General features: G+C 37.9%; 6 protein-coding genes across 6 annotated transcripts; all 6 read left to right on the top strand.

Moving 5' to 3' along the window:
• Nucleotides 1-1,772: 1,772 nt before the first annotated feature.
• Nucleotides 1,773-2,711, top strand: LOC113250127 (olfactory receptor 52A1-like). Its single transcript, XM_026491502.3, has one exon. The coding sequence runs from the start codon at nt 1,773-1,775 to the stop codon at nt 2,709-2,711; it is 939 nt and encodes a 312-aa protein (XP_026347287.2).
• A 1,323-nt stretch (nt 2,712-4,034) lies between these two features.
• Nucleotides 4,035-5,006, top strand: LOC113250277 (olfactory receptor 52Z1P-like). Its single transcript, XM_026491593.3, has one exon. The coding sequence runs from the start codon at nt 4,035-4,037 to the stop codon at nt 5,004-5,006; it is 972 nt and encodes a 323-aa protein (XP_026347378.3).
• Nucleotides 5,007-12,419: 7,413 nt separating this feature from the next.
• LOC113249783 (olfactory receptor 51I2-like) lies at nt 12,420-13,385 on the top strand. Its single transcript, XM_044381033.2, has one exon. The coding sequence runs from the start codon at nt 12,420-12,422 to the stop codon at nt 13,383-13,385; it is 966 nt and encodes a 321-aa protein (XP_044236968.2).
• An 11,918-nt stretch (nt 13,386-25,303) lies between these two features.
• Nucleotides 25,304-26,242, top strand: LOC113250126 (olfactory receptor 52A1-like). Its single transcript, XM_048217410.1, has one exon. The coding sequence runs from the start codon at nt 25,304-25,306 to the stop codon at nt 26,240-26,242; it is 939 nt and encodes a 312-aa protein (XP_048073367.1).
• A 20,115-nt stretch (nt 26,243-46,357) lies between these two features.
• LOC125282495 (olfactory receptor 52A1-like) lies at nt 46,358-47,296 on the top strand. The gene has a single exon (XM_048217412.1). It carries the CDS (start codon nt 46,358-46,360, stop codon nt 47,294-47,296), a length of 939 nt encoding a protein of 312 aa, XP_048073369.1.
• Nucleotides 47,297-64,964: 17,668 nt separating this feature from the next.
• LOC125282494 (olfactory receptor 52A1-like) lies at nt 64,965-65,903 on the top strand. The gene has a single exon (XM_048217411.1). It carries the CDS (start codon nt 64,965-64,967, stop codon nt 65,901-65,903), a length of 939 nt encoding a protein of 312 aa, XP_048073368.1.
• The last annotated feature ends 6,186 nt before the right edge of the window (nt 65,904-72,089 follow it).

The raw sequence follows: 72,089 nt of genomic DNA, 5'->3' as shown, positions 1-72,089 counted from the left end.
TCTGTTGAGTAAGTCAGTCAATAGGATTGTTACTGAAGGATTCCTATTCTAATTCTGAGTAACTGAGGAAGGAGAAAGTCAAGCCTCTGAGAAATAATCTCTGACCTATGGATTTGTAGAATGAAGCTCCGGAGAGTAAAGCTGTGGAAACCCAGGACTTAGCTGACTGATGACTAGTCTATCCTAAATGCATGCTGGCGGAATACAGCCTTTCTTCACAAATGATCCCTGTGACTATGATGCTTCCCTAGAGTTTTAGCTGCAGAAACCACAGCTGTTCTTGAACTACTGGCATATTTGGTGACAGTCAGTACATGGTTAGGTCATCGTGAGCTTGCTGACATAAAACAACAGTGTTGGAGAGTCTAGGAAGGAACGACATACCTGAACCTTCCTTTCTACAGGATAGCCACTATTTTTCTATTGTACAACTTGAGAGTTTCATGATTCTAGATATGCAATTTTTCAAAGCAATGAAGTTTATCAGAGAGGAACTCTCATATGGGGACTAAGAGCCCAAGACTTTACAAAATTCAGTCATCAGTGAATTGTGGTGGTCAAATGATCATTACTTGTTCTGCAGCCCTCTCCTGAATCATTTCTAGTGTCCTAAGTTCTGCCCTCTGTCTTCCATTTCTACTTCTAGATTGGATTCCAATTAAAGAACCTATGTTTTCACCCCTTTATTTTCTCTTTATTTTTGATGTTTGAGCTCCAAAATGACCAGAGCATATAAATGATGTGCATATTCTTAAACATCAACAAACCTAAATTTACCAATCTTTTGCTAATGGTAAATCTCACACTTTAAACCTTAGAAACTAACCTCTATTCTGGCTATGTTACCTACTCACCTATGTCCTGTAATCAGCAAGAATCACTCCTCTTGTCTCTACATTTTTGCTCTGGATTTCCTTGCCTCCTAGATATTTCTTGCCTCTGGTTATTCTGAAACGTGTATTACAGAATTTCTGCTATTTTAAGTATACAACTCAATTTAAGGAATTCCATGTTAGTAATAAAGACAAATTAAAATACAGTTTTACTAATAATATAAAAGACAACATGAAACTTCGATCCAGATTGTAAAAATTACATGGATTTGAGTCATCTTTTCTTAAGCTCTATCTCAATTTCTTTTGAAAGGACATCCATTCATACATGGATATGCAATGTCATATACAGATAGATTTAGATATATAAGTGTATTATGCTCGCAGGTGGAGTTGTTTAATCTCTCTTCTCTTTCATAGGAGCCATTGATAGCAATATACTGGATAGAGTTTGACTATTTGCTTGTCCAGGCTAACAGTTCCTGTCTGAGAGACAGTGGGAAACATCATAGAGCACTAAGAATTAGCTGCAATTTGGGATAGGGAGTCATTTTTGAAAATCCAATTAATGTACAATTTCCACGCAAAATATAAAAGTATAATTATTTTTTCCGTGGGACCAGAAGGACATAACAGACAGATCACCAGTTGATTCCCTTACTCAGATGATCTGGTGGTTCTAATGCATTTGGCCTGCCAGGCACATAACCTCTTATTATGGACCAGTGCTTGGGGATGTCCTCCCTCAAAACAGTGATGTGCATCAATGGGTCCGTCTTTTTCCATCAATAATATACATGAGATGGTTCATATGATCCTAGACTTCGGCCAGAACCAGAGGGACTCACTATGACGACTTTGGATAAAAAAAGAGTAGAAAAGAAGAGTACCACTGACTGAGATACTTCTTTCATTTGCTTCTGGAGACCCAAAGACATTATGTCCATCTCCAACGTGACCGTCTTCATGCCTTCTGTGTTGACACTAATAGGGATCCCAGGCCTAGAGTCTGTGCAGTGCTGGATCGGGATTCCATTCTGTGCCATGTATCTCATTGCTTTGTTTGGAAATTCCATGCTTCTGATCATCATCGTTTCAGAGCGCAGCCTCCATGAGCCCATGTACATTTTCCTAGGCATGCTAGGAGTCACAGATATTGTACTTGGCACAAGCATTGTGCCCAAGATGCTTGGCATATTCTGGCTACATGTACCAGAGATTTATTTTGATTCTTGCTTGCTTCAAATGGGGTTCATCCATACTTTTCAGTGCATAGAGTCGGGTATCCTCCTGGCCATGGCTCTGGACCGTTATGTGGCCATCTGTTATCCACTAAGATATACTGCCATCTTTACGCACCTGCTGGTCACTCAAATAGGGGCTGTGGTAACACTCAGGGCTGCCATTCTGGCAGCCCCATCTTTAGTACTAATAAAGTGCCGGTTGCAATTTTACCATACAACCATCATCTCCCACTCCTACTGTGAGCATATGGCCATCGTGAAGCTGGCTGCAGAAGATGTGCGGGTCAACAAAATCTATGGCTTGTTTGTGGCATTTGCTGTTGCAGGATTTGACCTGATATTCATCACTTTGTCCTACATACAGATATTTATCACAGTTTTTCGTCTGCCCCAGAAGGAGGTTCGGTGGAAGGCATTCAATACCTGCATCGCCCACATCTGTGTCTTCCTCCAGCTCTACTTCCTCGCCTTCTTCTCCTTCTTCACACATAGGTTTGGTGCTCATGTTTCCCCTTATATCCATATCCTCTTTTCTAGTCTCTACTTGCTGGTCCCCCCATTTCTCAATCCACTTGTCTATGGTGCCAAGACCAAGCAGATCCGCATTCACGTGGTAAAGATGCTGTGTTCCTAAAATCCACTGTGATTTACACCTGCAGCCTTCCCCTTTATGCAATAGTAACAATCGCTCAAAACTAAATAAAAGAGCAAATATCCATGGTAATTGTGATGCCTGAGTTTTCTATTTAATTCTTTCATGAAATTTGCCTGCCCATTAGATGGTTGTCACATCCTAGCCTATGACACCTACTGGGTAATGAGAATGAGAAATGTAGAAAGAGCAAAATAATGAACGTATATCATTTCCTTTTTCCTTATTTTTTAGTTCCCGATTGAACCTTCTCCTTTAAGTGTCTGTCTCCAGAAGCATTCACAAATATATATCACAAAAATGTAAATGCACCCAACACTCATTGGTTTGATTGTCCACGTACTCACTGGTAACACGTTGTTGATTCTGTTGTTTCTATACTATCCTAATCATCTTTATAAAATGAGAGGATTTTTTTTAATTTTTACGTGAACACTACTACCACCAACAAAAAAACCCAAACAGAAAAGCAAAATACTGTATGTACTGATAAGACATAGTCTTCAATTTTCAACATTTCCAATGTCACTTAGGCCATTAAGACATAAACATCATCAGAAATCCAGTATTCCTTGTAACACATCACTACTTTTTCTGCTTCATCACCATTTACTACTTTATTCATTCATCAAGTGTTATTAAAAAAACAATCCTACAATTGATGTTTATTTTAGGTATTTTATATATGAAAACTAAGCTTCAAATTATGTAATTTTTAATGATAATACAGTAGGGTATGACTTAGTATTGAAATCAATCTATGGGCCCCAGACTTATACTGTCCCTATTAGCCACACATGGCTTCCATGCATATATTCATGATTCAGTCATTTGATGACATGTTTTTGTATAGAGTTTTATTTCTGTAGTCAGCATTGGATGGTGGCTGAGATCAGATCTTTCAAATTTATGTAGTTTGACTCTGAATCCAACGGGATCTAGGTCAAGAAGCTGAAAGTCTGTGGGATTTTTTTCATCCATAGGAGTCATAGTAGTATCCATGTCAAGGATTAATGTAAAGGTCTTTTCAACAGTTTATTGTGGAGATTTAATGAGCTATATTTGGAAAGTACTATGAGACATATTAAGCATGTATTAAATTCTAATATTTTTTTTCAGGATGTTTTAATTCTTCCATGGAAAGATTCAGAGTACAATTTTAGGCTAGTTAATACATCTCCCTGTTCTTCCACAGAGAAGAACATATTGGGGGAAAAATCTGATCAGACATCATTCTGCCTACGGCAGTGTTCCTCAAACCTCAGTCAGCCCTGTGGTTTTTATTCAAGGTACTCGGTGTGGAATATGCTGCCACAGATGCCTCCTTCCCCGTACAATCACACCAGTCCCCAGGCTATGTGGTATGTCCTGATTGGAATCCCAGGGCTGGAAGATTCTCACACCTGGCTCTCCATCCCTATCTGTTCAATGTATGTTTCGGCTGTCGTAGGCAATGTCTTCTTGATCTTCATGATTGTGACTGAGCGCAGCCTCCATGAGCCCATGTACATCTTCCTTTCCATGCTGGCCTCGGCAGATGTCCTGCTCTCCACGGCCACAGCACCCAAGATGCTGGCCATCTTCTGGTTCCAGTCCATGGATATATCCTTTGGTTGCTGCGTGTCCCGGATGTTCTTCATACATTTCATCTTTGTGGCAGAATCTGCTATTCTCCTGGCCATGGCATTTGACCGCTATGTGGCCATCTGTCACCCTCTGAGATATACCAATATCTTAACCTCATCAGTCACCCGGGAGATGGGCCTAGTAGCTGTGGTCAGGAGTTTTATCATCTGCCTTCCATTCGTCTTCCTGGTATACCACCTTAGGTATTGTGGGAGAAACATCATTCCCCATTCCTACTGTGAGCACATGGGCATTGCCAGATTGGCATGTGACAATATCAGGGGGAACATCATCTATGGCCTGACTGTGGCCCTGTTGTCTACAGGACTGGATATTGTGTTCATCATTATGTCGTACAGCATGATCCTTTGCACGGTGTTTCGGATACCTTCCTGGGCTGCCCGACTCAAGGCCCTCAACACGTGTGCTTCGCACATCTGTGTCATCCTTATGTTCTATGCCCCAGCATTCTTTTCATTTTTTGTCCATCATTTTGGGGAGAAAGCCATCCCTCACCATGTGCACATCCTCGTAGCCAACCTCTGTGTGGTGGTGCCCCCTATGCTAAACCCCATCATTTATGGGGTCAAGACCAAACAGATCCAAGACCGAGCAATTTTGCTTTTCTCCCACATCAGCACGTGTTGTTAAAATGAAGATTAATGTCTAATGCTGGATATTTCTGAAGAAAACATGCAGACTCATACACATACACACACACACTATTTGAATGGGTAAGGGGGATAAATGAAATCCTTAAATAATCCTCAATACACTTAAAAGGACAGTAAATGCCAAAGTACCAATGCATTTTCCTAAAGCAATAAGACTCTGAAAAAATAATGATCTTCTCAATTCTCGTAGATGTGCTATTATCTTGCATCGTAACTTCTTCTTAAGCAAACATAATTGAACTATGAGTAAAAAGAAATACATCTTAGAGTTCAACCCAAGTGGAGTTTTCTTGGGTAGGGCTAGGAAGTGAGAATGGTCAGTTGTTGAGCTTTTATACAGACAGTTACAATTTTGCTGAAATATGAAACACTCCCACTGCAATCAGGGAACACTTGGGCCAGTAGTATGAAGCACTAAACTATAGTCATCTTCACCTTTTTTGTAAATTAAAATGTGAGTTCTAAAATGAGATATTTTCTGATTTACTGATACAAAGTCTACTGTATGGAATAGGCACAGAGCATTGGTTTATTATATGAACAGATAATTCTGAATTAAAACAAATAATTATATTAACCCATCTGAGACCATGTAGACACCTTAGAAATCCATACTTTTTCCCCTATATATTGGGGACTTCAGGCCCAAATATCAATGAAGCATCCTGTTAACAGAGACTTCACTGAAGGAGGGAGTAGGAGATTAAAAATGCCATACCCAGGCCAAAATTAAAAGGCAGTAAAAGATTACATAGCATGTTTACATGTTACCTTCCCTGAAAAGGCTTTTATCACACCAAATATAATTTTCTATAATTTGTCTCTAGACTGTATCATAATTTCTTTATTTAAGAAGATATTATTATAATCTGAAAAAAAAGTAAATATGTTTATAATCTCTGCTTTCTCAAGGTCTATCACATGCTGTGGGAATGTGAAATGTGACCTTATTTGCACTTGAAGAAAGCAATAAAAAGAACTTGGAAGCATTTTCTTGAACATTTACAGCTTTTTCTGGGTTAGTCTTTCTCTTTGTTTTTCTGTTATGTATATATCATATATGTGTGAATACACATTTATGCATGTATAGTGTCAGTGAGAGAAATCAAAGGCTGTTTCCTTGACTCTTGGAATCCTGAATAATTATCTTGGATTGAAATATATGTTATATTCACTTGAATTTCATCAAGGAAATCTACTCTAGGAGGTAAAGAAATACTTTGATATTAGAAATCCTTGTTTGCCTATCCCACACTAAGCATATAAAATTGTCCTGTTATGTAAGTATTGGTTTTTGACAGGTAAAATGGAATTATTTTAGTACCTTCTTTATTGGATTGACAAGTAAATGAAATATGATGTATGACACACTTGGCATTTAATAAGTATAATTTTATTTTGATGATGATGGTAATTTTTATGAACAAAGACACTAAAGAACCCAATTCACCAAACTGAACCTAGCCCTGCTAACAATAATGTGAAGAAAAGTGGTTGAAATGGATCATCGTCATAGATATGGAAGTCACATAAAATGTTGACAAAAAGTTGCAGCAAATAATATTCTGGTTCGGGGCGCCTGGGTGGCGCAGTCATTAAGTGTCTGCCTTCGGCTCAGGGCGTGATCCCGGCGTTCTGGGATCGAGCCCCACGTCAGGCTCCTCCGCTGTGAGCCTGCTTCTTCCTCTCCCACTCCCCCTGCTTGTGTTCCCTCTCTCACTGGCTGTCTCTCTCTGTCTAATAAATGAATAAATAAATAAATCTTTAAAAAAATAATATTCTGGTTCAGGGCCAAATTCTCCAAGGAACGATGGAGAGTCTGAGAGTAAATAGATTACAATATGCTGACAAAATAGTTGCTTAAATGAGTGGTTTAAGTGAGACTTAAACATTAAATGCTTGATTTTGGCACTGGGGAACTAAGAAAATGCCAACTACCCACCCAGAATGTATGAAGTATGATAGGATAAACAATGATGGAAATGATGTAGCCTTAATTTTAAGAAACTTTCAGGTTGAGGGCTCAGGGATGTGTGGATGCTGAAAGAGGTAGGAGACCGCTGTCTGTGCTTTGCTGCTGAAGGCACCATTACTGAGCCAGTGCCCTGGAAATTTTGAAGGTGACCCTCCATATCCTACTGTCTCCTGACCACTAAATCTTCAGCTGGGGAACAATGAATAAGAAAGATGGAATACCACACAATATAGAAATGGAGAGCTCTGGAGGAGCTTAGAGAAAACTGACATACTCTTCCAGATGCAATTAAACAAACAGGGCACTAAGAAATTGGTAAGTGAGAACAGTCTTTCCTAAGAAGAGGAGGCTGGGTAATTTAATTTCAGACTCTGAGACACAGAGAATTAAAGAATATGTCATCTGAGTAGTTGAGCGATAGCTTTCCCCAGAGGTAGATTTAGAGAGACAAGAGAGTCAGAAGAATAAATCTTCCTTCTTGTGGTTTTTGCTCTGTCCTAAGTGGTCTCGGCAATGGTGAAACTCTGTGACGGAAAGAACAGGGCATCAGGAAAATGTATCCCAAAGTGTGAAGAGGCTAAATAGACTAGTATACCCAGCGTCAAGACTCATGCAGAATATCATGTTATAATTGGGGTTTTAGCTAACACAAGTTAAAGAAGTATAAGAATTGGGGAAAGAAAAAAAACAAATTCTAGATTTTATCAAATGATTTTTATTTATTTATTTACTTATTTTCCTAGGCTTTATAAAGCATAGGAAAGTCAACAGAGTTCCAGAAAAGCAGCATACAAATCCATATATTTTTATAGTGTATTGTGTACTTGAAATTTGCTGAGAGAGTAGATCTTGGGTATTCTCACCACAAAAGAGAAAAAAAAATGGGAAAATGGTACAGGTGTGAAGTGATAGATATGTTGATTGGCTTGGTTTTGGTGAATATTTCATAATGTATACTTATACTGGGTCATTAGTTACACACATCCAATATAAATGATTTTTGATTGCCAATTATACTTCAAAAAAGCTGTGGGAAAGTCCATAATGTTTTATAGCAGCTATAATAAATGGAAAAATGAAATAGAAAATGATGTCATTTAAAATGCTAAACAATGAGTGCCTGGGTACCTCAAGTGTTTGCCTTCAGGTCAGGTCATGAACCCAGGGTCCTGGGATCTAGCCCTGTGTCAGGGCTCCCTGTTCAGCAGGGAGTCTGCTTCTCCCTCCCCCCTCTTGCCCATTCTCTCTTTCACAAATAAATAAATAAAAACTTAAAAAAATAAAAAAATAAATTAAATAAAATGACTTGGTAAACAAAAAGGTATGTGTACCTGAAATAGATGTTCATTGCATATTGTTCATTGTAATAATACTGACTCCAAAACAACCCATAAATTCAGCATAATCCCAGTTAAATGCTAACCTATTTTATTGCTTGCCTACTGATATTTTTTTCAATTTTTTTATTGTGGTGAAATATATGTGCCATAACATTTATTATCTATAATATTTATTAAAATTACAATTCAATGAAATTAATAATATTTATAATGTTATATAACCATCAACACCAATTCCAAAATTTTTCATCACCCAAAACAGCAACTCTATACCTCTTTTTCTTTTTTGGGAGTTGGGGGGAAGAAATACAGTTTTATTAAAACAGAGGAACACTCAAATTTTTTTTCTTTTTTTTTCTTTCAATTTTTACTTAAATTCTAGTTAACATACATTGCAATATCGGTTTCAGGAGTAGAATTCAGTGATTCATCACTTACATATAACACCCAGTTCTCATCCCAAATGCCATCCTCAATACCCATCACCACCTAGCTCATCCCCCACCTACCTCCCTCGGTCAACCCTCAGTTTGTTCTCTATCATTCAGAGTCTCTAATAGTTTGTCTCCCCCTTCATCCTTTCTTCTTCTTCTTTTTTTTCCTACCCACACGTTCATCTGTTTTGTTTCCTAAATTCTACATATAGGCGAAATCATACGCTATTTGTCTTTCTTTGATTGACAGATCAGATCGCTTTGGGAAACTATACCTCTTAACCAGTAACTCCTCACCCCCCTGGTAACCTCTAATCTACTATACATTTTTATGAATTTGCTTACTTGTATAAGTGGAATAATATAATATTTATATTTTGTGTCTGGCTTATTTCACTCAACATAATGTTTTCAGGGTTCAACCACTTTGTAGCATGTATCCATACTTCATTCCATTGTATGGATGAATAACGTCCCATTTGTATGTCTATACATTGTTTTATACATTCATCTGTTGATGTACACTTTGGTTGTTTCCGCCAAATGGCTATTGTAAATAATGCTACAGGGAAAAATCCATGTACAAGTATTTGTTTGAACACCTGCTTTTAATTTGGGGGGGACATACTCAGGAGTGGAATTACTGCGTTATATGGAATTCTATGCCTAATTTTTTTAAGAACCTGCCAGACAGTTTTCCACAGACTTTGCACCATTTTACATCACCACCAGGAATTTATGATGGTTCCAATTTTCCCTATCTTTGCCACAATTTGTTAGTTTTTAATTTTAAAATTCTAGACATTTTAGTGAGTGTGAAGTAGTATCTCATTATGGTTTTAATTTTTAGTTCATGAGCCGTTGGTTATTTGCATATTGTCTTTAGCGAAATAATCACCCAAGTCCTCTGCCTATTTTTTTTCCTCTGCCTATTTTTAAATTGGGTTGTTTGTCTTGGTTTTGAATTGTTTGAGTTCTTTATATACTCTAGGTTTTAAACCCTTATAGATATATCATTTGCAATATTTCTCCCGTTTTGTAGGTTATTATTTTATTTTTTGATAATGTCATCTAATAATGTCAAAAAGTTTAATGCTGATGAAATACAATTGAGCTATGGTTTTTTATTTTGCTGTTAATGTTTTGGTGTCACATTTGAGAATCTATTGTCCAATCCAAGGTCATGATAGTTTACCTCTATGTTTTTTCCTAAGAATTTTATGGTTTTAATGTTTATATATGCGCCATTGCTCTCTTTTTCTATATGCTGGGTTGTCCTGTTTATTTAAAAGAAGAAACATAGATGTTAGTAAGACAATTTTTAAAAATTCCTTGACCAGTTAAATATGAATTTATATATTATAAAAACAATAATTGCAGCAGTGTAAATATGACATAATAGACATTTAGATCCAAAAGCAGACTGCGGAGTCAAGATATAGATCAGTATTTATATACAAATTTAAACTAAAACATATATTCCCTCAAAATGATCAAGGGAGCACCAGATTATCTATTAATACATGTATTGAAAAAATGGTTTCTACATGTGTGAATAATTAAATGAAACCCTTAGTTACCCACGTCCCCAAATCAAATTCCAGATAGAGTTAAAGTTCTCTACACTCTCCTCGCTTTCTCTTGATTCTAGTAAAATCTCCATCACTATTCCTGTCTCTATGTCTACCACTGTCTAGATCACTTCCCATCTCCATGTGCAGTTCTATCTTTATCTATAACTCCATAATTGTTTCTACTTTTGAATTTGTGTATGGAATAGCTGTTTAAGATAAAAAATTTTGTCATAGAGAAAAATGTTTACTACATAAAAATTACATACGACATGTATATTGTATAGGACAAAAATTAAGTCAAAAGACAATAGAAAGACAGACATATTAAAATGTAAACAAATGTTCTATATTTAAATAGTAATTAATGCTAAAATTAATTATTTGTTGTTTCTTTTTCTTCTTTTGCATCTATACACCCTTAGCATATGTTTCTTGGCAAGCCTGTCAGCGGGACTGGTTCTCTTCCCCTTCTCCAGAATCTAGATGAAGTTTCCAAGGATAATTATTCTTCGATAATTGCTCCCTGAAGGATTCTGTCTCATCCTGCCTCCCATGCTGATCAGTTAAGTGCATATAAAGGACAGTAATAACTGTGCTTATGGCCTGGTTAGAAGGAAACAGCAAGAAAGGGGAGACATGAATTGATGTGCCTGCTGCCAGTTCACCTGGTAAGAAAATATCTCAAATTTAGGATCAGTTGAGTTATGTTTAATGCTATCGTGGTAACTGCCTTGCACCAGGTTGGGAAGGCTGTTCATAAACATCTCAGCTCTGTATCACATTGGTAGCCTGAAATTGCTTACAGTGTGAGTATTTAACCTAGAGAAACTGGCAACTGGTACAGATCAGGGTATTTTACTCAGACAGTTGGTTTTTAAACATTTATTAGCATTCCACTGGTTATACCTAACCAAGAGCACCAGCCCAATATGAGAAAAAGACTTCACCTTCATGCAGCACCTCTATGCCAAGCCCTATCGTGAATTCCATCTCTGGTTCCTCACCTTCACACCCAAGGCTCTGCTACAGATGCGTAGAGTTAAGTGTTAATGAACTTATTCCCCAATAAGGAACTCTTGCCATCATATTCAGCTTGTGAGATCCTGATGGCTTTGGACCCCAGGTTCCGACAGGAGACACTTACCCTTCTACAAAATACAGAAGCTTTCCCCATCATCCGTGGGTAGTAGGTGGAGAAGGAGTCAACTGATAAGTTAAAAAAAAGACATTGAAAAATACTAAAAACTGGGAGAAAGTAGCCCCGTTTTCTTTTTCTTTTTCTTTTTTTTAAAGATTTTATTTATTTATTCAACAGAGATAGAGACAGCCAGCGAGAGAGGGAACACAAGCAGGGGGAGTGGGAGAGGAAGAAGCAGGCTCATAGCGGAAGAGCCTGATGTGGGGCTCGATCCCAGAACGCCGGGATCACGCCCTGAGCCGAAGGCAGACACTTAACCGCTGTGCCACCCGTAGCCCCATTTTCTAATACTTAATTGTTCCTTTGATTTCCTGTGTTGAGTATTTACTGTCCCAAATATAATGACAAACAATTTACATACATTATCCTATGTAACTGTTATTCTGTTTATATCAAATACCTGGATCTCAGATACTTAAGTGGCTCTCCCAAGATCACAAGTCTATTAAGTGTTGGAACCATGAATTCTCTTTACTACTGTGTTATATTTCTTTTGCTACTTACATTCATTCCTGCACAAACTGCAGAAAATTACCAGATCCTTCTTCAGTCTTCAATTTCCATGGAAAGCTGTCATTTCCATGCTTATTATCACTGCCTTTCACTGCCATAAATGGCCCAGTGGAGATTTCTGTTCATGCCTTTTGTGTTTGGCATGTAGCCCATGGAGAAATAATCTTTACTCATATCTAAATAGATTTCTCTTCCACACAGGATGGTTTCCATGTGTCCTTGTTTCAGAAATAAGTTTCCATCTCTTTGGTAAGGAAATGTTTTAAATAAGACTATTAAGAGCTTGAAATTTGATGTATAATAACTGACCAGAGATTTATATTCTCCAGTCCCCATGCACTTCCATGTATCGTCAAATGAAGTCTCACCATGACGTTTTCAATGGGTCCATTGCGTTCACACCTGCGACGTTCACTCTGGTTGGCATCCCAGGGCTAGAGACAGAGCACATCTGGGTATCCATCCCTTTCTGCCTGATGTACGCCATCATCTTCCTAGGAAATGGCATCATTCTTCATATCATCCGGATTGACCCTGCTTTGCACCAACCCATGTACTTCTTTTTGGCCATGCTAGCCTTTGTTGAACTTGGGGTCTCTGCTTCCACCATGCCCACTGTGCTAGGCATTTTCCTCTGTGGAATTTATGATGTCAGTTTTGGTGGTTGTCTGCTCCAGATGTTTTCCATGCACTCTTTTACCATCATGGAGTCAGGTGTCCTTCTGGCTATGTCTGTAGACCGTTTTGTGGCCATCTACAGCCCACTGCGCTACACAACCATCCTGACAATTCCCCGCATCATTGGGATGGGTGCCACCATTGCCTTTCGAAGTGTGGTGCTCATGTTCCCACTGCCCTTCCTCCTGAAGGGCCTGCCTTTCTGTGGCCACAATACCCTCACACACTCTTACTGTCTCCATTCAGATCTAATCAAATTGCCCTGTGGAGACACCCGCCCCAATAGCATCCTGGGTCTGTTTGTCATTACCTCCACATTTGGGCTGGACTCATTGCTCATTGTGGTTTCTTATGTGTTGATTCTTCACACGGTACTGGGAATAGCTTCTGGGACTGGGCAGTGGAGGGCACTCAACACATGTGTGTCACACATGTGTGCTGTTCTTGTGTACTATGTGCCCATGATCAGCCTCTCCTTGCTGCATCGTTTTGGGCGGCACTTACCTCCACTCCTCCAGACTGTCCTGGCCAATGGCTACCTCTTCTTCCCACCTGTCGTCAACCCCATTGTCTATAGTATGAAAACCAAGGAAATTCGCAATAGCATTGCTCGAACACTGCCTAGAAAGAGGCGTGGGGTCTAATCCAGATAGATAATACCCTAAGAATGCAGGAATTTGGATCAGACCTTATTGCCTGGATATTAGTCCAACAAATGGGAAAAAATTCCATAATTTTTTATTGCTTTTGAGAAATCTGTGAGCTTTAATAGATGGAGAAAAGAAAAATAGCCTCACCCTTTCTCCCTGAAAATACAGAATGTCTTTACTTTGATGTAAGCTTATAGAAGGAGACACAGTCTCCAGACTTTACCCTGGTAAGGACACTGTTTGACTATTCAGTCCTTAAATACTTGATTCATTTGTTTTTCCCTTTGGGAATAGGTAGAATGGGTCTTAGGCAGGTTTGTATTTCCAAGTATGTACAATGTAGTGGTACATAGTTGTGATACAATTTGTGAGGACACAAAGGAGTGTGTATAGTAGGGGAGTGTATAGAGTGTGGGAGATAGAAGAACAGCATAATGTTGCCCATTATAGAAGCTGGATGATGGGTAGATGGGGTTTCATTATAATGTTGGTTTTGTAGATGTTCAAAGCTTTTGTAATAAAAAATTTAAAAACATCCTGGGCTGATATTAAGTATTCATTGAATGTGTGCCTGTGAAGCAGAGATAACTTTCAACTGGTACCTTACTAAGTGATTTACATACATTAAGATAATTTAATCCACAGAACAAATATATAAAGTAAAAAAATGTTTTTGACTTTAAGAAACCATTTTATTTTTAATTAACTAATGGCATGAAAAAACAATGATTTGAAAATAGTGGGTTCAGTAGGAAAGAACTCAAAAAAATAAGCCTCCACTTTTTAAAATTTAAATTCAGTTAGTCAACATATAATACATCATTAGTTTTTGATATAATGTTCAATGATACATTAGTTGCATGTAACACCCAGTGCTCATCCTATCACATGCCTTCCTTAACTTTTGTAATAAATTTGGTTAACATGAATCACTCAGTAGTAGATGTTAGTAGACATGCTTGTGAGGAACAGGAAGTCAGGGAGGGAAGGAACAACTTGAAGTAAACGTCCTAGATGGGGTCTGCAAGATTCAACTTCTTTTTCCACGTGGTTTTGATTTTCCACAAACCAGAATGAATATCCTCATAAACAAGAGTTTTGACTAATTACCAGTCAGCCAAGTAATTAAGACAGGTCCCTGCCTTAGAAAAAGTGGTAAATGTATAAGGCAATGGGTGGCATCATTTATACCATTTTTTTCTGTTATTACCCAATTCACTCGATTTATTGAGTTCTCTTCCATTTTTTATGTACCTATGTTTGAAAGTGTTCAATTTGGTGGAATCATGAAAATGGGTAAGGATACTTTTTACTGACCTAATTCTTAATTTTTCAAGGTAGTTCAGCAGCCATTTCATAACAATAATTAGTGCGGATCTCCATGACAGTCCTGTGAATTCATTAGTATTGTTATTCTCATTATATAAATGAAGAAGTTGAAAGAATTTTTGTAACTTTACTGAAGCCACACAGTGATAAGGTGGTACTTGCAAGAACAAAGTCTATAATTTGATGGTGGATGATTAAATCAGCTATAATTAAGTCCAAATTATACCTATTTAACTCTTTCTTTAAAATTTTTTTTATTATGTTATGTTAGTCACCATACATCCTTAGTTTTTGATGTAGTGTTCCATGATTCATTGTTTGCGTATAACACCCAGTGCTCCATGCAATATGTGCCCTCCTTAATACCCATCACTGGCCTATCCCAATCCCCCACCCCCTCCCCTCTGAAGCCCTCAATTTTTTTTTCCCAGAGTTCGTAGTCTCTCGTGGTTCATTCCCCCTTCTCTTTACCCCCTTCATTCTTCCCTTCCTTCTCCTACCGATCTCCCTGCTATTTCTTATGTTCCATAAATGAGTGAAACCATATGATAATTGTCTTTCTCTGCTTGACTTATTTCACTTACAATAATCTCCTCCAGTCCCATCCATGTTGATGCAAACGTTGGGTGATCATTCTTTCTGATGGCTGAGTAATATTGCATTGTATATATGGACCACATCTTCTTTATCCATTTGTCTGTTGATGGACATCTCAGCTCCTTCCACAATTTAGCTATTTTAACTCTTAATATGTGTGGGACTTTTCTGTGATTTGACCTGTTTGAAATAAATTTCCTCATTTGTAAATAGGGGAATAAAATAGAGTTTCAACTTGATGGTTTAAAAATGAAATACAATGATGTAAATAAAGCAATTGGCAAAGTTCCTGGTAGAATTTGCTCCATGAATACTTAGATTTTTATTAGTCATTACTCTCTCACAATATCTGAGAGAAATGTGTGAAACACCGTGCAAATTTCACACTGCCCAATAGTAGCTCTGTATCCTAATATTAAGTTCAAACGTATCATAATTAAAGCCTGAATTTATTTGACAGAAGCTCTATGTGGTGTACTATACTAAGTGATTTACATAGATGAAGATCGTTTAATCCGTAGAACAGTTATATGAAGCCATTATCAGTATGTTCTACATCATGCAGATATGGAAATGGAAACATAGAGAAGTCAAGTGTAATGCTCCAAATCTCAGCTAGCCTGTGGCAGAATCTGGATTCTAAACTAGACATCACAAAAAACTAAGCTTTCAACCAATCATATTATGAGTGGTGTATTATATCTTAAAATTCAAATATAACATTATTAATTATAATTAACTAATTATAGTCTGTAATGATGTCACCTAAATATTTCTTCAACAGGATCTTTATACAATGGGCCTCCCCTTAAACCAGTCTGGCTTCCAAGGGATTCTCTTCTTCTTCAATCCCTATAACCACCAGAAACATCACCCGTGATCCTATGGGTCAAACTTTCATTCTTACACTGATGATAGAGAAATGTTGAAAACAGCAACTCGATTTTATTGTAACATTTTATTACATGATATTCACTGTGAGTTTAGTTCTTGCAGGTGACAGACTTAATTCACTCTGAGGATCACACCAAGAATATGCCTCATCTCATGGTTGTACAAATCAGTTTAGGCTAATTTATGCTACAGTAACAAATAGCCCCCAAATCTCAAGGGACATAAAATTTCTCTCTCTCTCTCAGCTACATTTACAATGTGGGTAGTGGGTGGAGGGTGAATTTATACACCATATAAGTATGAGTAAGAGAAGTTGTTGGAGCCTCTTAACATTTCAATATGAAGCTCTTAGAATAGATGATTCACGTGAATGAAAAAAAGACGGTGAGCGCACACCGGAATGCTAATGCTTTCATCTGTGACACATCGTCTGCGCTCATAGTCACTGATGCAGAGGCAGTTAAAAAGCCACAAATTTACAGATGAGCAGAGAAAAGAAGGAAACCGAGAAATACTGGTAAACAGCACGAGTGTGTGAGTGCAAACAGGCCATCACGGTCTGACAGGAAAGAGGAAATAACTGTCAGAAATCCCCTGAGCTTGTTTGCAGCATAAGAGTCTGTCAGTGGCACAGAGGGGACATGATGCCAAAATTATGTTTATCATCCCAATCTGAAAAGCCAGGAGAACAACAGCAACACAAAAACCTAAAATACTAACAGGCCCAGAAACATCACAAAAATGGAACAGACTGGATATAAAATGATAGAGACTAGTGAGGACTGAAGCAGAATGAAGAGGCATTTCCCTTCATGAAGAAGGCAGATACTCTTCAGTTCCAGACAACTGTTATCTTTTAGGAATAAAAGTCCAATGTTAACACATTTTTGAAAAGAAACCACACGTCCAAAATTTTAGGCTGCTATGAAAAATACTGTATGATGATTTGGATAGAAATCCTGCACACGCTAGCTTGTTTATGGCTCTTGGGTAAGTACCAGGAGTAGGAATGTTGGGTCTTCTGCTATGTGTAAGGATAACTTTATGGACTATGAGAAACAAACTGAGGGCTTCAGAGAGAAGGGGGGTGGGGGAATGGGATAGGCCGGTGATAGGTAGTAAGGAGGGCACGTATTGCATGGTGCACTGGGTGTTATACACAACTAATGAATCATCGAACTTTACATCAGAAACCAGGGATGTACTGTATGGTGACTAACATAATATAATAAAAAAACATTAGAACAAAACAAAACAAAACAAAAACAAAAAACAAATTTCAAACCACTTTCTAAGTGGCTCTACAATTTTACATTCCCATCCGCAGTATGTGAGAGTTCCAGATGTTCCACATTATCACCAGTACTTGGCAAAATCGGTCTTCAATTTCCTCTGTTGTAGCTGATTTGTAGATACATCTCACTGTGATTTTTTAAAAAGATTTTACTATTTGTTTGAGAGAGAGAGGGAGACAAGGAGCACAAGCACTGAGGAGGGGCAGAGGGAGAAGCAGACTCCCTGCTGAGGAGGGAGCCCTATGGATGTGGGGCTCCATCCCAGGACCCCGGGATCATGACCTGAACCAAAGGCAGACCCTTAACCGACTGAGCCACCCAGCTGCCCCACCTCATTGTGATTTTCATTAGCATTCTCTAATGAATGAACATGCTGACCCTTTTCATGAGCTTATGACCCATTCGTTATCTTTCTGTGTGTGTATGCACAGTAACTTCAAATCCAGTGGGCATGGCTTAATAAATATTCCTAAATATATCGAAATAAACTAAATATTTCTGGCTCCACAAAGGAAGTTAAAGTCTGTTTGTCTCTAGATTTTTCATTTTGAGATGACAAGCCTGTCTTAACAATACGCTCTCTGTTGTGCCACCGATATCATGGGATAATGAGAAAATGGATTTAAAGAGTTAACAAAGAAAAATTTTAGAGAAAAATAGAATTTGTTTTTTTATTGAAAATGTTTTTTTTTTAATCTATCCTAGGTACAAGTAATTGACTAGATAATTGTTTTACAAGTATTTTCTCCAGTCCACGGCTTGTTTTAATCTTCTTAATAGCATCTTTGAAAGAACAATGTATTTTTAAATTGTGTGGAACCAGAAAAGGCCCCGAATTGCTAAGGAATCGTTGAAAAGGAAAAACAAAGCTGGGGGCATCATGTTTCCAGATTTCAAGCTGTACTACAAAGCTGTGATCACAAAGACAGCATGGTACTGGCACAAAAACAGACACATAGACCAATGGAACAGAACAGAGAACCCAGAAATGGACCCTTGGCTCTTTGGGCAACTAATCTTTGATAAAGCAGGAAAAAACTTAAGGTGGAAAAAAGACAGTCTCTTCAATAAATGGTGCTGGGAAAATTGGAGAGCTACATGCAAAAGAAAGAAACTTGAGCACTCTCTCACACCATACACAAAGATAAACTTCAAATGGATGAAAGACCTCTATGTGAGACAGGAATCCATCAAAATCCTAAAGGAGAACATAGGCCGCAACCTCTATGACAGCCACAGCAACTTTTTTCATGACACTTCTCCAAAGGCAAGAGAAACAAAAGAAAGAATGAACCTGTGGGATTCATCAAAATAAAAAGCTTCTGCACAGCCAAGGAAACAGTCAAAAAAACTAAGAGGCAGCCCACGGAATGGGAGAAGATATTTGCAAATGACACTACAGATAAAAGACTGGTATCCAAGATCTACAAAAACTTCTCAAACTCAATACACAAGAAACAAATAAACAAATCAAGAAATGGGCAGAAGATATGAACAGACACTTTTCCAATGAAGACATACAAATGGCTAACAGACACAAGAAAAAATGTTCAAAATCATTAGCCACAGGGAAATTCAAATGAAAACCACACTAAGATACCACCTTACACCAGTTAGAATGGCAAAAATGGACAAGGCAGGAAACAACAATTGTTGGAGAGGATGTGGAGAAAGGGGATCCCTCTTACACTGTTGGTGGGAATGCAAGTTGGTACAGCCACTCTGGAAAACAGTGTGGAGGTCCCTTAAAAAGTTAAAAATTGAGCTACCCTATGATCCAGCAATTGCACTACTGGGTGTTTACCCCAAAGATACAGACGTAGTGAAGAGAAGGGCCATATGCACCCCAATGTTCATAGCAGCATTGTCCACAATAGCTAAATCATGGAAGGAGCCGAGATGCCCTTCAACAGATGACTGGATTAAGAAAATGTGGTCCATATATACAATGGAATATTACCCAGTCATCAAAAAGAACGATTTCTCAACATTTGCTGCAACATGGACGGGACTGGAAGAGATAATGCTAAGCAAAATAAGTCAAGCAGATAAAGAAAATTATCATATGGTTTCACTCATTTATGGAACATAAAAAGTAGGAAGATCAGTAGGAGAAGAAAGGGAAGAAGAAAGGGGGGGTAAACACAAGGGGGAATGAACCATGAGAGACTATGGACTCTGGGAAACAAACTGAGGGCTTCAGAGGAGAGGGGGGTCAGGGAATGGGAGAGGCTGGTGATGGGTGTTAAGGAGGGCACGTATTGCATGGTGCACTGGGTGTTATACGCAAGTAATGAATCATGGAAATTTACATCAAAAACTAGGATGTACTGTATGGTGACTAACATAATATAATTAAAAAAATAAATTGTAGTGAAGTCTAATGTATCATTTTCTTTCCTTAGTTTATGCTTTTTGGTCTGTTCTAAGAAATATTTGCCTAATTACGAGGTCACAAAATTGTTCTGGTTTCTTCTAGCAATTTTATAATTTTAGATATTTTGTTTAGGTTTATAATCCATTTCAAGTTAATTGTTGTATAGAAAAAAAAGGTTGATTTTTTTATATCAATATCCAGTTGTTTCAGCATTATTTGTAGAGGAGACTATTCTTTCTCTGTTGAATGATCTAGATATTGTTTTTGAGAGTCAATTGACCTACATAGACATTAATTTCTTGACTCTCTATTTCATATGATTTATCAGTGATATTGGCAATATGAACTACTTAATGACTAGATTATTAAAAAAAAAAAGATGGACAGGAAATAGATGTAATTGATTTTACTCTGCTAAAACCTGGATTGCCACATTGGTGTATGCTTCATAATGAATACATATCAATATTTTTTTGAGAAAGATTTTGAATGATGATCCTTTAAAGATGATTCATTAGCCTACTCCCCCCCAAGAAACCCATGAAATACAAATAAAAAGGAAAACAAATAGGTATTGATCTGTTTGTGAAGATACTTCCAGGTATTGCGATCAAGTGGAAAAAAGTTGTTTCCCTTTCTACAGGCAAAAGAAATGATCAGGACAGTCTTTCAAAGTATGTTTAACACGAACTGAAATTTGGATGACATGACAAACCAGGAACAGCATCAGGATATGTGCTGAAAATATTGTTATAAGAGTTGGCATAACAAAATTGATACCTCAGTTATTAAGAGAGATTTGGTTACCAGCAATAATGCATAGTTTGAGAGTGAAAGGGACCCAGGATAGAATATTGGGGGGGGGGCACCAAAATTAAAAAAAAATAAGTAGAAGAGAAGAAGAGGAGGAAAACAAAATGATAAACCAGTCTAAATTATTCTTTGGTGTCTCAAGACTGAACTAATGATTAACATATGCCAGTCTGACCTCTGAATCAATTCCATTCGACATGAATCAGTACCATTGTGTCTGTCTCCTCCACAGATGAAATTCTAGAAAAAGCATTTAAGATTCCTCACCCTTTCATCTCTATCTCTTCTTCTCCCTGAAATCCATTGTGAATGCCATCTCCATCCTACTGAAAGGATTCTTCCTAAATTCGCCAGCATCTCCACATTACCTCAAGTACATCTTAAGTTAGCAACATACAAGAAAGTCTAGAAACCAGGTGAATCATGTCAATGAGAAAGGTACTATGTACATAAGTATTTCTTTGATTTCATCATTTGTTCTAATGATAAAAGATGCATTGATTCTTCTTCCCACATTTCTAAAAAATTGAAAGTATATGTTGTATCTTCTTTTTACTTGCATCAAGAGCAGATAACATGATTCCTCCACATCTATGAGACACAAAACACCTGCATTCTGAGGGAAGAGTGGAAGAAGAGAGGAAGAAAGGTATAAAAGGGAGGGATAGAGAGAAATTTCATCAAATGGGCAACAACCGGCTCAGAGCTCAGTACAGAAGGATTTAGAAATGTCCATCCTAGCTGGTCATTCTGAGAATATTACTGAATTTACAAACATAGCTTCAATATAATAAAAATCTGATGAATGAGACTGCAGGAGAATGAGAGTTAAATGTGTGGTAAAGAGCCAGTGTGGATACAGATTTTTTTTTTTTTCCAGAAGTGTCTCAGTGAAAGAAGGGTCATAAGGATATTTATAGTGTTCATGGCAAAGGAACATGGCCACATCTAAGTGTCCTTTAGATGTTTTTCCATATATTACTGATGAGAGTGTAAAATGGTATAATCACTTTGTTTGTTTTTTGATTTTTTAGATTTCTATTTTTATATTATATTTTATTTTATATTTTTTCCATTTTTAAAAATTTAAATTCAATTAACATATGATGTATTGTTGGTTTCAGAGGTAGAGGTCAGTGATTCATCAGTCTTATATAATACCCTGTGCTCATTACATCATGTTCCCTCCTTAACGTCTGTCATTCAATTACCCCATCTCCCAACTCCCCTCCAGCAACCTTCGGTTTGTTTCCGATTATTAAGTGTTCCTGATGGTTTGTTTCCCTTTCTGATTTCACCTTGTTTTATTTTTCCCTCTTTTCCCCTATGAGCCTCTGTTTTGTTTCTTAAATTCCAAATACCAGTGAGATCATATAATTGTCTGTCTCTGATTGAGTTATCTTGCTTACGTAATACCTTCTATTTCCATACATGTCATTGCAAATGGCAAGATTTCATTTTTTGATATTTGAGTAGTATTCAATTGTGTGTGTGTGTGTGTGTGTGTGTGTGTGTGTGTGTATATATACAATCAATGGGCTCTTTCCATACTTTGACTGTTGTGGATATTGTTGCTATAAGCACTGGGGTGCAGGTGCCCCTTCCATTTACTATATTTGTATCTTTGGGGTACATACCCAGTACTGCAATTCCTGGGCTGTAGGGTACCTTTATTTTCAACTTTTTGAGAAACCTCCACACTGTTTTCCAGAGTGGCTATACTAGCTTGCATTCCCACCAACAGTGTCAGAAGGTTTCCCTTTCTCTGCATCCTCGCCAGCATCTGTTGTTTTCAGATTTGTTAAATTTAGCCATTCTAATTGGTGTGTGGTGGTATCTCACTGTGGTTTTGATTTGTATTTCCCCGATGCCGAGTAACACTGAGCAAAATTTATTTCATGTGTCTGTTCACCATTTGTATGTCTTCTTTGGAGAAAGGACTCCTCATGTCTTCTGCCCATTTCTTGATTGGATTATTTGCTCTTTGGGTGTTGAGTTTGATAAATTATATATTTTGGATACTAGTCCTTTATGTGATATGTCATCTGCAAATAGATGTTTTTCCAAATGAGGACAGCAGAAAAGGGACTGAACTCACAAAAATACAACTGGTGTATATTCATTGCTCTACATTTATCCTGTGGGGAAAGAGAAAAGAGAAGAGCAATGAAATTCTGCAAGTTAGAGAAATCATTTCAGAGACATGAGCTGTGGATGGACCCAAAACAGTATCATTCTGAGCAGCTGTGCCCCTCCGGGACCGGGCTAGTGGTGAGGAAATCTCTCAGTTCATATTCAGAACTCCTCCTTCTCCATATTCACTGGGGAACATTTTAATTGGTAGTCAGCAGCTTTGCTCTACAGTCAAGCTCAATAAATGTATGCTGCTGCCCCAGCACGACACAGACCTTGCTGTGAGTTTTGTTGGAGGGTGAACCCATGAACGTGATCTCAGACAGACGTTTACAGGATAGGGTAAAATTTTTTTCAGGGACAGAAGACAAGCAGGAAAGGTTCTCCCAGAGATGTCCACATATTGGAAATGGCCCCAGCAGCAAATGGATCAGAGATCATGACACTGATGAGGGCTGTTAGTGAGGGTGCAGACAGAAAGAAGAGGCACTGCCCAGCACATGATACCAGGGAATGAGACCAGAATCTCAGGAGGAAGAAAGATGGATGAGAGGTAAGCAATGAGGGATAGTGCTATGAAGACTGAGGATGCTTCCCTACTGGCTGTTGCAATGATAAGCACTCCCTCCCACCCGCCCTGTACTCACGTATGTCCTCTCCCACCTGCCTTCCCACCATCTGTACCTGTCAGGTAATGCTCCCCTGGCAGCTGCTTTCTGTTGAGTAAGTCAGTCAATGGGATTGTTACTAAAGGATTCCTATTCTAATTCTGATTAACTATGAGGAAGGAAAAAGTCAAGCCTCTGAGAAACAATCTGTGACCTATGGGTTTGTAGAATGAAGCACCGGAGAGTAAAGCTGTGGAAACCCAGGACTTAGCTGACTGACTGACTAGTCTATCCTAAATGCATGCTGGCGGAATACAGCCTTTCTTCACAAATGATCCCTGTGACTATGATGCTTCCCTAGAGTTTTAGCTGCAGAAACCACAGCTGTTCTTGAACTACTGGCATATTTGGTGACAGTCAGTACATGGTTAGGTCACCGTGAGCTTGCTGACATAAAGCAACAGTTTTGGAGAGTCTAGGAAGGAACGACATAACTGAACCCCGTTTTCTATAAGATAGCAACTATTTTTCTATTGTGCAACTGGAAAATTTCATAATTCTAGATATGCAATTTTTCAAGCAGTGGTCTTTATTAGAGAAGAGCTCTCATATGGGGATTATGAGATTTTAGAAAATTCAGTCATCAGTGAATTGTGGTGGTCAAATGATTACTTGCTCTACAGTCCTCTCCTGAATCATTTCTGGTTTCCCAAGTTCTGCCCTCTGTCTTCCATTTCTACTTTTAGATTGGATTCCATTTAAAGAGTCTATGTTTTCACCCCTTTATTTTCTATTGATTTTTGATGCTTGACCTCCAAAATGATCAAAGCATTCAAATGATGTGTATATTCTTAAACATCAACAAACCTAAATTTGCCAATTTTTTGCTAATGGTAAATATAAACACTTTAAACCCTAGAAACTAACCTCTATTTTGGCTAAGTTACCTATTCACCTATGTCCTGTAATCACCAAGAATGTCTCCTCTTGCCTCTACATTTTTGCTCTGGATTTCCTTGCCTCCTAGATATTTCTTGCCTCTGGTTATTCTGAAACGTGTATTACAGCATTTCTGCTATTTTAACATGAACCTCATTTTATGTAATTCCATGTTACTAATAAACACAAAAATAAAGCATAGTTTTACTAATAAGGTAAAATATAGCATGGAACTTTGATCCAGATTGTGAAAATTACATGGATTTGCGTCATCTTTTCTCAAGCTCTACCTTACATTCTTTTGAAAGAACATCCATTCTTATGTAGATATGTAATATATAGATGAAGATATCTAAATATATTATATTCTTGGGTGGAGCTGTGTCTACGATTCTCTTTCATAAGAAGCTTTTGATACAGTATATAGGTTAGAGTCTGATTACTTGCTTATCTAAACTGTTCCTGACTCAGGGACAGTGAGGAAAAAAAAATGAGCACTAAGGATTAGCTGCAATTTGGGATAGGGAGAGATTGATGAAAATCTGATTAATGTATAATTTCCAAACAAGATAAATAAGTATTTATTTTGTCTGCAGGTCCAGAAGGACATAACAGAAAATTCAGCAGTTGATTCCCTTACTCAGATGATCTGGTGGTTCTAATGCATTTGGCCTGCCAGGCACATAACCTCTTATTATGAACCAGTGCTTGGGGATGCCCTCCCTCAATATACTGATGTGCATCAATGGGTCCGTCTTTTTCCATCAGTAACATACATGAGATGGATGATATGATCTTAGACTTTGGCCAGAATCAGAGAGACTCACTACGATGACTCTGGATTAAAAAAAAAAAAAATGAGTAGAGGAGAAGAGTACCACTGACTGAGATACTTCTTTCATTCACTTCTGGAGACCCAAAGACATTATGTCCATCTCCAACATGACAGTCTTCATGCCTTCTGTGTTGACACTAATAGGGATCCCAGGCCTAGAGTCTGTGCAGTGCTGGATCGGGATTCCATTCTGTGCCATGTATCTCTTTGCTTTGTTTGGAAATTCCATGCTTCTAATCATCATCGTTTCAGAGCGCAGCCTCCATGAGCCCATGTACATTTTCCTAGGCATGCTAGGAGTCACAGATATTGTACTTGGCACAAGCATTGTTCCCAAGATGCTTGGCATCTTCTGGTTTCATGTACCGGAGATTTATTTTGAGTCTTGCTTGCTTCAAATGGGGTTCATCCACACGTTTGAGTGCATAGAGTCAGGTATCCTCCTGGCCATGGCTCTGGACCGTTATGTGGCCATCTGTTATCCCCTCAGATATACTGCTATCCTCACCCACCAGCTGGTGACCCAAATAGGGGCTGTGGTAACACTCAGGGCTGCCATTCTGGTAGCCCCATCTTTAATACTAATAAAGTGCCGGTTGCAATTTTACCATACAACCATCATCTCCCACTCCTACTGTGAGCATATGGCCATCGTGAAACTGGCTGCAGAAAATGTGCAGGTTAACAAAATCTATGGCTTGTTTGTGGCATTTGCTGTTGCAGGATTTGACCTGATATTCATCACTTTGTCCTACATACAGATATTTATCACAGTTTTTCGTTTGCCCCAGAAGGAGGCTCGGTGGAAGGCATTCAATACCTGCATCGCCCACATCTGTGTCTTCCTCCAGCTCTACTTCCTCGCCTTCTTCTCCTTCTTCACACATAGGTTTGGTGCCCATGTTCCCCCTTATATTCATATCCTCTTTTCTAGCCTCTACTTGCTGGTCCCCCCATTTCTCAATCCACTTGTCTATGGTGCCAAGACCAAGCAGATCCGCATCAATGTCGTAAAGATGTTGTGTTCCTAAAATCCACTGTGATTAACACCTGTAGCCTTCCCCTCTATGCAATAGTAACAATCTCTCAAAACTTAATAAAACAGCAAAAATGTGTGCTAATTGTGATGCTCGAGTTTTCTATTTAATTCTTTCATGAAATTTGTCTGCCTTGTAGATGGCTTTCTCATCATAGCCCGTGATACCTATTGGTCATGGGATTTAGATCCTAGTGGGTAGTGAGGATGAGCAATGAGGAAAGAGCAAAATAGTGAACATATATCATTTCCTTTTTTTAAGTTTTTAGTTCTTGATTGAACTTTGTTCTCTAAATATCCTCTCCAGAAGGATTAACAAATGTGTATCTCTCAATGAATTTAAATGCACTCATGTCTCATTGTTTTTGATTGTCCAGGTCAGTGAAGAAAAACATTGATACTGTTTGTTTCTGGATCATCCCAATTATCTTTAAAACAAATGAAAAGAAGTTTTTTTATTCTTTTTCAAATAAAAAAACCCAAACAAAGAAGCAAAAACTCTATATATCTGATGAAACATAGTCTTCAAATTTCAACATTTGCAGTGTCATTCAGGGCATTAAGACACAAAAATCCTGAACAATCCAGTGTTCCTTTTAACACTTTACTACTTTTTCTGTACCCTCACCATTACTTCTTTATTAATTCATCAAGTGTAAGAAAAAACCTACAATATTATAAATGCTATATTAAAGAATAGAGGCATAATGGTAAATTTGACATAGTGTTACATGTTTTGATTTTATAGCCACCATAGCTTTATATTCTGGGAGAAAGAGAGAGATAGAGAGAGGAAAATGTGAGAAAAGTAGTAGAGTTACCAATGGAATGTGGGTTAGCAAATCAGTGAAGCACTGAAATTCAACTGAAAGCAGCAGTCTGTAGAGTTATTTTTATTTTCTTTGTTTTTTTTTAAATTAGGGAGTCTGATTCTTCTTTTATTTTTATATTTTTAATCCCAGTTATTTAACATACAGTGTTATATTAGCTTCAGGTGTACAATATGGTATTCAACACTTGTATACATCACTGTGTGCTCATCTCTGCAAGTGTACCCTACTCCCCATCAGCTATTGCACCCATATCCCCACCCACCTCCCCTCTGGTAACCATCAGTTTGTTCTCTGTAGTTAAGAGTCTCTTTCTTGAGTTCCCTCTCTCTCTCTCTCCCTCTCTCACTCTTAATTTTTTCTTTCGCTTGTTTGTTTTGTTTCTTAATTTCCACATATGAATGAAATCATATGGTATTTGTCTTTCTCTGTAAAGAGTCTGATTCTTAAGGAAAGACAAATTTATGGTAAGGCATTCATGACAGGTAGATGATATTGGAGATTAAATAGAGATTCAAGAAACTGCACAGGTCTTTTTCAGTGTAATGTATAATTTGTAGAGATAAGACAAATACAAATATCAAGAATGATTACGGACACTGTGTCAAGTTGTTGAACTTTATTCTGAAAGCTATCATATGTCACTGGTGAGCTTTTTACTATAAGAAAGGCAGGTGTGTATGTGTTTGTCTTTGTGTAGACCTACGTGGCATTTGGCAGCATATCTTCTCAGTGGATATAAAACATTATGCTTTATAATCACTCAAGACTATTGTATTAATGAATATATAGAGTATTCCATCTAAATTAATGGCTTGAGAACTTAAGACTTGTGGGCGGATCCTGAAAACCTCAGCTCCTAGATCACCTTTTTAAAGATTATGGAAAATATTCACATGTGTGCAGATACTTTGATTTATGACATTAAAATCAAGGTATATATAAAAATATTAGATTGTATATCACATGGGTGTGGATACTCTGGCTCGTTTTATGGACTGGGCTTTATCAGATGTCTGCTGAAGATGATTACTTTATAAATCTAGAGGCTATCCTAAGGCATTTGAGGCTGTTAAATGTCAGTATTTATTAGATAAGATTCAATCGGATTACCAGTAGTGGTTGTTGTCTTTGATAACAGTGTCTTTGAAATTAAAAAAAAAAAAAAAAAAAACTAAAAAAAATCAGAGGTAATTTCTTTTTTTTTCTTTTCAATTTAAATTCAATTAATTAACATATAATGTATTTTTAGTCTCAGAATTAGAGTTCAGTGATTCATCAGTCTTATACAATACCCAGTGTTCATTACATCACATGCCCTCCTTAATGTTCATCACCCAGTTACCTCATCTACCCACCCCCAACCTCTCCAGCAACCCTGTTTTTTCCCTATGATTAAGAGTCTCAATGCTAAGTGAAATAAGTCAAGCAGAGAAAGACAATTATCATATGATTTCTCTCATCTATGGAACATAAGAACTAGGAAGATCGGTAGAGGAGGGGGATAAGGAAGGGGGGTGATCAGAAGGGGGAATGAAGCATGAGAGACTATGGACTCTGAGAAACAAACTGAGGGCTTCAGAGGGGAGGGGGGCTGGGGGAATGGGATAGGCTGGTGATGGATAGTAAGGAGGGCATGTATTGCCTGGTGCACTGGGTGTTATACGCAACTAATGAATCATCGAACTTTACATCAGAAACCAGGGATGTACTGTATGGTGACTATCATAATATAATAAAAAAACATTAAAAAAAAAAAGAGTCTCAGGGGTAGTTTCTTAATGTTCCAGCAAGAGTCCAACAAACTTTTATGAAAGGGACAAAAAAATAGCTTGGGCTATGGGGGCAAAAAGACAATTAAAGAGTATTTTTTTTAGATATTTATATAAAAAGAGACAAAGTGTATTTCCACAAAAATTTTGGTGAAATTCTATATAATGATGTATCATTTGTAATTGGCAATATTAATAATAATAAACCCAGTTGTGTAGTTTTCTGTAATGAAAGTCTTAGAAGAATGGAATTCATTTTGTTCTAGGGGATAACATTCCGCTTGAGTGTGGCTGAAAGTTAGATTTTCCCTACCATCAAACTGATTGCGAAATTCATCTGTAAAAACCATTCGTCTCAGCTACTGGGCTGTACAAAAACAGGCAGCAGATCAGCTTGGGGTAGTTCACTATAATTCTAAGCTTATTTTGGGGAATTTTGAAATATGCCCCCAAATTACTAATTCTGGCAGTTTTCCTGAAAGTATGCATAATATAAGACCAACCTAGAGGCAGAATGTGAAAGTAGGAGATATTTCCACCATATTCAATTGTTAATAATATCCTATAAAATATCTAGTCTACAGTCTAGATTATTCAGTTATTTGGGTCTTTAAATTACCAGCATCAGTTCCAAATTAAGAGCTAAAAATGGAAAAGAGAAAAAAAAAAAGGATCTTTGTAAGAAGAAAAGGACAATCAGGGCTCTCTATCCTCCCATACACAAGCCAGGACATTTAGAGGATAAATTCCTAAACATAAAACTGCTTGAAAAAGAAAAATACCTTTGTAAAGGATAATTTTAATGATTTCTAGAAATTTCAAAATTAATCTTAAGAGGATTGCCATCAATTTCAACAATGACTAAAATAACTTGTTTGGCTGAATTTTCAAGAACACTGGTTATGATTGACATTTTTAACTTCATAGGGGAAAGAGAATTTTCTTTACAATCAGCACTTAACAAAGACTTACTGGCTTTTCCATTAGTATATCCTTTTTATGAAGTACTTCACTATTCCTTTGATCATGCCTGATATTTTTCATCTTCAGTTTAAAATCTGGTGAATAAATATTGAATTAGTATTTTCAAGGACGTTTTTCTCAAGACTTCACAAGAGCCCTTGATTATGCCATGGATATTTCCTAAGTAATACAAAGAGGTCTTTGTAATGGTGAGTTTTGACACAGCAGGTGTGGGAGTTGACTCTTGCTCCTGGAGTGGGCTTTCAGGTGAGGGAGCCATAATGCATTGAACCTTCTGGCTTTTGCAGTCCCTTATCGAAATGTTCAATTAGGGGAAAAAAAAAAAAAACTGGCAGCATTTACCTATCTCCTCCCTTCTTCTCCTCTGTAGAGAACTTCCCATAAGCTGCAGGCCTTTTGAGCTGACCTTCCTGGAGTAGTTTCTACTCCAGTGTGGGGATGCCATTCTGACACTTGATGAGTAAATCAGCCACATTTGGGATTTAGTTAGCAGGTGCATTTGGCTTTCATACCAGAGTGTATACTTACATTTAAACAGTATAACATCGGGGAAAGGAAAAAAGGAGAGGGAGGCAAACTCTTTCTTAACTACGGAGAACAAACTGAGCATGGCTGGAGGAGAGGTTGGTGGGGGATGGGCTAAATGGATGATGGTCATTAAGGAAAGCACTTATGATGAGCACTGGGTGTTATATATAAGTGATGAGTCTTTAAATTCTACTCCTGAAACCAATAGTATACTATATGCTAACTAACTAGAATTTAAATAAAAACTTGAAAAATAAACCAGATGACATTTTGTCTTTCAACAACTACTTCTATATATAATTTCTAAAGTTGTTGAGAACCTCTATTGGTCAGACTTACAAGGATTCTTTACTGAAAATTACAAAACATTGTTGAGAGAAAGTAGAAAAGATGAAGAAGTAGAGACCAATACCACGTTCCTGGGTTGGAAATCTCAATATTGTTAAGATGTCAATTCTTCATAAACTTATCTAAAGATTTAAAAGAGTCTTTCGGGTACAAACGTGATCCAAAGGTGCATCTGCACCCCAATGTTTATAGCAACAATGTCCACAGTAGCCAAACTATGGAAACAGCCCAGATGTCCATTGACAGATGAATGGATAAAGAAGATATCACACACACACAAACACACACATACACACACACACATAGAAGAATATTATTCAGTCATAAAAATGATGAAATCTAATGATGTAAATCTTAAAATTTACAATGAAGTGGTTGGAACTAGAGGGTATCATGCTAAGCAAACGAGAGAAAGACAATTATAATGTTTCACTCATATGTGGAATTTAAGAAACAGAGGATCATAGGGGGAGGGAAGGAAAAATAAGAAGAAATCAGAGAAGGAGACAAACCATAAGAAACTCTTAACTATAGGAAACAACCTGAAGTTTTCTGAAGGGGAGGTGGGTGGGAGGATGGGATAACTGGGTGATGGGCATTAAGGAGGGCACATGATATAATGAGCACTGGGTGTTATACGCAACTGATGAATAACTGAACTCTACATCTGAGACTAATGATACAGTATACATTAAGTAATTCAATTTAAATAAGTTATTTAAAAAAATAAAGATACAAGAGTCCTAAAGAGAATTTTAGCAAAATTTTGTCATGAGTGAGAAACTAATTCTATATACTTTATAGAAATTCAAAGGAGCTATACACAAAGGAATCTTAAAAAGCAGAATACATTTTGAGCATTTACAATACTTGAGATTAGTACTTACTATAAAACTATAATAATCAAGACAGTGTGGTATCAGCATAAGGATAAAGACATAGATTAATGAAACAGAATAGAGAACCTTCAAGTTAACCCACATTTTTATAGTCAATTGACTTTCTCCAGAGATGTTAAAGCAATTCAATAGAACATAGAAAGCCTTTTCAACAAATGGAACTGCAGTGATTATTAAATATATATAGTATATAATATATTATATAGAATATGTATATAATATCTTGATTGTGTTACACCCATACAAAGTAGTGATAAATTAAAAATAGAGCTTCTAGAAAAAAACAGAATATCTAGATGACTAGAGGATAGGCAAATATTTCCTTATTAGGACACAGAAAGCTATAAGCTACCATCTTTTTAATAATCTTCAAGAAAAGGACAGTTTGAAAAAATTAATAAACAATAACCAGACTTTGAGATTGTTTCATGTATATATGTGTGTGTGTGTGTGTGTGTGTGTGTGTGTGCATATAGACAAAACACTTGAGTTTAAATTACAGAAATAAGTCTTACAACTCCATAATAAAAACACAAAAATGGATACAATTCTTTATCAGACATCTATAAGATTAACACACCCAATAACATCTAAATACAAAAAAAAAGTTTTTGAATAAATAAGATAAACAGTTTGTATTTTTATGATTCTATTGATAGATGGTCTGGAACAGACGAACTAATAAATAAGGGGAAAAATAAAGTAGTGGTTTTTTTTTTTTTCTGCAGGGGTGAAAGATAGTAAACATTGATTGGGAAGGGGCCTGAAACGGGAATTTTCTGAAGTGATGGAAATGTTCTATTTCTTGATGGAGTTGTAGGTAGCATATGTATCAAAAGATAAGCTTAAATACTCGACATCATTCATCATTAAGGAAATACAAATCAAAACTGCAATGAGATGTCACCTCACACCTGTCAGAATGGCTAAAATTAACAACACAAGAAATGAGATGTTGGTGAGAATGCAGAAGAAGGGGAACTCTCTTATACTGTTGGTGGGAGTGCAAACTGGTGTCACCACTCTCAAAAAGAGTATGGAGGTTCCTCAAAAAGTTAAAAATAGAACTATCCTCTGATCCAGCAATTTTACTATTGGGTATTTACCCAAAGGATACAAAAATACTAATCTGAAGGGATACATGCACCCTAGTGTTTATAGTAGCATTAGCAACAGTAAATGAATTATGGAAAAAGCCCAAATATCCATCAATTGATGAATCGATAAGGAAGAGGCTATATATATATATATATATATATATATATATACTCAGCCATAAAAAAGAAGGAAATCTTGCCATTTGCAATGATGTGGATAGAGCTAGACAGTACTATGCTAAGTGAAGTAAGTCAGTCAGAGAAAGACAAATACCATATATGATTTCACCCATATGTGGAATTTAAAAAAGAAAACAAATGAACATGGGGGAAAAAAAGAGAGAGAGCAGGAAGCTAAGACACAGACATTTCCTTATGGAGAACAAACTGATGGTTACCAGAGGGGAAGTGGGTGTGGGGATGTGTTGAATAGGTGATGGGGATTAAGGACAGCACTTGTCATGATGAACAGCAGGTGTTGTATGGAGGTATTGACAGTTACTGACATGGAAAGAGATGGGTCTAGAATGAACATTGAAGATTTGGATCCTGATTGTAATTTTAAGTATGGTCATTATTTTTAATAGAGATGTGTAAATATGTACATATAAACATAATTATATAATTATATGTTTTTGTGTGTGTATGCCCATTTATTTTTATAAACATATTTCCTTAGTTCTGTCTGCTGAAAAGAACAAATAGCATGACAAATCAGTAACAAGGAAAACCCTTGCTTTTGGGATCCTGAACTGGGAAAGCATAATATAAGTTAGGATAATAATGCTGTGCCAGAAAGTAAGAAACTGTTCAAAGTGTGATTGGGATATGTCAAAAGAACCCACAATCTAGTCTGAAAAAACTCTCTCAAGCTCAGTGTAGAAAAATCTAAGCATCAAAAATCATGAGAGTAATAATGGTAATGGATTACAATATTAGAATCTCTAGGGTAAATGATGAAGGTTGTTCACAGTAGAAAGCCCAACCACAAAGGCTGGAAGAGGTGGCCGTTCTTTCAAATGCGTAGCTGCTATGAACACTGGGGTGTACATCCTAGCACAAAGTCACAAGGCTCATGGAAAAACATGAAAACCTGGCTCAATCAGAACAAAATAAGGCATCAGAAATTAATCTTAGAGAAATAGAGTTGTTTGAATTACCTGATGAAGAATTGAAAATAAGCAGCATGTGTATGGAAACGTTGAATCACTACATTCACACCTGAAACTAATGTTACACTGTATGTTAACGTACTGGAATTTAAATAAAAACTTAAAAATAAGTAAAAAACAAAAACAAAACAAAACGAACCAAAAAAGAACCATCAGAAAGATGTCCAGTGAACTAAGAAAAACAATACATGAACAAAATGACAATATCAGCAGTGATAAAAAAACAGCTTAAAAATTAAAGTTTGGACCTGAAGAATACAATAATTGAAAAAAACTTCACTATAGGAGTTCAACATGAGAATCAATGAAAAGAGAAAATCATTGAACTGAAAAATAGGTTTTTCTTTTTTAATTGAGACATAACTTAATACCATCAAATTCACCCTTTAAAGCACACAAGGTGTTAGTTTTTAGTACATTCAAAAATTGTGCAACTATCGTTACTAATTATGAAATGTTCTCATCACCCCAATAAACATACCCCATTCTGATTGGCAGTCACTTCCCACTCATCCTATCCCCAGTCTCTGGCAACCACTTTTCTACTTTCTGTCTCTATGAATTTGACTATTCTGGACATTTCAAGTAAGTAGATCATAAGTTACATGGTATTTTATGTCTAGCTTCTTTCGTATAGTATGAAGTTTTCGAGGTCCATCCATGTTGTAGCATCAACCAGAAATTCACTTCTTTTTTATGTCTGAATGAAATTGCATTGCCTGAATACACCCAAGTCTACTCTTGGCACCTGGCAGCACAAAACTCTGGCCACACAGGCTTTTCCATGATCGCTTCCCTCTTTGCATGGTAAGGACTCCCATCTTAATTCAGACATTCCACAAATAATATAACCATGGCCAGGCCCCTTTTATTTTATATTTTCCATTTTTCATGTACACTTACTTCTCACTTGATTAATTTTATCAACCATCATAGTCAAAGCTATTCAACTTGGATTTTTAACTGTTATTTTAAGCTTAAGTGTTGTTTCTGGGTTTTTTTCTGGATGACATGCAGAAATAAGAGCTTCTTCTGAAAATTTTATTTCCGTATTTCCTATTGCATTTCTTGGAGAAATAGAGTTCCATTAAAATGCTTACAAAGGTAATTATTTCTATTTTATATATTGGGAGTTTTAAGGAACTATATCTGCCAGAAATAAGGAGTTGCATTGTTTCTAAAACTTCTTATTCCCCTAGAGCTCTAATGGACTTTGCCAAATAGTATCTAACAAGGTTTTTGTCCCGAAGATTCAACAACATTATGATTCCGTGAGGTTTAAGCTTTTTTTTTTGCATGATTCCAAAAGTACCTTGGCAATTCACTCAATAAGTCTACATTGTTAACTACACTCTATACAGAGTACAGTGTTCAGAACGTGTTGACCACACCTCAGCATACTTCGTATTCCATCTGAAAATTATTCATTTTATTTTCTCCGAAAACATTTTATTTTATTTCGAGCCCATGGGTTGCTACTCTGTTGGGTGGTCGGCACCCAGATATACATTGTTCTTTTTTTCTGGTGTAACTTCTCCAGCTATGGCTGATTTCAAACCACCACACGACATCACTGAGTCCAGAACTGAAAAGTGATGCACAGAACCAGCTCTCCGAAGGCGATGGGAGCTGACCCAGCACTCAATGCCCTCCATCGATACCATTGTTTTTTTCTAGGATGAATATAATTTTATGGCAGCTTAAGGACAAGTTGGGAGCCAGAGACTCTTTCGGTGCAAAAGAACAGTTCTACTAAATAGGGCTGGATCCAATGACACAGGACAAAAACAGTCTGACTCCAAGTAAGGCCATCATGTCGTTCAGGCAGATGCATGTAATGCAGTGTTGTGATGCTTGCTCTGGTACTATGCAGAGAAATGGAATCCTTTCCCTCCTTCTACTTGACAATAAAACTTATATCCCTTTTGTGAGGCATAAACATTCTTTCAACTCAGTCGATACTGGCCATGAATTCTAGTTCCCAGCTGGGAAGTTGATACAGATATTGTGAACGACACTAAAAGTTTTGAAGATGAGTATCACCATTTAATTAGGATTTTGAACATCATTGGGACAATTTAATGAGCTCATTTGATAAAGGAAGGATTTGTATCACCAAAGTTCATGTGGGAGAAACTCAGAATGTAAAAGATTATTGAAGCTCTGAGGTGAACTTTCCTAGGTCAGCCCCTTTTATGAAGCCTAAATAAGAAATCAGTGTTTCTCTGACTATAATTAGATTACAGAAATATTTATTTAATTTCTGTCAGCTTGTCTAAAGTGATGTCTAAATATCTCAGGATGTTTTCATTTCTTTTTATTGGCTCATTTTTTAAAAAAATAAATAAGTGTCATTGACTTGTTTTGTGTTGTCTTAGGGCACCGCCTTCTTTTAGGAATCTTTAAAAGGAGGGTAATTTTGGTTTCCATTCCCAAAGAGAGACCAGCTTGAGAAGTATAAAGATGCAGAATTGCATTTAGATAATCAGTCTTCTAAGTTCTGAGTCATATTGTTCCTCTTTTTCCACCAACCTAAAGGCTTACCAGCCATTGGTGAAAACCAATCCCCCAGCTGCCTCCTTTAGTACAAAATGGCCATCCTCACTATCCGAACCACCAATTCCCACTTTAGGACTTCTATGTATGATGCCACAGATGATCCTTGGTAACTCTTTGGGCTTGAGGATCTGCACTGAATGTGGGGAAATGGAACATTGGTTTCAAAGAGAACATATAACCCATGTCATCCAAGAAGATACCAGGATGATTAAAAACAAAAAGGAATCTTACAGTAGCTGACTGTTTAAATGTGAAGAAGATTTTGTCTCATGTTGCTGTTCAGAATATTTCTGAGTCAGTTAATCACACAATGGGTGACAAGTTTTAAAGTGAGCCTGTATGGTGACTAACATAATATAATAAAAAAACATTAAAAAAACCAGAATGCAAATGTCATAAACCAAGGAAAAGTAATACTATAATCAACAAAAGTTAAGACATGAAGGAAATGGAGACAGAAAAAAGTGTGCCATATAGCAAGGATAAAGTGTCTACGATTTAAAAGATGTAATTTTAAAGCTAACTCCCACCTGTTAATATTTTATAAGCTGTTTCTGAATTCTGGAAGGATCTTCTGGGAAGGGAGCAATAGCATGTAATAAAGAAACATTCATCTGAAAAAAAAAATGAGCCTGAGAGATAGGAGGATCCCAGAGGAGCATCAGAGCTGATCAATGCACAGAGACATTATTGGTTAAAGGTAGGGAAATTATACATGTTTACACTGGAGAACATTCCATAGAAAGGATGCCCTCAAGTCATTCAGAGAAAATCACACCTGGTGACATGCTCATCAAATATCTGAAGTTAGTGATGGGAAGGACAGAGTAACTTCTATCAGTGAATGGCTGGCCTTCAGGCAGAATAATACATTTTATGTTTCTTTCTAACTTCTTTAAATGTATTACATCATTTCATCCTCACAGTCACCATGAAGTGTGTTTCTGTTAACTTTGCCTCAGTAATAAAGAATTGAGACAATGACAAGTTTTAGAACTGCCTGAAGAGCATGCAAAGCTAAGGAGTATCCTAGGGATATACACTGTCCTGACTGACTTCAGATCCACACGGTTAACCGCCATGTTCCATGGCTGCTGTTCTTCTTTGGAAGGTGGATTGAGGACTTTTATGAGTCATGAAGAGGGAGGCAGTCTGAGGCTCAGTAGGCAGAAGCCCTATCTGGCATTTGGAGATGTCCTGCACTGGACAAGCTACCTCAGAAACAGAGAGAGTCTATCCCTGGGGGCTTGAGGCAGAGATCAAAGGGTGAATGCCAGAGACCTTATGGAGGGAAAGGTTTCCTGAGATCATAGGGAGGGTGGATTTAGACTCAATCCCGTCATTCTTTTAGGTTCTGGGAGTCAGCCTGAGTCCGACTTAGGTTTAAGTAACACTAATGGCTCAGGGTTCATGCTGAAAATGAGACCTCTGATTGTTTTCCTGCCCCTGAAATTCAGGGGTTTAAGATATGTCTCCTCCCTCTTCTAAACATGTACGTATGTGTAGACACACAGTTGCTTCCAGCTTGTTCTTGTCATCCAGTGCCGTTACTCTCACCCCAAGAACATTGTAATCTCACCTCCCCTGATTTCCATCTATCAAGTCATCGAGCAGCACAAATATAGTTTCCATGTTACTCTTCTAATGTGGCCAGGTTACTTCATCCTATCCCATCTGGACTATGACAAGTATCCTTCTAACTTCATCTCCCTATGCAAGCTCTCATCTTTTAAGATATTTATCAGTCTGCTAGCAGAGTGGATTTTTATTTTATTTTGTTTTTTAATTATGTTCAATTAGCCAACATATAATACATCATTAGTTTTTGAAATAGTGTTCCATAATTCATTAGTTGCGTATAACACCCAGTGCTCATCACAACACATGACCTCCTTAATACCCATCACCTGGTTATCCCATCCCCTAATCCCCCTCCATTCTGTAACCCACAGTTTGTTTCCTGGAGTCCACACTCTTTCATGGTTTGTCTCCCTCTCTGATTTCTTCCCATTCAGTTTTCCCTCCCTTTTCCTGGGGTCCTCTGCTCTATTCCTTATGTTTCAAATATGAATGAAACCATATAATAATTGTATTTCTCTGCTTGACTTATTTCACTTAGCATAATCCCCTCCAGTTCCATCCATATTGATGCAAACGGTTGGTATTCATCTTTTCTAGTTGGTATTCATCTTTTCTAATGGCTGAATAATATTCCATTGTATATACGAACCACATCTTCTTTATCCATTCATCTGTTGAAAGGCAGAGTGGATTTTTAGAGGGGAAAAGCACAACAAACAAACAAAAAATAACCTTTTTATTCCACCTAAGTTTTTGTAATTATTTTGCTTAAAATTGGAACCTCACATTTGTTATTCTTCTCTTTTCCTTAGCCTGAACAACCATCATTTCTGTTTATGAAATAATTCATATGTGAAAGTTACTTGTTGTTTTGCAATCCCCACTGTACATTTCATGCTTCTTTGACTTTGTCCAAAGTATTTCTTCTGGGATTTCCCTTCCTTCTCTTTTACCAGGCTAAGACCTATTGATGAATGATCCCCCTGCTAGCCATATTTATTCTGCCTATTTTGAATAAAGCTATAAAACACCGATTATCATTTAATTAAAGACTTTTCTTCTCCAATGTAAGACTGTAGAACAACGTTTAGTTCCCAGGTATGTTATGTCACTCTCCACACATGCAGGTGACATTTGGCAATGCCTGAGATATTTTTGATTTTCATGACCAGAAAGAACCACTGGCATCTAGAGGGTAGGAGTCAGGGATGCTGCTAAGCCTCCTGCGATATAGAGAATTACCCCAGGACGCAAAGTTTATCGGACTAAAAATGCGAGTTGTGCTGAGAAGGAGAAAACCTGGTTTACAAGCATATCAGTTAGGCCTCATGAAGTTGGAAATATAAAACTATCAGGAAGAAAAGTAACTACTTTTTTTCACATGAGTTTTCTTCTGCTAGGTTGAAAGTGTGCTTTTCTATTTTATTTGCCTGCTCCTTTGTTTGCTTTCTTTCTTCCTCTTTTTTTGCTCTCCTGCTGATTACTCATGATATATACTGCTGTTGAACTGCACTTTGCACGCTATCCTGAAAGGATTCTCTAGGGCAACTCTGACCCATGTGGCCATGTTAGGTCTCCCAAATGACAGTCCCTGATAAAGACAGTAGCACACACTTTTGAGCCAAACTGCAGTGTTAGCCAGTATATGGATAATATGGCACTGAAAATGTGGTTTTATATTAGGCATGTAACATATTGTAAATGTGTGTAATGTATGTAGTATAATTATTTGGTAAAAATATGGAGGGCATAAGGGAGATTTTTTCCATCAGAATTTAAATAGACACAAACTGATTTTACAAAATTAAAGATTTTATTTATTTATTTAAGAGAGAGAGCGAGCACAAGCTGTGGGGAGAGTAGAGGGAGAAGGAGAGGCAGACTCCCTGCTGATCAGGGACGCTGATGACATGGGGCTCAATCTCAGGACCCTGAGACCATTAACTTAGTCAAAGGCAGAAGCTTAACCAACTAAGCCACCCAGGTGCCCCCAAACTGATTGAATTTTGCTGTGTGGTTTTGTACAACTCTGCCTGATATAATTACCCACTGATGTATATCCCATATCCTTGTGGAGTATAATTGTAAAATCTCAGATGACACAAATTATTTTTGGTTCTGTCTGCATCAGTATGCCATGGAATTAGAACCAAGTTCACCTATTACAACAAAACGTCTTAGTTTTTTATTAATATACTATAGGCTAATAATGTCAATATCATATGTTAAAGAAGATAAAATACCCTAAAATGTCAAAAGATTTTATGAAGGTGAATGATACAGTACATATTTAATAAATGTTGAATATTAGTTTTGAATTTCAAGCTCTCAGCACAATCTAGATTTTTCAAAATATGGAATAAATATATTTTACTTATTCTTCAATTGCTTCCAAAAATACCTGGAACATAGTGAGCACTTAAATAGTGTATTGAACAGAATCATCAGGCTATAACCTTTTAATTTATGGGAAGTAATATTAATGTTATTTTGATGATGTTATATTCCATATAATGTCAGTGATTTTGGCAATATGAGTCTTTTAATGACTGTGGTTTTGTTAAAAGAAGAGAGGAGCTTGTATTGTGTCTAATTGATTTTACTCTGCTGAAGACATGGATTGCCACATTGATATGTTTCATATTAAATACCTATACACATTTTTGGTAAACAAGATATGATGATGACTTTTACTTAGGATAATATTCACTAGCCTAACCAAAAAAGGAGGAAAGAAAAAAAAAAAAGGAAAGAAGTAGATACATTATGTATTGATCTAGGTTTCAAGCTACTTCCAAAAATTATGAAAAAGTGGAAAAGTATTTTTTACCGATTGTGATGCTAAATGAGGTTGTCAGGGACAGTTTTTCAAAGTATATGTAGCATAAACTGATATTAGGTAAGATATACTGAACCTTTGTCTCTGGAACAAAATAAACGGAGTGAGAGAATTCACGTTGGAAATACTATCATAGAAGTTGCCATGAGGAAGTTGAGAACTACATTATTTGGAGTAGATAGAATTACAAGCAATTTGTGTAGTTTGAAGGAAAAAAGAACATAGGATAAAACTTAGGGGAGTGTCAAAATTTAAATAAAGTCCATAGAAGAGAAGAATAAGGTAGGAAATGATAAACTAGTCTAAATTATTCATTGGTGACTCAAGAATAACGTGATTATTAGCTCACATGTCAATCTGACCTTTGAATCAATTCCATTCAACATGAATCAGTGCCATTGTATCTGTCTCCTTCACATAAAAAATTCTGGAAAAAGCATTTAAGGTCCCTTGCTCTTTTGTCTCTATCCCCTATTTTACCTGAAATTACAAATGCCCTCCTCCATCCTACTGATCAGACAGAGTCTATACATATATTCAGAACATTTCGTCCTAAAACAGCAGAATACACATTCTTTCTGAGTGCACATGGAACATTCTTCAGAATAGATCACATATTAGGTCACAAAACAGGTCTCAACAAATGCAAAAAAGACTGAGATCATGCCATGCACCTTTTCTGACCACAATGCTTAAAACTGGACGTCAACCACAAGAAAAAATTTGGAAAGACTACATATGCATGGAGGTTAAACAACAAGCTACTAAAAAAGGAATGTGGTTCATATATACAATGGAATATTCCTCAGCCATCGGAAAGGATGAATACCCACCATTTGCATCAACATGGATGGAACTTGAGGGGATTATGCTAAGTGAATAAGTCAAGCATAGAAAGACAATTATCATATGCTTTCCCTCATATGTAGAACATAAGGAATAGCATGGAAGACCATACGGGAAGGGAGGGAAAACTGAATGGGAAGAAATCAGAGAGGGAGACAAACCATGACAGACTCTGGACTAGAGCAGAGAAGCTGAGGGTGACAGAAGGGAGGGGGTAAAGGCAATGGGGTAACCAGGTGATGGGTATTAAGGAGGGCACGTGTCGTGATGAGCATTGGGTGTTATATGGAACTAATGAATCATTGAACACTACTTCAAAAACTAATCATGTACTATTGTTGGCTAACTGAACATAATAAAAAAATAAATAAATGGGTCAGCCAGAAAATCAAAGAAAAATTCTAAAAAATCTGGGAAACAAACTGAGGGCTTCAGGGTGGGGGGGATGGGATAGGCTGGTGATGGGTAGTAAGGAGGGCACGTATTGCATGGTGCACTGGGTGTTATACACAAGTAATGAATCATGGAACTTTACATCAAAAACTTGGGATGTACTGTATGGTGACTAACATAATAAAAAATATTATTATTTTAAAAAATTAAAAAAATAAATACGTGGAAACAAAAGGAAATGAAAACAAAATGTTCTAAAACCTTTGGGATGCAGCAAAATGGTCATAAGAAGGAAGTATTTGGCAATACAGGCCTATCCCCAAGAAGCCAGAAAAATCCCAAATAACCTATTCTTACACCGAAGGAGCTAGAGAAAGGGCAAGAGATGGAGTCTAAAGGCAGCAGAAGGAAGGAGATAATAGAAATTAAAGCATAAATTAATGATACAGAAACTAAGAAAACAACAGAACACATCAATGAAACCAGGAGTTGGTTCTTTGAAAAAATTAATAAAATTGGTAAACCTCTAACCAGACTTACCAAAAAGAAAAGAGAAAGGACCTAAATAAATATATTCATGAACAAGAGAGGAGATATAACAACCGACACCACAGAAATACAAATAATTATAAGAGAATATTATGAAAATATGAAAAACTATATGCCAACAAATTGGATGACCTGGAGGAAATGCATCAATTCCTAGAAACATATAAACTACCAAAACTGAAACAGGAAGAAATAGAAAACTTGAGCAGGCTGAAAACTACCAAAGAAATGGAATGAGTATTGATGAAAGTATTTACCTCCTAAATTTGCCAGCATGTCAACATTACCTCAAGTACCTCTTAAGGTTAGCAACATACAAGTCTAGAAAAGAGGTGAATCATGTCAAAGAGAAAGGTACCATGTGAATAAGGCCTTCTTTGAATTCATCATTTGTTTCCATGATAAAAGATATACTAACTTTTCTCCCCATATTTCTAAAACTTGTAATGCATTTATCATATCTTCTTTTTATTCACATCAAGAGCAAATGGCATGATTCCTGCACATCTATGAGGCATAAGACACCTGCATTCTGAAGGAAGAGTGGAAGAAAAGAGGGAGAAAGTCACAAAGGGAGGGATGGAGAAAAATGTCATCAGATGTGCAATAATTGGCTCAGAGCTCAGTACAGAAGGATTTAGAAAGGTCCATCGTAACTGGTCATTCTGAAAGTATTACTGAGTTCACAAAAATAGCTTCAAAAAGATAAAAATCTATGGAATGATACTGCAAGAGAATGAGTTAAATGTGTGGTAAAGAGCCATTGTGGATGCAGATTTTCCTTCCAGAAATGTCTCAGTGAAAGAAGGGTCACAAAGATACTTATTTATATAGAACTCATCAGCATAGGAACATGCCTACATTTAACTGTTCTTTAGATTATTTCCCCTATGAGGACAACAGGGAAAAAAATGTCAAAAGTAAGTTTTATTACTTCGTACAAGTTTTCTTAACTTGTAAGGAACTAAAAAATTATAACTTGAGTATATTAATTTCTCTGCATTTACCCTGTGGGGAAAAAGAAATGAAGATACCAAGGTGACTCTGCAAGTTGCTAAATTGACTTCAGAGACACTAGCTGTGGATGGACCCAAGAGAGCTTCATTCTGAGCTAGTGGGTCCCTGGTGGCTTGTGCTAGTGGCTAGGAAAACTCATGTTCAGACCTCCTCCTTCTCCACATTCACTGAGAAACATTATAATTGGCGGCCAATTTAAGCTTAATAAATGTATGCTGTGTCTATCAAATCACAGACTTCGCTTTGAGTTTTGTTGGAGGATGAACTCACCTACATGATCTCAGACAGACTTACAGAAGAGAGAGCAAGTCTGCTTTGCAGGGACAGAAGAAAAGCAGGAAAGGCTGTCCCAGAGATGTCCACATATTGGCAGATAGCCCCGGGAGCAAATGGATCAGAGTTCATGACATTTACAAGGGGCTGTTCTAGAAGGAGCAGAGAGAAGAAAGGGGCATTTTGAGTACAAATACAAGGGAATGAGGTGGGAATCTCAGGAGGAGGAAGAGTGGATGACAGCTGAGCAGTGAGAGATGGAGCGATGAGGACTGTCGATGGTCTTCAGTTATCTGGTAAGAGCAGAAGTGTTTGCCAACAACAAAGAGAGAGGAAGTTTACCCCTTAATGTTTCACTATCAGCATTTCCAATGATAAGCACTCCTTCTCACCTGCTGTGTAATCACTTCTGTCCTCTCCCACCTGCCTTCCCACAGTCAGTACCATCCATACATGTCAGGTAATGCTCCCATGGCAAATCCTTTCTCTTGAGTAAGTCAGACAATAGGATTGTTACTAAAGGATTCCTATTCTAATTCTGATTCACTGAGGAAGGAAAAAGTCAAGCCTGTGAGAAACAATCTGTGGCCTATGGATTTGTAGAATGAAGCACCGGAGAGCAAAGCTGTGGAAACCCAGGACTTAGCTGACTGACTGACTAGTCTATCCTAAATGCATGTTGGCGGAATACAGCCTTTCTTCACAAATGATCCCTGTGACTATGATGCTTCCCTAGAGTTTTAGCTGCAGAAACCACAGCTGTTCTTGAACTACTGGCATATTTGGTGACAGTCAGTACATGGTTAGGTCATCGTGAGCTTGCTCACATAAAGCAACAGTGCTGGAGAGTCTAGGAAGGAACGACATACCTGAACCTTCCTTTCTACAGGATAGCCACTATTTTTCTATTGTACAACTTGAGAATTTCATGATTTGGTTTGTAATCTTTTAAAGATTATTTTTTTATTTGAGAGAGGAGAGAGAGCATAAGTGGGGAAGCGCAGAGGCAGAGGGAGGAGCAGACTCCCCGCTGAGCAGGGAGCCTGATATGGTGCTTGATCCCAGGATCCTGCGGTCATGACCTGAGCCAAAGGCAGCTGCTTAACTGACTGAGACACCCAGGTGCCCCAGATATGACATTTTAAAAGCAATGATGTTTATCAGAGAAGAAATCTCTTGTAAGGACTAAGAGCCCAGTTTGCAGAAAATTCAGTCATCAGTCAATTGAGGTGATTAATTTTCATTCGTTGCTCTCTAGCCCTCTCCTGAATCTCAAGTGCACTCTCTGTCTTGTATTTGTACTTCTCCATATGACTCCTGTTGGGGAACCTATCCTTTCACCCCTTTACTTTCTATTCCTTTCTTGTGACTGAGCTCACAAAATGATTTAAGTGTTCAATTGATCTATATTTCGTTAAGAATTAATAAACCTAAACCAGCCAAATCTCATGCTAATGGTAGCTCTGAACAGTTCAAACCTAAGACCCAGTCTCTAGTCCATGAATTACCCACTTACTCATTTTCCTACACCCTGTAGTCATCAGCATGGTACTGTCACCTGTATACTTTGTCACTCTGAACTTCCGAGCCTTCTAGAGATTCTTCCCCTCTAGGGGTTCAGAAATGTGCTTACAGAATGTCAGCTATTTTAAGCACACAACTAATTTTATGGAGTTCAGTTCTTAGAATATGGGAAAAATAAAATACAGTCACACTAGAAATGTAAAAATGGTATGCAATTTTGACCCATTCTCACCAAAAGTGAATTGGTTTGGATGATCTTTTCCAAAGTTCTTCCATTACTTTCTTTTGAAAGGACATCTGATATTACATAGGTACGAATGATACAGATAGATAAAGATATCTAAATATAGTGTGCTTTTAGGTGTCAGCTGTTTCTCTCTTCTCTATCATAGGCAGTGTTTTCTTCTAATACTGGTCAGAGTAGGATTTGCTGGTCCAAAGTGTCAATTCTAGACCCAGAGATAATGGAAAATTACAGTACTATTGGGTCGCCGGAATGTGGGATATGGAGAAATTCATCAAACTCTGACTCAAATACCCTTTCCAAGCAAAATAAACAAGTATAATTATTCTGTCCACAGGTCCAGAATGACATAACTGACAGGCCATCAGTTTATTCCTGTACTCATGAGACCTGGCTGGATCTAATGCAGTGGCCTGCCACGCCCATAATCTCTATTGTGCTACAGAGCTTCTGGATGTCCTTCCTGAAAATGGTGGTGTTTCTCTATGGATCTTTTTCCTTTAATAATACAAATGAGAGAGAGGATATAATCTCAGAGTTCAGCCAAAAATCAGAGAGACTCACTATGATGACTTTGGATAAAAATAATAGTAGAAGAGAAAGTACCACTGACTAGGATACTTCTGTCATTTGCTTCTGGAGACCCAAAGACATTATGTCCATCTCCAACGTTACAATCTTCATGCCTTCTGTGTTCACACTAAGAGGGATCCCAGGCCTAGAGTCTGTGCAGTGCTGGATCGGGATACCATTCTGTGCCATGTATCTCTTTGCTTTGATTGGAAATTCCATGCTTCTGATCATCATCTTTTCAGAGCGCAGCCTCCATGAGCCCATGTACATTTTCCTAGGCATGCTAGGAGTCACAGATATCGCACTTGCTACCACCATTATGCCCAAAATGCTTGGCATCTTCTGGTTTCATGTACCAGAGATTTATTTTGAGTCTTGCTTGCTTCAAATGTGGCTCATCCACTCATTTCAGGGCATAGAGTCAGGCATCCTCCTGGCCATGGCCGTGGACCGTTATGTGGCCATCTGTTATCCACTAAGACACCGTGCTATCTTCACCCACCAGCTGGTCACCCAAATAGGGGCTATGGTAACAGTCAGGGCTGCCATTCTAGTAGCCCCGTGCCTAGTGCTAATAAAGTGCCGGTTGCAATTTTACCATACAACCATCATCTCCCACTGCTACTGTGAGCATATGGCCATTGTGAAGCTGGCTGCAGAAAATGTGCGGGTTAACAAAATCTATGGCTTGTTTGTAGCATTCACTGTTGTAGGATTCGATCTTACTTTTATCACTTTGTCCTACATACAGATATTTATTACAGTTTTTCGTTTGCCCCAGAAGGAGGCTCGGTGGAAAGCTTTCAATACCTGCATCGCCCACATCTGTGTCTTCCTCCAGCTCTACTCCCTTGCCCTCTTCTCCTTCTTCACACATAGGTTTGGTGCTCATGTTCCCCCTTATATTCATATCCTCTTTTCTAGCCTCTACTTGATGGTCCCCCCTTTTCTCAATCCACTTGTCTATGGAGCCAAAACCAAGCTGATCCGCATTCATGTGGTAAAGATGCTGTGTTCCTAAAATCCACTGTGATTAACACCTGCAGTCTTCCCCTTGATACGATAGTAACAATGTCCCCAAACTACATCAAATATTTCAGAAACAACAGTAATTGAGATGGCTTAGTTTTCTATTTCTTTTGTGAAATTTTCCTGCATTTTAGATTGTTTCACATCATCCTCCTCCGTGACGACTGTTACTCAGTGGGTGTCTGGATGCTACTGCATAATGAGAGGAAGAAACACAAAGAATAAAACAGGGAAGATGTGATGTTTCCTTTCTCTCCTCTTTTTCAGCTGCTTCTTTTACGGATTCTTCTCCAGAGGGATTCACAAATATGCATCTATCATTGAATTCAATGCACCCAAACCCATTGTTCTACAGTGTCCAGTTACTCAATAAAAACAAGGTGTTGGTGTGTCTAGACCATTTTCGTCTCTAATAATTTTTTTCGAGGACGTGTTTCCTAAGCATGTTGTGTCAAAACAAACAAACATATAAACAAACCCAAACTTTTATTGATGTGAGATGATAATACAAAAATTTCAGTTTATCTTCAGAGTCATTCGGGAATTTTGAGATGCAAAAAGCATGTGAAATCAAGTGCTCCATTTTATACACCCTTACTTTTTCTGTTACCTCCACTAGTCTTTATTATTTCATCAAATGTTATCAAAACAGGGTATGTTAAATACTGTACAAGGGAATAGTGGCAGAGTGGTAAACTGGACACATTGCATAAGTCTCATGGGTTTGTTTCCTTGTATTTCCAGGAGGGAAGACGAGAGAAACAAAGAGAGAGGGAACGAAGCAAGAGTTGTAGTGGTATGCCCTGAGAGTGACGGAAAGAAACATTGAAATCTATCTGATAGCAACAGGCAGGAGAGTTAAAATCATGTTTTGGTTTTTAATTATGAAGCCTGGTTCCTGAAGAATAATGAATGATTGGTCCCATAAGGAAAGACGCACCCTGCCAGGTAGATGATAGAGGAGGCATGAACCAGAGAATGTGCTTAATGTCACAGCAGAGATTTTTTTTTTTTCAGTATAAGATACAATTTGGAGAGACACAGGTTACTATGATATCAAATACGGCCATGGAGGGAAAATTGGGTAAAGGGCGGCAGGATGAATAAGTCATGGGGATAAAAGTGCAGCCTAGAGAATAGAGTCAAGGGTATCCTAATAGCTTTGTATGGTGACAGATGGTGGCTACACTTAATGTGAGCACACCATAATGTATAGACTTGCTGAATCACTCTTCTATACTCCTGGAAATAATGCAACATGTTTGTCAGCTAAACTTCAAGTAAAAAAAAAAAAAAACCAGAGGGGCGCCTGGGTGGCTCAGTCGTTAAGCATCTGCCTTCGGCTCAGGGCGTGATCCTGGCGTTATGGGATCGAGCCCCACATCAGGCTCCTCCGCTGGGAGCCTGCTCTTTCCTCTCCCACTCCCCCTGCTTGTGTTCCCTCTCTCGCTGGCTGTCTCTCTGTCAAATAAATGAATAAAAAATCTTAAAAAAAAAAAAAAGCCAGAATGACCATGGATACTCTTGAGAGAAGATGAACTTTATTCTGAAACTTATTACGTGTCATTAGAGGTTTTCTCCAGAAGGTAAACACGTGTTCTTGTGTGCATGTGTAAATATCTGTGTGTGTGTGTGTGTGTGTGTGTGTGTGTGTATCTATCAGGCAGGTGATAGCATATCTTCCCAGTGGATAGAAGGCTCATGCTTTTTAATCATTCAAGGCTATTAAATTAATGAAGAGCTGGAGGGTTTTAATTAAGATTAAGGCTAATCTTAACTAAGAGCTTAGAGCTAGTGGACCATTCCTGAAACCTTCAGCTCATAGATGATTTACTGAACGATGATGGAAAGTATGCACATGTGTGCAGATGTCCATAGTTTGATTTAACATTAAAATCAATGCATGTATAAAATAGACTCCATGTCATGTAAATGGGAGATACCCTGGCTTGTTTAATGGGTTTAGGCTCAATCACATATCAATGACTGCTGAGGATGGCTATTTGTAAATCTAGGGGATGTCTTGGGGCATCTGTTGAAAATGTTTTCAGTGTCAATATTTATTATAGAATTAACATATGATATGATTATAATAGATTGCCAATAGGGGTTGTCATTCTTAGATAACATAGTTTCTTTAGGAATAAAACTGAGATGGCATCAGAAGTAATTTCTTAATGTTTTAGCCAGGGTTCAGCAATCTTCTATGAAAAGGAACAAACACAGAGCTTAGGCTTTGTGGGCAAAGAGGCAATTCAAACCTAGTAAATAGATATTTGGATAGCAAGAGAGAAAACATATTTGCACAAATAATTTTAATGATATTCAAAATTTAGTATGAGCAATAATAATCCTAATTGTGTAGTTTTGTATAATTCAGTCTAAAGTAGATGAATGGAATTCATTATTTTCTGGGGGATAACATTCTGCTTAAGTGGGGCTGAAAGTCAGATTTTCCCTATCACCACATTGATCTCAAAGGTTCATCTGTAAAAACTGTTCTCAGCTAGTGGGCTGTACAAAGACAGCAGGCCAGCATACGGTGATCCACTCTAATTCCAATTTTATCTGGAGAAGTTTGAAATACATCTAACACTTACTAGTCCTAATGGTGATCCTAAAAATAGTGGGAAATGGAATTCTACCGGGAGGCAGAATGTGAAACTGGAAATTATTTCTATCATCCTCAGTTGTCAATATGGCTTAAAATATCTAGTCTAGAGTCCACATGGCCCCATTACTGCGGCCTTCAAATTATCAAAACCAGCTCCAATCTGAGACCTGAAAAGGGAAAAAAAGGAAAACAAATGGGTCATTGCAAGGACAAGAGGATAACCGGGACTCTGTATCTTCCCACACATGGGCCAGGACAATTGTAGAAAAACTCTTGCATGGGGAATTGCCTGAAAAAGAGAAATGTATTTTGTAGATCTTAAATTTTAATGATTTCTAGAAACTTCAACACGATCCTTTGAAGAGATTGCATTAATTCCAACAACGACTAATAGCACTTATATATCTGAGTCCTCAAACACTGGTATGATTGAGATTTTGAGCTTTGACACTCTGCTGGGTGAAGTATAATTCTCTTTATAATTAACGTTAATGAAGAGTGCAAAACTGCTGCTTTTTTCTACTTGTGTATCCTTTTGTTGAATTTCTTTATTGTTTCCTTTGATCATTTTCTGGTTTGTGTTCATTTTTTCTTTGTGTGTTTAAAATCGGATAATTAGGTATTGAATTAATATTTTTGCGGACTTTATCCCTCAAGAGTGATTTCAGAAGCATAAAGGGGTGTTCCTAATATTGAGTTTTCACACGTCAGGGCAGGAGCTGACCCTCACTGTTGGTGTTGGCTTTCAGATAAAAGAGCAGTAATGCATTGACCCTTTTGGCTTTTTCTCAGGTCCTTATCTAAATGTTCAATTTGGGCAGAATAACTTGCAACATTTGCCCCCTCCATCCTTCTTCTTCTGGCTGGAAAGTGTCCATGGACTTCTGTAAAATTCACAACATGTACAAGACACTGGTTTTTAGTATATTCAAAAAACTGTGTTACTGTCTCTTCTCTAATTCTATAACATTTTTTTCATCCGACAAAAATACCCCATCCATTGCCAGGGCTAGCCACTCATCCTGTCCGCAGGTTATGAAAACCACACATCTACTTACGGACTCTATGGATTTGACTAGTCTGGACATTTCAGGAAAGTATATCATATAATACCAGGTCATTTATGTCTGGCTCCTTTCATATAGCATAATATTTTCAAGGTCATCTATGTTGTAGTATATCAGAACTTCCTTTCACCACTCCCCCCAGTGAATGAAATGTCATTGCACATATGTATCTGAATCTACTCTTGTACCTGGTAGTCAGGACTCTGGCCACATGATCCTCTCCTCTCTGCATGGTAAGGACTCTCATTTTATTTATTTTTATTTTTTATCACTTTTAATAATGTTTTTTATTATATTATGTTAGTCACCATACAGTACATCTCTGGTTTTTGATGTAAAGTTGCATGATTCATTACTTGCGTATAACACCCAGTGCACCATGCAATACGTGCCCTCCTTAATACCCATCACCAGCCTATCCCATTCCCCCACCCCCTCCACTCTGAAGCCCTCAGTTGGTTTCCCAGATTCCATAGTCTCTCATGGTTCAATCCCCCTTCTGTTCACCTCCCCCCCTCTGCTTTCGTCTTCCCTTTTTTCTCCTACAGATCTTCCTACTTCTTATGTTCCAGAAACGAGTGAAACCATATGATAATTGTCTCTCTGCTTGACTTATTTCGCTTAGCATTATCTCCTCCAGTCTCGTCCATGTTGCAGCAAATGTGGTGAAATCGTTCTTTTTGATGGCTGAGTGATATTCCATTGCATATATGGACCACAAGTTCTTAATTCAGTCATCTGTTGAAGGGTATCTCGGCTCCTTCTACAATTTAGCTATTGTGGACAATGCTGCTATGAACATTGGGTTGCATACGGCCCTGTATCTTTAGGGTAAATACCCAGAGGTGCAATTGCTGGATCATAGGGTAGCTCAATTTTTATCTTTTTAAGGGACATCCACACTGTTTTGCAAAGTGGCTGTACCAACCTGCATTCCCACCAATAGTGTAGGAGGGAACCCTTCTCCACATCCTAACATTTGCTGTTTCCTGCCTTGTCCATTTTTGTCATTCTAACTGGTGTAAAGTGGTATCTCAATGTGGTTTTTGACTTTAATTTCCAATGGCTAATGATTTTGAACATTTCTTCATGTGTCTGTTAGCCATTTGTATGTCTTCATTGGGAAAGTGTCTATTCATATCGTCTGCCCATTTTGTGATTTCTTTATTTGTTTCTTGTGTATTGAGCTTGAGAAATTCTTTATAGATCTTGGATACCAGTCTTTTATCTGAAATATCATTTGCAAATATCTTCTGCCATTCCGTGGGCTGCCTCTCAGTTTTTTTTGACTGTTTCCTTGGCTGTGCAGAAGCTTTTTATCTTGAGGAAGTCCCACAAGTCCATTTTTTCTTTTGTTTCTCTTGCCTTTGGAGATGTGTCATGTAAAAGTTGGTGTGGCCAATGTCATAGAGGTTGCTGCCTATGCTCTTCTCTAGGATTTTGATGGATTCCTGTCTCACATCGAGGTCTTTCATCCATTTGGAGTTTATCTTTGTGTATGGTGTGAGAGAGTGGTCAAGTTTCATTCTTTTGCATGTAGCTGTCCAATGATCCCAGCACCATTTATTGAAGAGACTGTCTTGTTTCCCACTGGATGTTTTTTCCTGCTTTATCAAAGATTAGTTGCCCAAAGAGCCGAGGGTCCATTTCTGGGTTCTCTATTCTGTTCCATTGGTCTATGTGTCTGTTTTTGTGCCAGTACCATGCTGTCTTTGTGATCACAGCTTTGTAGTACAGCTCGAAATCCGGCATTGTGATGCCCCCAGCTTTGTTTTTCCTTTTCAACAATTCCTTGGTGATTCGGGGCCTTTTCTGGTTCCACACAAATTTAAGGGCTGTTTGTTCCAGTTCTTTGAAAAATGTCATTGGTATTTTGATCGGGGTAGCACTGAAAGTGAAGATTGCTCTCGGTAGCATAGACATTTTAACTATATTAATTCTTCTGATCCATACGCATGGAATATTTATCCATCTTTTTGTGTCTTCCTCAATGTCTTTCAAGAGTGATTTGAAGTTTCTAGAATATAGATAATTTACATCTCTGGTTAAGTTAATTCTGAGATAACGTATGTTTTTTGGTGCTAATGTAAATGGGATGGATTCCCTAATTTCTCTTTCTTCAGTCTCATTGTTCGTGTATAGAAATGCAACCGATTTCTGAGCATTGATTTTGTATCCCGCCACATTACTGAATTGCTCTATAACTTCTAGTAGTTTGGGGGTGGATTCTTTTGGGTTTTCCATATAGAGTATCATGTCATCTGTGAAGAGAGACAGTTTGACTTCTTCCTTGCCAATTTGGATACCTTTTATCCCTTTTTGTTGTCTGATTGCTGTTGCAAGGACTTCTAGTACTATGTTGAATAATAATGGCGAGAGTGGGCATCCTTGTCATGTTCCTGATCTTAAGGGAAAGGCTTTCAGCTTTTCGCCATTGAGAATGATATTTGCTGTAGGCTTTTCATAGATGATTTTTACGAAATTGAGGAATGTACCCTCTATCCCTACACTCTGAAGTGTTTTAATCAAGAAAGGATGCTGTATTTTGTCAAATGATTTTTCTGCATCTATTGAGAGGATCATATGCTTCTTGACTCTTTTCTTGTTGATATGATCAATCACACTGACCGATTTGCGAATGTTGAACCACCCTTGCATCCCAGGGATGAATCCCACTTGGTCATGATGCATAATCCTTTTAATGTACTGTTGGATCCTATTAGCGGGGATCTTGTTGAGAATATTGGTGTCCATATTCATCAGGGATATTGGTCTCTAATTCTCCTTTTTGATGGGGTCTTTGCCTGGTTTGAAGATCAAGGTAATATTGGCCTCATGGAATGAGTTTGGTCGTTTTCCTTCTGTTTCTATTTTTTGAAACAGCTTCAGGAGAATAGGTATTATTTCTTCTTTGAATGTTTGGTAGAATTCCCTGGGGAATCCGTCAGGCCCTGGACTCTTGTTTTTCGGGAGGTTTTTGATTACTGCTTGAATCTCTTCATAATTAATCGGTCTGCTGAAAAAATAAATTTCTTCCTGTTTCAGTCTTGGTAGTTTATAGGTTTCCAGGAAGGCATCCATCTCTTCCAGGTTGCTTAATTCATTGGCATAAAGCTGTTGGTAAAGTTTCTAATGATCCTTCCTATTTCATTGATGTTGGTTGTGACCTCTCCCCTTTCATTCATAATTTTATTAATTTGGGTCCTTTCTCTATTCTTTTGGATAAGTCTTGCCAGTGCCTTATCTATTTTATTTATTCTTTCAAAGAACCAGCTTCTAGTTCTGTTGATCTGCTCTACTGTTCTCCTGGTTTCTAATTCATTGATCTCTGCTCTAATCTTGATCAACTGCTTTCTCATGCATGGATTAGGCCTGTTCTTCTGTTGCTGTTCCAGCTTCTTGAGGTGAGAATAATAAAATTGCATTTTAGATTGTTCTATTCTTTTGAGTGAGGCTTGGATGGCTATGTATTTTCCCCTTAGGACTGCCTTTGCAGTGTCCCATAGGGTTTACCGTTGTGTTTTCATTCTCGTTGGTCTCCATAAATTCTTTACATTGATTTTTGATTTCCTGGCTTATCGAAATATTCTTGAGCAGGATGGTTCTTAGTTTCCAAGTGTGTGAGATTCTTCCAAATTTTTCTTTGTGATTGAGTTCCAACTTCAAAGCATTGTGGTCTGAGAATATGCATTGAATAATTTCAGGCTTTTGGTATCAGTTGAGACCTGTTTTGTGACCCAATATATGGTGTATTCTGGAGAACATTCCATGTGCATTTGAAGAGAATGAATATTCTGTTGTTCTGGAGTGTAGTGTTCTATAAATATCTATGACGTCCTTCTGGTCTAGTATGGCATTCAACGTTCTTGTTTCTTTGTTGATGTTCTGCTTAGGTGATCTATCTATTGCTGTAGTGGAGTGTTGAGGTCCCCTACTATTAATGTATTTTTTATCTGTATGTCTGTTTATTCTGGTTAAGAGTTGGTTTGTGTATCTTGCTGCTCCCCTGTTATGGGCATAGATATTTATAATTGTCATATCCACTTGTTGAATACATCCGTTAAGAATAATATAGTATCCTTCTGTATCTCTAACTACAGTCTTTAGTTTAAAATCTAATCTGTCTGATATGAAAATTGCTACTCCAGCTTTCTTTTGAGGTCCATTGGCATGAAGAATGGTTTTCTATCCATTCACTTTCAGTCTGGATGTATCTTTAGGTTCAAAATGAGTCTCTTGTAGACAGCAAATGGATGGGTCATGTCTTTTTATCCAATCTGCAACCCTGTGGCGTTTATGGGAGCATTTAGGCCATTCATATTAAACGTGATTATTGAGGATATGATTTTAATGATGTCATATTGCCTGTAAAGTCTTTGTTTCTATAGATTGTAAATTTCTGTTCTGTATCACTCTTGGGGCTTTTTACTTTTATAGAACCCCCCTTAATATCCACTGTAGGGCTGGTTTCATTGTTTTGAAATTGGTCAGTGTCTGGCAATCGTGGAAGTTCTTATCTCTCCATCAATTCTGAATGACATCCTGGCTGGATAAAGGATCCTTGGCTGCCTGTTCTCCTTGGATAGAGCTTGAAAAATGTCCTGCTAACCCTTTCTCTCATTCCAGGTCTGTGTAGACAGGATGATATAATTCTGATATTTTTGGCTTTGTACATGAGAAATTTCATCACCCTGGCCTCTTTCAATACTGTAACTTTGGATCTAATAATTGCAAAATGCACTATGACTTGATGTGGCATAGATTTATGGAAAACAACGAGAATGAAAACACAATGGTCTAAAACCTATGGGACACTGCAAAGGCAGTCCTAAGGGGAAAATACATAGCCATCCAACCTCACTCAAAAGAATAGAACACTCTAAATTGCAGTTTTTATATTCTCACCTCAAGAAGCTGGAGCTGTAACAGAACAGGCCTAACCCACGCACGAGAAAGCAGTTGATCAAGATTAGAGCAGAGATCAACGAATTAGAAACCAGGAGAACAGTAGAGCAGATCAACAGAACTAGAAGCTGGTTCTTTGAAAGAATAAATAAAATAGATAAGGCACTGGCAAGACTTATCCAAAAGAATAGAGAAAGGACCCAAATTAATAAAATTATGAATAAAAGGGGAGAGGTCACAACCAACACCAATGAAATAGGAAGGATCATTAGAAACTTTACCAACAGCTTTATGCCAATAAATTAAGCAACCTGGAAGAGATGGATGCCTTCCTGGAAACCTATAAACTACCAAGACTGAAACAGGAAGAAATTTATTTTTTCAGCAGACTGATTAATTATGAAGAGATTCAAGCAGTGATCAAAAACCTCCCGAAAAACAAGAGTCCAGGGCCTGACGGATTCCCCAGGGAATTCTACCAAACATTCAAAGAAGAAATAATACCTATTCTCCTGAAGCTGTTTCAAAAAATAGAAACAGAAGGAAAACGACCAAACTCATTCCATGAGGCCAATATTACCTTGATCTTCAAACCAGGCAAAGACCCCATCAAAAAGGAGAATTAGAGACCAATATCCCTGATGAATATGGACACCAATATTCTCAACAAGATCCCCGCTAATAGGATCCAACAGTACATTAAAAGGATTATGCATCATGACCAAGTGGGATTCATCCCTGGGATGCAAGGGTGGTTCAACATTCACAAATCGGTCAGTGTGATTGATCATATCAACAAGAAAAGAGTCAAGAAGCATATGATCCTCTCAATAGATGCAGAAAAATCATTTGACAAAATACAGCATCCTTTCTTGATTAAAACACTTCAGAGTGTAGGGATAGAGGGTACATTCCTCAATTTTGTAAAAATCATCTATGAAAAGCCTACAGCAAATATCATTCTCAATGGCGAAAAGCTGAAAGCCTTTCCCTTAAGATCAGGAACATGACAAGGATGCCCACTCTCGCCATTATTATTCAACATAGTACTAGAAGTCCTTGCAACAGCAATCAGACAACAGAAAGGGATAAATGGTATCCAAATTGGCAAGGAAGAAGTCAAACTGTCTCTCTTCACAGATGACATGATACTCTATATGGAAAACCCAAAAGAATCCACCCCCAAACTACTAGAAGTTATAGAGCAATTCAGTAATGTGGCGGGATACAAAATCAATGCTCAGAAATCGGTTGCATTTCTATACACGAACAATGAGACTGAAGAAAGAGAAATTAGGGAATCCATTCCATTTACAATAGCACCAAAAATCATACGTTATCTCAGAATTAACTTAACCAGAGATGTAAATTTTCTATATTCTAGAAACTTCAAATCACTCTTGAAAGACATTGAAGAAGACAGAAAAAGATGGATAAATATTCCATGCGTATGGATCAGAAGAATTAATATAGTTAAAATGTCTATGCTACCGAGAGCAATCTTCACTTTCAGTGCTACCCCGATCAAAATACCAATGACATTTTTCAAAGAACTGGAACAAACAGCCCTTAAATTTGTGTGGAACCAGAAAAGGCCCCGAATCACCAAGGAATTGTTGAAAAGGAAAAACAAAGCTGGGGGCATCACATTGCCGGATTTCAGGCTGTACTACAAAGCTGTGATCACAAAGACAGCACGGTACTGGCACAAAAACAGACACATAGACCAATGGAACAGAATAGAGAACCCAGAAATGGACCCTCGGCTCTTTGGGCAACTAATCTTTGATAAAGCAGGAAAAAACATCCAGTGGGAAACAAGACAGTCTCTTCAATAAATGGTGCTGGGAACATTGGACAGCTACATGCAAAAGAATGAAACTTGACCACTCTCTCACACCACACACAAAGATAAACTCCAAATGGATGAAAGACCTCGATGTGAGACAGCAATCCATCAAAATCCTAGAGAAGAGCATAGGCAGCAACCTCTATGACATTGGCCACACCAACTTTTTACATGACACATCTCCAAAGGCAAGAGAAACTAAAGAAAAAATGGACTTGTGGGACATCATCTAGATAAAAAGCTTCTGCACAGCCAAGGAAACAGTCAAAAAAACTAAGAGGCAGCCCACAGAATGGGAGAAGATATTTGCAAATGACACTTCAGATAAAAGACTGGCATCCAAGATCTACAAAGAACTTCTCAAACTCAATACACAAGAAACAAATAAACTAATCATAAAATGGGCAGAAGATATGAAAATGTGGTTTTATTTGGAACACATGACATATTGTAAATGTGTGTAATGTATGTAGTATAATTATGTGGTAAAAATATGGAGGGAATAAGGGAGATTTTTTCCATCAGAATTTAGATAGATACGAACTGATTTTACAAAATTAAAGATTTCATTTATTTATTTAAGAGAGAAAGTGAGCACAAGCTTTGGGGAGAGTAGAGGGAGAAGGAGAGGCAGACTCCCTGCTGATCAGGGACCCTGATGACATAGGGCTCTATCTCAGGACCCTGAGACCATGAGCTCAGCCAAAGGCAGAACCTTAACCAACTGAACCACCCAGGTGTCACCCAACTGATTGAAATTTGCTGTATGTTTTTGTACAACTCTGCCTGATATAGTTACCCACTTATGTATAGCCCATATCCTTGCTGGAGTATAATCGTGAAATCTCAGATGACACAAATTATTTTTGGTTCTGTCTGCATCAGTATGCCATGTAATTGGAACCAAGTTCACCTATTACAACAAAAAGTCTTACATTTTTATTAATTTAATATAGGCTAATAACGTCAATATCATATGTTAAAGAAGATAAAATACCTAAAGTGTCTAAAGATTTTATGAAGGTGAATGATATACTACATATTTAATAAATGTTGAATATTAGTTTTGAATTTCAAGCTCCCAGCACATTCTAGATTTTTAAAATATGGAATAAATATATTTTACTTGTTCTTCGATTGCTTCCAAAAATACCTGGAGCATAGTGAGCACTTATAGTGTATTGAACAGAATCATCAGGCTATTATCTTTTAATTCATGGGAAGTTACATTAATGTTATTTTGATGATTCTATATTCCATATTATCTGCCAGTGATTTTGGCAATATGACTCTTTTAATGACTGTAGTTTTGTTAAAGAAGAGAGGAGCTTATATTGGGTCTAATTGATTTTACTTTGCTGAAGACATGGATTGCCACATTGATATGTTTCATATTAAATACCTATACACATTTTTGGTAAACAAGATATGATGACGACTTTTACTTAGGATATAGTTCACTAGCCTAACCAAAAAAGAAGGCAAAAAAAAAAAAAAAAAAAAAAGAAAGAAAGAAGTAGATACATTATGTATTGATCTAGGTTTCAAGTTACTTCCAAAACTTATGATAAAGTGGAAAAGTATTTCTTACCCTTTGTGATGCTAAATGAGGTTGTCAGGGACAGTTTTTCAAAGTATATGCAGCATAACCTGAAATTAGATAAGATATAGTGAACCTTTGTCTCTGAAACAAAATAAATGGAGTGAGAGAATTCATGTTGAAAATACTATCATAGAAGTTTCCATGAGGACGTTGAGAACCACATTATTTGGAGTAGATAAAATTACAAACAAATTTGTGTATTTCTTGGGGATTTTTGTTTGTTTGTTTGTGTTGACAGAGAGAGGGACAGCCAGCAAGAGAGGGCACACAAGCAGGGGAAGGGGGAGGGAAAGAAGCAGGCTCCCAGCAGAGGAGACTGATGCGGGGCTCGATCCCAAGACTCTGGGATCATGCCCTCAGCCGAAGGCAAAAATTTAACGACTGAGACACCCAGGTGCCCTGCAAATTTCTGTAGCTTGAAGGTAAAAAGAACATAGGATAAAAACTTGGGGAGTGTCAAAATTTAAATAAAATCCATAGAAGAGAAGAACATGGTAGGAAATGATAAACTAATCTAAATTATTCACTGATGACTCAAGAATAAGGTTAGTAGGGGCGCCTGGGTGGCTCAGTCATTAAGCATCTGCCTTCGGCTCAGGGCGTGATCCCAGAGTCCCGGGATCGAGCCCTACATCAGGCTCCTCCGCTGGGAGCCTGCTTCTTCCTCTCCCACTACCCTTGCTTGTGTTCCCTCTCTCACTGGCTGTCTCTCTCTGTCAAATAAATGAATAAAATCTTAAAAAAAAAAAAAAAGAATAAGGTGAGTATTAGCTCACATGTCAATCTGACCTCTGAATCAATTCCATTCAACATGAATCAGTGCCATTGTATCTGTCTCCTTCACATAAAAAATTCAGGAGAAAGCATTTAAGGTCCTTTGCTCTTTTGTCTCTATCCCTATTTTACCTGAAATTACAAATGCCCTCCTCCATCTCACTGACTAGACAGATTCAATAGATATATTCAGAACATTTTATCCTAAAACAGCAGAATACACACTTTTTGAGTGCACATGGAACGTTCTCCAGAATAAATTACATATTAGGTCACAAAAAACATCTCAACAAATGCAAAAAAGATTGAGATCATGCCATGCACCTTTTCTGACCACAATGCTTAAAACTAGACGTCAACCACAAGAAAAAATTTGAAAAGACCACATATGCATGGAGGTTAAACAACATGCTACTAAAAAATGAATGTGGTTCATTTATACAATGGAATATTACTCAGCCATCAGAAAGGATGAATACCCACCATTTGCATCAACATGGGGGGGATTATGCTAAGTGAAATAAGTCAAGCAGAGAAAGACAATTATCTTATGGTTTCCCTCATATGCTGAACATAAGGAATAGCATGGATGACTATAGGGGAAGGGAGGGAAAACTGAATGGGAAGAAATCAGAGAAGGAGACAAACTATGACAGATTCTGGACTACAGGAAAAAAGCTGAGAGTGACAGCAGGGAGGGGGATAGGGCGATCGGGTAACCAGGTGATGGGTATTAAAGAGGGCATGTGTTGTGATGAGCACTGGGTGTTATATGCAACTAATGAATCGTTGAACACTACATGTAAAAGTAATCACATACTATTGTTGGTTAACTGAACATAATAAAAAAATCAAGGGGTCAGCAAGGAAATCAAAGAAGAAATTTAAAGAAATACGTGGAAATGAATGAAAATGAAAACAAAATGTTCTAAAATCTTTGGGATGCAGCAAAAATGGTCATAAGAGGGAAGTATTTGGCAATACAGGCCTATCCCCAAGAAGCTAGAAAAATCTCCAACAACCTATTCTGGCATCTAAGGAGCTAGAAAAAGGACAACAGATGAAGCCTAAAGCCAGCAGAAGGAAGGAGATAATAGAAATTAGAGCATAAAGAAATGATACACAAACTAAGAAATCAATAGAACACATCAAAGAAACCAGGAGTTGGTTCTTTGAAAAAAATTAATAAAATTGGTAAACCTCTAGCCAGACGTACCAAAAAGAAAAGAGAACAGACCCAAATAAATAAATTCACAAACAAGAGAGAAGATACAATAACCAACACCACAGAAATACACAGAAATAATTATAAGAGAATATTATGAAAATATGAACAACCGTATGCCAACAAATTGGACGACCTGGAGGAAATGCATCAATTCCTAGAAACATATAAACTACCAAAACTGAAACAGGAAGAAACAGAAAACTGGAACAGACTCAAAGAGAAGGGTACTATATGCGTAAGAGCTTCTTTGAATTCAGCGTTCGTTATCATGATAAAAGATATACTAACTTTTCTCCCCATATTTCTAAAATTTGTAATGCATTTATCATATCTTCTTTTTATTTACATCAAGAGCAAATGGCATGATTCCTCCACATCTATGAGGCATAAGACACCTGCATTCTGAAGGAAGAGTGGAAGAAAAGAGGGAGAAAGTCACAAACGAGGGATGGAGAAAAATTTCATCAGATGTGCAATAATTGGCTCAGAGCTCAGTACAGAAGGATTTAGAAAGGTCCGTCATAACTGGTCATTCTGAGAGTATTACTGAATTCACAAAAATAGCTTCAAAAAGATAAAAATCTATGGAATGATACTGCAAGAGAATGAGTTAAATGTGTGGAAAAGAGCCATTGTGGATGCAGATTTTCCTTCCAGAAATGTCTCAGTGAAAGAAGGGTCACAAACATACTTATTTATATAGAACTCATCAGCATAGGAAGATGCCTACATTTAAGTGTTCTTTAGATTTTTTCCCCAATGAGGACAGCAGGACAAAAAACAAAAACAAAAACAAAAAACCAAAACCTGACCAAAGTAAGTTTCATTTCTTACTTCTTACAGTTTTCCTTCTTGTAAGGAACTAAAGAAATATCACTTGAGTATATTAATGTCCCTGCATTGACCCTGTGGGGAAAAAGAAATGAGAAGACGAAGGTGACTCTGCAAGTTGTTAAATTGACTTCAGAGACATTAGCTGTGGATGGACCCAAGAGAGCTTCATTCTGAGCTAGTGGGTCCCTGGTGGCTTGGGCTAGTGGCTAGGAAAACTCATGTTCAGACCTCCTCCTTCTCCACATTCACTGAGAAACATTATAATTGGTGGCCAATTTAAGCTTAATAAATGTATGCTGTGTCTAGCAAATCACAGACCTCGCTCTGAGTTTTGTTGGAGGATGAACTCACCTATGTGATCTCAGACACACTTACAGAAGAGAGAGCAAGTCTGCTTTGCAGGGACAGACAAAAGCAGGAAAGGCTGTTCCAGAGATGTCCACATATTGGCAGATAGCCCCGGTAGCAAATGGATCAGAGTTCATGACGTTTACAAAGGGCTGTTCTGGAAGGTGCAGAGAGAAGAAAGGGGCATTTTGAGTACAAACACAAGGGAATGAGGTGGGAATCTCAGGAGGAGGAAGAGTGGATGACAGCTGAGCAGTGAGAGATGGAGCGATGAGGACTGTTGATGGTCTTCAGTTATCTGGTAAGAGCAGAAGTGTTTGCCAACAACAAAGAGAGAGGAAGTTTACCCCTTAATGTTTCACTATCAGCATTTCCAATGATAAGCACTCCTTCTCACGTGCCCTGTAATCACTTCTGTCCTCTCCCACCTGCCTTCCCACAGTCAGGACCTTCCATAAATGTCAGGTAATGCTCCCATGGCAAATCCTTTCTCTTGAGTAAGTCAATGGGATTTTTACTAAAAGATTCCTATTCTAATTCTGATTCAATGAGGAAGGAAAAAGTCAAGCCTGTGAGAAACAATCTGTGACCTATGGATTTGTAGAATGAAGCACCGGAGAGCAAAGCTGTGGAAACCTAGGACGTAGCTGACTGATGACTAGTCTATCCTAAATGCATGTTGGCGGAATACAGCCTTTCTTCACAAATGATCCCTGTGACTATGATGCTTCCCTAGAGTTTTAGCTGCAGAAACCACAGCTGCTCTTGAACTACTGGCATATTTGGTGACAGTCAATACATGGTTAGGTCACCGTGAGCTTGCTCACATAAAGCAACAGTGCTGGAGAGTCTAGGAAGGAACGACATACCTGAACCTTCCTTTCTACAGGATAGCGACTATTTTTCTATTGTACGACTTGAGAATTTCATGATTTTGTTTGTAATCTTTTAAAGATTATTTATTTTTTTATTTGAGAGAGGAGAGAGAGCACAAGTGGGGAGGGGGCCGGCAGAGGGAGAAGCAGACTCCCCGCTGAGCAGGGAACCTGATATGGTGCTTGATCCCAGGACACTGAGATCATGACCTGAGCCAAAGGCAGCTGCTCAACTGACTGAGACACCCAGGTGCCCCAGACATGACATTTTTAAAAGCAATGTTCTTTAAGAGAGAAGTATTCTCATGTAAGAACTAAGAGCCCAGTTAGCAGAAAATTCAGTCATTAGGCAATTGAGGTGATTAAATTTTCATTCATTGCTCACTAGCCCTCTCCTGAATCTTTCTACTATCCCAAGTGCACTCTCTGTCTGGTATTTGTACTTCTCCATATGACTCCTGATGGGGATGCTATCCTTTCACCGCTTTACTTTCTAATCATTTCTTGTGACTGAACTCACAAAATGATTTAAGTGTTCAAATGATCTGTATTTCATTAAGAATTAATAAACCTAAGTTGGCCAAATCTCATGCTAATGGTACCTCTGAACAGTTCAAACCCAAGACCCAGTCTCTAGTCCATGAATTACCCACTTACTCATTTTCCTACACCCTGTAGTCATCAGCATGGTCCTGTCACCTGTATACTTTGTCACTCTGAACTTCTGAGCCTTCTAGAGATTCTTCCCCTCTAGGGGTTCATAAATGTGCTTACAGAATGTCAGCTGTATTAAGCACACAACTAATTTTAAGGAATTCAGTTATTAGAATATGGGAAAAATAAAATACAGTCATACTAGAAATGTAAAAATGGCATGCAATTTTGACCCATTCTCACCAAAAGCGAATTGGTTTGGATGATCTTTTCCAAAGTTCTTCCTTTACTTTCTTTTGAAAGGACATCCAATATTACATAGGTACGAATGATACAGATAGATAAAGATATCTAAATAAAGTGTGTTTTTAGGTGTCAGCTGTTTTTCTCTTCTCTAACATAGGCAGTGTTTTCTTCTAATACTGATCCGAGAAGGATTTGCTGGTCCAAAGTGTCAGTTCCAGACCCAAAGGCAGTGGGAAATTACAGTACAATTGGGTAGCTGGAATGTGGGATATGGAGAAATTCATCAAACTCTGACTCAAATACCCTTTCCAAGCAAAATAAACAAGTATAATTATTCTGTCCACAGGTCCAGAATGACACAACTGACAGGCCATCAGTTTATTCCTGTACCCATGAGACCTGGCTGGATCTAATGCAGTGGCCTGCCATGCCCATAATCTCTGTTGCACTACAGAGCTTCTGGATGTCCTTCCTGAAAATGGTGGTGTTTCTCTATGGATCTTTTTCCTTCAATAATACAAATGAGATGGAGGATATAATCTCTGAGTTCAGCCAAAATCAGAGACACTCACTATTATGACTTTGGATAAAAATAAGATTGGATGAGAAAGTGCCACTGACTGAGATATTTCTTTCATTATCTTCTTGAGACCCAAAGACATTATGTCCATCTCCAACATTACAGTCTTCATGCCTTCTGTGTTGACACTAATAGGAATCCCAGGTCTACAGTCTGTGCAGTGCTGGATTGGGATTCCATTCTGTGCCATATATCTCATTGCTATGATTGGAAATTCCATGCTTCTGATTATCATCAAATCAGAGCGCAGCCTCCATGAGCCCATGTACATTTTCGTAGCCATGCTTGGAGTCACAGATATCGCCCTTGCAACCACAATTATGCCCAAAATGCTTGGCATCTTCTGGTTTCATGTACCAGAGATTTATTTTGAGTCTTGCTTGCTTCAAATGTGGCTCATCCACTCATTTCAGGGCATAGAGTCAGGCATCCTCATGGCCATGGCTCTGGACCGTTATGTGGCCATCTGTTATCCACTAAGACACCGTGCTATCTTCACCCACCACCTGGTCACCCAAATAGGGGCTATGATAACACTCAGGGCTGCCATTCTAGTAGCCCCGTGCCTAGTACTAATAAAGTGCCGGTTGCAATTTTACCATACAACCATCATCTCCCACTGCTACTGTGAGCATATGGCCATTGTGAAGCTGGCTGCAGAAAATGTGCGGATCAACAAAATCTATGGCTTGTTTGTGGCATTCACTATTGCAATATTCGATATTACCTTTATCACTTTGTCCTACATGCAGATCTTTTTCACAGTTTTTCGTCTGCCCCAGAAGGAGGCTCGGTGGAAAGCATTCAATACCTGCATCGCCCACATCTGTGTCTTCCTCCAGTTCTACTTCCTTGGCTTCTTCTCCTTTTTCACACATAGGTTTGGTGCTCATGTTCCCCCTTATATTCATATCCTCTTTTCTAGCCTCTACTTGCTGGTCCCCCCATTTCTCAATCCACTTGTCTATGGTGCCAAGACCAAGCAGATCCGCATTCACGTGGTAAAGATGCTGTGTTCATAAAATCCACTGTGATTAACACCTCTAGTCTTCCCCTTGATACGATAGTAACAATGTCCCCAAACTACATCAAATATTTCAAAAACAACAGTGATTGAGATGGCTTAGTTTTCTATCTATCTCTTTTGTGAAATTTTCCTGCATTTTAGATTGTTTTCACATCATCCTACTCCTTGACGACTGTTACTCAGTGGGTTTCTGGATGCTACTGCATAATGAGAGGAAGAAACACAAAGAATAAAACAGGGAAGATGTGATGTTTCCTTTTCTCTCCTCTTTTTCAGTCTCTTTTTCTTCTGCTTCTTTTACGGATTCTTCTCCAGAGGGATTCACAAATATGCATCTATCATTGAATTCAATGCACCCAAACCCATTGTTCTACAGTGTCCAGTTACTCAATAAAAACAAGGTGTTGGTGTGTCTAGACCATTTTCATCTCTAAAAACCTTTTTTGAGGACGTGTTTCCTAAGCATGTTGTGTCAAAACAAACAAAGATATAAACAAACCCAAACCTTTATTGATGTGAGATGATAATACAAAAATTTCAGTGTACCTTCAGAGTCATTAGGGAATTTTGAGATGCAAAAACCATGTGAAATCAAGTGCTCCATTTTATACACCCTTCCTTTTTCTGTTACCTCCACTAGTCTTCATTATTTTATCAAGTGTTATCAAAACACAATACGTTAAGTACTGTACAAGGGAATATTGGCAGAGTGGTAAACTGGACACATTGCATAAGTTTCATGGATTTGTTTCCTTGTATTTCTGGGAGGGAAGACGAGAGAAACAAAGAGAGAGGGAACGAAGCAAGAGTTGTAGTGGTATGCCCTGAGAGTGAGGGAAGGAAACATTGAAATCTATCTGATAGCAACAGGCAGGAGAGTTAAAATCATGTTCTTTGGTTTTTAATTGGGAAGCCTGGTTTCTGAAGAATAACGAATGCTTGGTCCCATAAGGAAGGACACACTATGCCAGGTAGATGATAGAGGAGGCACCAACCAGAGAATGTGCTTAATGTCACAGAACAGAAGGTTTTTTTTTTTTTGGAGATACAATTTGGAGAGACACAGATTACTATGATATCAAATACAGCCATGGAGGGCAAACTGGGTAAAGGGCAGCAGGATGAAAAGTCTCGGGTAAAAAGTACAGCCTAGAGAATAGAGTCAAGGGTATTCTAATAGCTTTGTATGATGACAGATGGTGGCTGCACTTGCTGTGAGGACACCATAATGCATAGACTTGCTGAATCACTCTTCTGTACTCCTAGAAATACTGCAACATGTTTGTCAGCAAAACTTTAAGTAAAAGAAAGAATGTCTGTGGACACTCTTGAAAGAAGATGAAGTTTATCCCAAAAGTTATTATGTGTCATTAGAGGTTTTCTCCAGAAGGTAAACACATATTCTTGTGTGCATGTGTAAATATCTGTGTGTGTGAGTGTGTGTGTGTGTGTGTGTGTGTTGTGTGTGTGTGTTGTGTGTGTATCTATCAGGCAGGTGATAGCATATCTTCTCAGGAGATATAAAGCTCATGCTTTTTAATCATGCAAGGCTATTAAATTAATGAAGAGATGGAGGGTTTTAACTATGATTAACAACTTCAGAGCTTAAGGCTAGTGGACCATTCCTGAAAACTTCAGCTCATAGACCATTTAATGAATGATGATGGGAAATATGCATATGTGTGCATAAAATCAATGCATCTATAATATAGACTGCATGTCATATAAATGGGAGATACCCTGGCTTGCTTAATGGGTTCACGCTCAATATCAATGACTGCTGAGGATGACTATTTGTAAATCTAGGGGATGTCTTGGGGCATCTGTTGAAAATGTTTTCAGTGTCAATATTTATTATAGAATTAACATATGATCTGATTATAATGGATTGCCAATAGGAGTTGTCATTCTTAGATAACATAGTTTCTTTAGGAATAAAACTGAGATGGCATCAGAAGTAATTTCTTAGTGTTTTAGCCAGGGTTCACCAATCTTCTATGAAAAGGAACAAATACAGAGCTTAGGCTTTGTGGGCAAAGAGGCAATTCAAACCTAGTAAATAGGAATTTGGATAGCAAGAGAGAAAACATCTTTGCACAAACAAATTTTAATGATATTCAAAATTTAGTACGAGCAATAATAATCCTAATTGTGTAGTTTTTGTATAATTCAGTCTAAAGTAGACGAATGGAATTCATTTTTTTCTGGGGGATAGAATTCTGCTTAAGTGGGGCTGAAAGTCAGATATTCGCTAGAACACATGTAGAATGAAAAGCCACTTCTGAAAATTTACACTCTGTAGTTCCTATCACATTACTCCGAAGTAATTATTTCTATTAATATAAGAGTTCTAAGGAATTCTATCTGTCACCAAATAAGGAATCACATTGTTTCTAAAATATCGTATTCCCCTTTAGCTCTCATGGGTTTTAACTAAAGTGTATCTAAGAGTTATTTCGTCTCCAACATTCGATGGCATTATGATTCTACAAGGCTCCAAAGTTTTTGCATTTCCCAAGGTGTCTTGAGAGTCATTCAATATGTGTATCATATTATAATTCTCTGTAGAGAGAGTAGTGCACCAATTTCAGAGTCTGCTGACTTCACCTCTGCCTGCTTCATATTCTATCTGAAAACTAATTCTTTCGTTTTCTCTGAAAATACGCTACTTTATTTTGAGTTCATCAGGTGCTACTCTGCTGGGTGGGTGGCGCTCTGATACAGGTTCTTTACTGATTTACCTGTTTGTGCCATTTATTTCAATCTACCAGGTGATGTCACTGCAGCAGAGCTGGAGAGAGATACACACAACCGAGTCCCCAAACCACTGTGAAGTAACCCAGCACACCAAGCATCCATTTTCTAGGATGAAGATAATTTTAGGGCGGTTTAAGGGCAAGATGGGAGTCAGAGAGTCGTTCAGTGCATAGCGAACATGTCTGCTCAACAATGCCAGATGCAACGACACAGGACAAACACCATGTGACTCTCAGTAAGGCCATCATGTCCTCAGGCAGATGCATGTAAGGAGGTCTTGTTAGACTTTTTCTTGCACCACACAGATGGAGACTCTTTTCTTTTCCTCGTGATACCAGAGCTTAAATTCACAATCCTTCCCTTTTTTGAACTGCGTAAACACTGGTCATAAATAATTCATAACTGGGCAGTATATATATATAAGGTGACTGGCACTAAAATCTGGAACTGCATAATATCATTACATGAGAATCCTAAATGAATGAGAAAATTTCTTTTTTTATTTAAACGTAATTTCCCAACATACAGTACGTCATTAGTTTCAGATGTAATATTCAATAATTCATCAGTTGCTTATAACACCCAGAGCTCATCACATCACGTGCCCTCCTTAATGCCCATCACTCATTTGCCCCTATTCCCCCCATCCACCTCCCCTTCCATACTCCTCAGTTTGTTTCCCAGAGTTAAGAGTCTCTCATGGTTTGTCTTACTCTCTCTGATTTCTTCCCCTTCAGTTTTTCTCCATTCCTTTCTGATCCTCCAAACTCTTTCTTATATTCCACATATGAGTGAAACCATATGATGCTTGTCTTTCTTTGATTGACTTATTTTGCTTAGCATAATACCCTGTAGTCCCATCCACATCAATCCAAATGGTAGGTATTCATCCTTTCTGATGGCTGTGTAATATTCAACTGTATGTATAAACCACATTTTCTTTATTCATTCATCTGTTGAAAGATGTCTCAGCTCTTTCCATGGTGTGGCTATTGTGGACATTGCTTCTGTGAACACTGGGGTGCAGGTGTCCCTTCGTTTCACTACATCTGTATCATTGGTATAAATACCAAGTAGTACAATTTCTGTTTCGGAGGATAGCTCTACTTTTAACATCTTCAGGCACCTCCATAATGTTTCTCAGAGTAGCTGTACCAGCTTGCATTCCCACCAACAGTGTATGAGGGTTTAATTTCTAGGTCACCAAGAAATATTCAATTTAGTTCTTTGTCATCATGTCTACAGTGATTATTCTGAATACCTTGAGATGTTTTCATTTCCCTTCATTGGCTCATTACTTTGTATAAAAATGTCATTGACTCTCTGTGTTGTCTTGGGACATTGCCTTCTCTTAGATGTTTCTGAAAGAATGGTCAATTTGGCTACCAGCCCCCAAGGGCACAAGGATTTGGGGTTTTATTAGATGCAGATCTACTATGAGACAAATTCCCCTGGGTTTTGAACAGTATTGTGCCTGCTTTTCACCCTTGTCCTAGGCCAATTGAAAGGTCACCAAGGACTGGTGCAAAAAGTCCCCCAGGTGGAAATAAGTCAAGCAGAGAAAGACAATTATTATATGGTTTAACTCATTTATAGAACATAAGAAATAGGATGTTCGGTAGGAGAAGGAAGGGAAGAATGAAGGGGGGGGTAAACAGAAGGGGGAATGAACCATGAAAGACTGTGGACTCTGGGAAACAATCTGAGGGCTTCAGAGGGGAGGGGAATGGGGTATTGGGATAGGCCGGTGATGGGTATTAAGGAGGGCACGTATTGCATGGTGCACTGGGTGTTATATGCAAATAATGAATCATGGAACATTGCATCAAAAACTGGGGATGTACTGTATGGTGACTAATATAACAATATAAAATATTTAAAAAAAAGAAAGAAAAGACAGTCATCTTCACTCTTGGAAACACCAGAAGATTTTCACTCTATGGCTTCCAGGTAAATCTTTGGGCCTTAGATATTCACTGAGTGTGGAGAAAGTGGAGGATTGATTTCAAAGAGAACACAAGACCCTTAGGAGCCAAGAAGATAGCAGGATGATAAAAAAGCAGTAGAGTCTTACAGTAGCTGATTTTTCAAACATGAAGAATATTTTGTTTCATGGTGTTGTCCAGAATGTTTCTTAATCAGTTAATCACACAATGGGTGATAGATTTTAAGGTAGGCCGACAAATGAAGGATATTATGTATATAATAAACATTAAAAAAAAAAAACCATGAAAAAAACCCCTTTGTATCTGATAGTCCAACCCTGATTGCTTGGAGCAAAGATCAAAGGCTGAATTTCAGAGACTTTGTACAGGGAAAGGTTTCCTGAGGGGATTGTAGATTTAGACCTAAGTCCCTTAACTGGTTTAGGTTCTGGGAATCAGCCTGAGTCAGAAGAATAGCAGTCCCTAACATGAGTGTTTCAGGGGTGATGCTGAACATGACACTCGTGATTGTCTTCCTGACCCATGAATTTCAAGGGTTTAAGATTTGTCTCCTCCCTCTTCTAAAAATGTACGTGTCTGTGTCCATACACACAGTTGCTTCAAACATCCTTGGCATTCAGTGTTGCTGCTTTCAACCAAGAAAATCTTAGTCTCCCGTCCCCTCCCATGATTTCCCACTATCAAGTCAGCAAGCAGCAGAGATATTGCTTCCTTGTTAATCTTCCGATGTGGCCAGGTCATGTCATCCCATTCCATCTGGACTACCACAAGTATCCCTCTAACTTCATCTCCCTATGCCAGCTCTCATCCTTTTAAGCCATTTATCAATCTACTAGCAGAACAGATTTGTAGTGGCAAAAAAAAAATCCTTGTTATTCCACCTAAGTTTTTGAAATTATTATCGTCAAATTAGAACCGTACATTCGTTACTCTTCCCTTTCCTTCACCTCAACCATCATCATCTCTGTTTATGGAACAATTCATACGTGAAAAGTACTTGTTGATTTACACTCCCACTGCACATCTCATGCTTCTTTGATTTTGTCCAAAGTATTTCCTCAGGGAATGCCTTTCCATGTCCTTTATCTGACCAATATCTGCTGAAGAATGATCCCCCTTGCTACCCAGATTTATTCTGCCTATTTTGAATAAAGCTAAAAACATTGATTCTCCTTTAATTAAAGACTATTCAAATTCCAGAACTATGGTTACTAACCAGGTATGTTATGTCTCTCCCCACGCAAGCAGGTGACATTTGGCAATGCCCGAGACATTTTTGATTTTCATGACCAGAAAGAACCACTAGCATCTAGTGGGTAGGAGTCAGGGATGCTTCCAAGCCTGCTGCAATGTAGAGAATTACCCCAGGACCAAAGTGTATCTGAGTAAAAATGCCAGTTGTGCTGAGAAGGAGAAAACCTGCTTAAGAAGCGTATCAGTTAGGGCTCATGAAGTTGGAAATTTAAAACTATCAGGAA

The sequence above is a fragment of the Ursus arctos genome, unplaced genomic scaffold (assembly GCF_023065955.2).
Source record: "Ursus arctos isolate Adak ecotype North America unplaced genomic scaffold, UrsArc2.0 scaffold_22, whole genome shotgun sequence".
In the NCBI taxonomy this organism is placed as follows: Eukaryota; Metazoa; Chordata; class Mammalia; order Carnivora; family Ursidae; genus Ursus; species Ursus arctos.
Note: the sequence above shows the minus strand (reverse complement) of the source record. Positions and strands in the feature narration are given on the sequence as shown.

Coding starts and splice junctions, on each gene's coding strand:
- LOC113250127 (XM_026491502.3), top strand. CDS start 1,773: ATGTCCATCTCCAACGTGACCGTCTTCATGCCTTCTGTGTTGACACTA.
- LOC113250277 (XM_026491593.3), top strand. CDS start 4,035: ATGCTGCCACAGATGCCTCCTTCCCCGTACAATCACACCAGTCCCCAG.
- LOC113249783 (XM_044381033.2), top strand. CDS start 12,420: ATGAAGTCTCACCATGACGTTTTCAATGGGTCCATTGCGTTCACACCT.
- LOC113250126 (XM_048217410.1), top strand. CDS start 25,304: ATGTCCATCTCCAACATGACAGTCTTCATGCCTTCTGTGTTGACACTA.
- LOC125282495 (XM_048217412.1), top strand. CDS start 46,358: ATGTCCATCTCCAACGTTACAATCTTCATGCCTTCTGTGTTCACACTA.
- LOC125282494 (XM_048217411.1), top strand. CDS start 64,965: ATGTCCATCTCCAACATTACAGTCTTCATGCCTTCTGTGTTGACACTA.